We start from the raw sequence: 71904 nt of genomic DNA, 5'->3' as shown, positions 1-71904 counted from the left end.
TTGTATATTCTTGACCATTAATCTAGATACAGAGAGTTCTCTGTAGTATTCAAGGTGGTTCAGGGTTTTTAACATGGTATCAGAGCCACGTCTCTCCTGACAGATCATGGTCCATATGGTTTTTTTTTCCTGTTTTCTTCATGCATCTCTACCTTCTTTGTGTCCTCTTTGCTGCCTCGAGAAGCAGGTGCTCAAGGTCATCTGCCTTCCCTTGGATCTGTTTTCAGGCATCCGAACAAAACCAAATCAGACCACGAGCAGTTCTCTATCTTTTTGATTGTTGAGTATCGTTAGGAAAGCACTCTCATCATTTTGTCTAGCTTGGAGCTTGGGGGTGGTTGAAGGATCGTGCAAAACGCTATCTCTCTAAAACCCCCCGTCTCTCTTTCTCTCGTAGATTTCTGTTTGGGCAGTCCATTGAAGATTTTTGTGATCTACAAAGACTTATGGCTCAAAGAGGATCTGATCTCTTAACTTTGGTGATCTACAGAGATTGCCCATCCTTGTCAGAGCCTGCCCAACGTTGCTGGAGATTGCTGTTCTTCCCATCATGCAAGTTGTCCGTTCCTCGCCTCTTTCTACTTTTCCATAGAGGATCTTTACTTTACCTACCTCTCTCTACTTTTCTATAAAGAATCTCTACTTTACCTGCCTCCCTCTCTCTACCCTTTATTTTTATCGGTAATTAATTATAGGAAGGCGGCGTTTCTCTTTCTCTAACTCTCTTGTCAGACTGCAAATTATTGCGAGGTGGGGTCTAAATTTCAGACAAGGGGTTCTGATACAATTTGCACATGGCTTTTAAAAAAAGAGATTTATTAGCTATAAAACTTGATGGGAAAAACTATCTCGATTGACGCTTCAATTTTCAATTTTTTGTTGAAGGGAAAGGTGGGCATGTTGATGGAATTGCACTTGAACCGTCTACACCCAATATTAAATATACCCAACAATGGAAGATCAGTAATGTCAAAATTATCTCATGGATCCTCAGTTATGTAGATCTGGATATTTGAAGGCCAATGAGAGGCTTCCGTACTGCAAAAGAAATGTAGGAATATTTGAAAAAAGTTTATCAGCAATCCAATCTTGCAAGACGCTTCCAAATCGAGTATGATATATTTTCTTATAGCCAAGGGGAGAAAAACATTTATGAATATTATGCTGGTTTTATGAACTTGTGGATAAAATATGAATATGTAAACCTGAAGGCTATCACTAGCGCTTGTTGCATTAAAAGCTTAATGGAGATAAATGATGACACGAAGGTGATGCAGTTTCTAATGAAGTTGCGCCCAGACTATAAGATCATTCGAGCCAATATTTTGAATCAGGAAACATTAGCCCATATGGATGCCATTATGGGTTAATTATTTCGTGAGGAGATGATAATTACGACACATGCCACCATTGAGCGAAATAAGGATATAAAGTATGTCCTTGTGGCTCAACGGACAAAGATAAAAACCACCACAAAAAGGGTTTGCTCGACCCAACACAAAAGGGCCCATCTTTGCTGCAATGTTATGAGTGTAAAGAGTATGGTCATATAACATCTCATTGCAAGAATAAAAGCTTATGTACTTATTAACGTGCAACACATATTATCACAGAATGTCGAGATCGTTCTCGGCGAGGCAGCCGGGCATTAGATAAATGAAAACCTTTTTACAAGGCATACCAAGCTACTAATGATGCTTTTAAGGGATTAAAGGTAGAGAGCCCTCCCTTCAACACTAATCATGACCCAATTACGACAACGACAATGTCCTAAACATCAGATGATATCGACAGTTGGTACAAACTTTGTATCTACAACTATCTCTTTTGCTTTGTTTGCTATAAGATTGTCTGGTATGAACTATCACCTATCTCCTAATGTAATTCCCCTTTGATTTATTGACTCGGGTGCCTCGAATCATATGACTGGAGTGCACACAAGTCCAGCATCTACTAAACCATACCAAAGTAATAATCAGATTCTCACCACTAATGGGGATAAACTGAATATTATTGGTATTGATCTCTCATTTTCTATCTCCCGTAGTACACCTTTTCATTTACGTAATGTCATCTTCGTTCTTAAATTAACTGCTAGGTACATAGTAAAATGCCTTATCACCAAACTAACTTGATGATAATTTGACATAGATTATAAGATATATAGGGGTTAGTGCCGAAGAACTTATATAAGTTTCCGAGGATTTGCGATTTTAGATGGAGAAGCAGGATTCATATATTAAGTTGGGTTAGAGTTTATTTGGTTACAGATAAAGAGAGGGAGTTTCTTTGATTAAAGAGATTATTAAGTAGAGAGAGAAGTACCCTTAAGTTGCATGAAGATGATGAAATTGACAACTATGACGGAAGAGAAGAAGACGATCCTCTTGAGAAGCAGTGAGGGCGAGATATTTGAATTGGCATAAGAGTCTGCCATACAATGTAAAACTATCAAGAACATGATAGAGGATGGGTGCACCCCTGGTGAGAAGGGTATCCCACTCCCTAATGTTTTGAGTAAGATTCTTTCGAAGGTGATCGAGTACCTCAATAACCATGTAAACAATGACAAGGGAAAGGGGAAGGATGGAGAGGAATAAGATAAGAACGGTGAGTTAGAACTCACAAAGTGGGATAAGGAGTTTTTAAAGGTTGATATGAAAATCGTATTTGATATCACTATGGCAGCAAATTACCTAAACGTCAAGAATTTGCTTGACATGGTTTGCTCGATTATAGAAAATCACATTGACAATTTGAGCCTTGAAGAGATCCTGCAAAACTACCTGTACACCATCTTGACATGACTTGTTTGACTATAGATTTGGGAACTCTTAATTTGATTAGCTATAGAAAAGCTCATCGAGGATTTGACCTCTAAAGAGTTCCCGAAGATTGAAAATGATTTATGTTGGCTCTTCCAAGTGCCTCATCTTTGATGATCGAATTTTTTGATCCTGGTTGATGATCAAGTTTTTCTTTACTTGATTTTGTTTTATAATTGAGTTTTTCGTTACTCAATCACAATAGATGATGGAGTTTTTCGTTACTCCATCTTGTGTGATGATCGAGTTTTTCGTTACTCGATCCTGTTTGAAGATCGAGTTTTTCGTTACTCAATCCCATTTGGTCTCGTGGCCATCTGTTTTGACGTTGATCCTGCTATTGATCGAGTTTTTCGTTACTCGATCCAGGGCGTTCATGAGGCCCACTGTTCCTGAGGTATGCCGCTGCTTTTTTGTGCCCGTTTTTTAAGCAATCTGAAGATTACTACTCGTTTTTGACAACTTAGTATTGTTCAAACTCAGCTACTTTGTGTCTATGCATTTTGAGTTTGAGGGGGAGTGTAAGGATATGGATATACATCGTTACACAAAGCATCTTGAGTTTGAGGATGAATGTTAGGATATAGATATCTCGGGTTCATATTGCTATACAACATTATAGATGTATTCATATATATCTCTTGATAAGATTAGGTATATGAAAGATACGAATAGACCAAGTCAAAGTTACTTGGTAATCAAGTTAGTTTGGTAATAAGGCCTCTTATTTGGTCATCAAGTTAGTTTGCAACTCAGTTTAATACCAAAGTAAAAATCATACGGTCAGACTCTGGAGGGGGAATATTTATCAAATGATTTTCAAGACTTTTTTAAAACACATGGTATTCAATTACAAAAAACTTGTCAATATACTTCACAACAGAATGACATGGCTGAAAGGAAAAACTGTACTATCTTAGACGTAATGAGGACCCTTATGCATGACTCTCGTATTCCTCATAGTTTTTTGGTTGAAGCTGCATCAACAATTGTTTATCTCATAAATCACATCCCATCTTTGGTTTTGCATATAAAATCTCCATATTTTTCATTATTGGGAAAATATCTCCTTACCCCCTATTTTTTACTTATATTTATCGTCAAACATAAGGTTTGAAAATGTTACTTGTGCAATAAAATCTTCAGTTTTCCTATCTTGCAACCCCCTATACCTCTTTTATCATTAATTTTTTTACCCACACAAATACTAAAATGACACATATCTCTCAAAACACACACTCTCTCAATACTCCATTTATCTCTTTGGTTCCCAAAGTTAACCCTCTCTATATCGTCACTGTCTCCTCTCTCTCTTTAAAAATAATCCACGCGCTCTCTAAAAAACCCAAGGCACATTTCTTTCTCTAGAATCACTGTCTCTCTCTCTCTCTCAAACCTCCATTTCTCTCTCTCTCTCTTATAATCCATCCATCTCTATAGTTTTAGGGTTTTTTTTTTTTTCTAAAATCCGTCCGGCTTGGTTTAGGTTTTGATCTGTGTGCAACCTCTACCATTCAGGTCTTCCATGAGTCAATCGGTGCTCTTTCTCTTTAACCCTAGGTTCTTGCTTGTGCCCTTTGTTCAGAAACTGCTGTATTTCTTTTAAAGTTCTTCGATTTTATCAGTCCTCCAATCCTCTCTCTATCTACTTTCTCTTTTCTCTATGGTAATTCATTCCTATTGTCTTAGAGGCATTAGACCATGAATGTCCATTACCACTACCATTGGGAACATGGTTATTCCCTGTAAAAACGAAAGATATAGTTAAATAAAGTGCCCTGTTCTCATTGGGAACATTGTTCTTCCTGTAAAAACAAAAAAATAGCAAAGTGCCCAGTTCTATGCAAAGCAGCGATGGAATTTTTTAAAAAGAAACATGAATTCATACATTTTAAGGAAAGAGAATAAATGTGCATGAATTTGGGGGAACTTCGGAAATGCGTGTTGCAAAAATTATAGAGAGAGAAAATCCCTAATTTCGTGAAAGAATTGGAACCGATGGTGAACCTTGGGTTAGCCATTGTTCACGACGAGCATTGAGCTTGCATTGCTTTAGTTTTGTTGACTGATGAACCTGTGCAAAACAAGAGAGAGAAGCCAGAATAATTTCGCCATGCACAAAAGGTTTGTAGAGAGAGAAAGAGATGGCCCGACTTTGAAGATGGAGAGAAGACTATGGAGGGAGAGATATAGACAGAGAAAGAGAGAACCTTCTTCGTCTTGAGGAGGATGGTTTTATCAGAGTTGCTGATGGGGATTGAAGCGGAAGCCATTTTTGCATGCTTTGAAACCATATCCAATTACAAAAAATGCAGCAACTAAACAAAAAACTATTCTCTCTCCTCTCTCGTCCCTCAAAAAGTAACACAGCGAACTTGAAAAAAACAAGTAATTCAAGCACTCATATACCCTTCTCTCTAAAACCTCTCCCTTTCTCTCTCTAAAACAGCTCTACACCAACCTCTTTCTCTCTCTAGAAATAACAAAGAGAACCTGAGAGAAAACATGAAATTCAAAATCCCAATTACCCTTCACTAGGCCTTTGCAATTTCTCGCACCATTCAAAAAACATCACATTGTTTTTTCCTTAGAAATGTCTAGAGAGAGAGGGGGAGTAGAGAGAAGAACGATGATACAACGGTGGAAATTGTACCGCCCACAGTTTGCTCCAACGGTGTAGGTCATTCGCACAGTTTTATTTAAATCTTGTTTAGCAAAATGGCTTCTAACCAAATTACATCTATTATTGAGAGAGAGGAGAAAGAGACAATGTAGAGTGGGTTCCGGCACTCTGGATATGAGAGAGAGAGATTCTAGAGAGAGATATGTGCTTTGGGTTTTTTTAGAGAGTTTGTGCTTTTATTTTTAAAGAGAGAGAGGAGACAGTGACGATGTAGAAAAGGTTAACTTTAAGCACTAAAGAGAGAGATAGGTGTCATTTTAGTATTTGCGTGGGTAAAAAATTAATGATAAAAGGAGTATATGGGATTGCAAGATAGAAAAAATGAAGATTTTATGCTACAAGTAACATTTTTAAACCATGAAATAGAAGTAAAAAATAGGGGGTAAGGAGATATTTTCTCTTTATTATTTCATGTTCATCCTGATTATTTTCTCTTGCATGTTATTGGGTGTGTATGTGTTTCGTTCATCTTCCTCAGCATGAACGAATAAAATTTATTGTTCAAACAGTCACTTATGTTTTTGTCGGTTATTGTCCCAACAAAAAAGGGTTTCTATATTATGATCCAACAGCTCGTCGTATATGTATCTCTCGTAATGTAGTCTTTTTGGAAAGCATTTTTTATTACTATTCAATTCCAAATCATTAGAGTCATCTGCTCATTTATTTCCATATTTCTCCACTGATAAACCATCACACCTTTTAGCGCCTCAACAGCAAGGCCAACTAAACCAATCCACGCCTACTCCATCTCACCAACCTAGAAAAGGTCAAACCTCCGCCTTACCTGTAAGTGATTTTTTTCCTAATCCTATTGATAGCTCTACCCAGTTATTACGTTCTTCATGTGTACCTCACCCACCTAATTGATATGGCTTCTCCCTTAATGATTTTGACTTTTCACTTCAGCCTAGAGCTTTGTTTACTTATCTTTATATTATTGAGGTTCCTTTTAAACACCTAGATCTCTGTTTACTCCTTATATCATTCTTTGACCACTATACGAATCGTAATTACCCTCTCAGCTATTAATCAGTGGACTATATCTTAGATGGATGTGAAAAATACATTTCTCCATGAACATTTGAAAGAGACAGTATATATGCGACCTCATTTTGGTTATTACAATGATAAATCTATGGTTTGTCAATTGAAAAAATATTTGTATGGTTTAAAACAAGCGCCAAGGGCTTGGTTTGAATAATTTCGACATGTCTTTCTGAATGATGGGTTGAAACAAAGTGCTCATGACTATTCATTAGTTACTCATCATTGTTCTTCGAGAATAACAATTCTTCTCCTATATGATGATGATATTCTCATCACAGGAGACCACTTTGATAATATCAGACACTTGAAAGAGCTTCTCAATCACTCATTCAAAATGAAAGATTTGGGTCCATTGACTTATTTTCTTGGGTCGGAGATTTATTATCCCCCTGATGGATACATAGTTAAGAAGACGTATACCAAGGACTTGATCAAACTGGCCAACTTATCTGATGATAAATGAGTGGATATACCAATAGAGGTGAATGTAAAATATAGAAAGGATAATGGCGACAAACTTTCGGATCCCACTCTTTATAGACAACTGGTTGGGAGTCTATTTTATCTCATTATGATTCGTCCAGATATATTTCATGCAGTACATGTCGTTAGTCAATTTGTTGCTAATCCTCGTTGTAACCACCTCTCGACTGTCCATCGTATTATTCGTTATCTACGGGATACATACCATAGAGGTCTATTATTTTCTTCTAACTTTTCTCTCTAGTTACGAGTCTATGCTGATGCGGATTGAATAGGATGCTCTGATACTAGATGCTCAACCACTGGGTAGTGTATTTTTTTTGGAGATTATCTCATATCATGGAAATGTAAAAAACAACAAGCTGTGTATAAATCTTCTGCAGAAGTCTAATATCGAGCACTGTCCTCAGCCTGCAGTGAAATTACTTGGTTGAGAGGCCTTTTACAGTACCTCAATATTCTCCATCGAACTCTTATACCATTGAATGCTGATAATATGAGCGTCATACGTATTGCATCAAATCCAGTGTTTCATGATTGCATAAAGCATATAGAAGTTGATTGTCATTTTATTCGTTAAAAAATTATGGCTAGAGAAGTTGCACTCCCCCATATTACCTCTCAATAACAACTTACATATATATTTACCAAGGTAATGACTCGTGCTCGTCATGACTTTCTCGTTGACAAACTGATGATGTTCACCCAACATTAGTTTGAGGGAGAGTGTAGAGATAAAGATAGTTGAGAATAATTTTTAATTTTAATTTTAATTTATCTTGTATTTGATATATATATCTTTCTCGATAAGACTAGATTAGTTAGTCATTATCATTTGATTAAATATCTCTCTTGGAATGACTAAATTAGAAAGTCATTATCAATAACTGATTAGTCATATATTTATACGCGACTTTATACATTCTTGATAATTAATCAAGATACAGAGAGTTTTCTATAATATTCAGGGTGGTTCAAGGTTTTTAACAAATCATAATTTTTTCCTCGACATAGGTATGTTGATTTTTATTTTATTTTGATATTGTATATTGTCTGGATTTATGTTTTTTATTCTTCATTTTTTTGGTTTTTATTTTCCAGAAACCCATAGATGAAGCCCAACTAAATGCCATGGAAGAAGCTCGCAACCTTGGCTACTTTGAGAGAGAACCTAGATGAGCCTTCATTTGGCTGCTCATAGGATATTAGAGTTGTTCGCTATTACTTGTACTTAGAAATGTGTATGGTGTTTAATGTAAGAACTAAATAATTTCAATGGTTTATCTGTTGTACTTCTATATGTGCAAATGAAGTTATGCTCATACATGATAAATACACCCTAATAAAATGTATTAGTTATCATGCTTGGGCCCATGCAAAATTTCGTGAAGATGAGTAACTGTTACATCATCATATTTGCATTAAACGAATTTTGATTTTTTTTTTGTGATACTCATTGTTTAATTGCAGCAATCTATTTTTGGATATATGAATCATATAACTATAGTGTATTTTTAAGAAAATAATATTCTATTGATAATAAATATATCTAATACTACAATTGTTACAATTTAGTTGTAAATATAAGGTTTTGTTAGGCTACACTACTTGGTGGTGCAGACCTTTAAAGTACTCAACATTTTTGGACACTAAAATACTTTTGAATTGTAATACAAATTTTTTCAAGTAGGGGCATTTTTTGTCATTTAGAATGGTAGAATGTATTTTTATAGAAAAATAGTGGCATTCTATTAGTAGTTAAAAACAATTAATACATCTTGTGGGTGACGTCATATACCATATCGGTGATGTCATTGTCCATTATTGTTAATAAATACTTTTATTTTTATTAGGAATTCCTAGTTTACCCTTGACTAATTATTTAAAATACCTCTAAACAAAAAGTTACTATACTATAAGATAAGGGTATCTAAATGTCTAAAAATGCTGAGCACTTTAAAGGTCTATATTACAAGTAGTGTAGTCTAACAAAACCCATACTAATCGTAACAAAACTAAATTAGTTTTATTATAATTTTCAATATTTAATTTTTATAAAATATATGCTAATATAATACTACAATTGTCCCACGTTTTTCTCTCTATTCTTTCTCTTCACCAATATTATTGTGTAACATACTCTCTCTCTCCTAATAAATAAACTTTCCTAAACTTTATCTCTTATCTCTCCTAATAAATCTCCTCCCTTGTACAATTTTCTCTTTCTTCTCTCTCACCGATAGTATCATGTAGCTCCACTATCTCTCTTTCTTAATAAATCAATTGTCCTAAAATTTCACGTACCTCCACTATCTCTCTTTCATTATTACTACTACAAGACCATGTCATGACTTATTGACAAAGGAAAAGTATGCAATGTGACCATTTATCTTTGGTACAAAGTGGCCACAATTGATCTTGACCTTTGGATATGAAATTAGATAGTTGCATTTATTTCATTGACCAAGCCCAAACTTAAAAAACAAAATTAATTGAACTTTGTCACACATCCAAGTTATCAAATTTGACATCCGCTGATTGTAAGTAATTGTGACCTTGTATCAAAAGTAAATGATCTGATTGTATACAATCCCATTGACAAATGCATAAGCCTTCTCTTTTTTTTGAAGGTAATTCAATGGGGAAGATAGGCCCCTTTGTGCTTCTTCAAATGGTTTAGGAGGTAGTTTTTCTGAAGGTGGTAGTGGGATGAAAACCACAACGCATGTTGCATGCAATGCAACAAGCACCTCGAGTGTCTATTTGTTTTGCTCAATGTTTTAAAAATCGGCGATATGATCCGGAATCGGGTATCGCCCAGCCCATTCCGGATCTGGTGAAATTGTTTTGCCCAATGTTTTAAAAATCAGTGATATGATCTGGAATCGGGCGATCTAGATCCGGTATCACCCAACCCATTTTGGATCTGGTGAAAACAGGGGATCCAACCAGTTTTTTAGTTGCTATTGTATGTCAAACACCTCTCAGTCACGCAATCACACTAAGATGCATGCGCCACAAACTTTTTATAATGGTGAATTCACATTTAAAGCTTCGATGTGGGATAATTCAATGCACACCTTTTGCAGTGCACATCCACTTCTTAAACCTTTTTATAAATAGTGCTCTCTCTCTCCCATATGTACAATGATGTATAAATTAAATGCTCTATAAATAGATCTCTCTTATAAAAGGACATCTACCAAAGAAAATGGTCTATGATTCTTTTTAAGATTAATTACATTTATTTATTTTTAAGATTTATTTATTTTAAGATTAATTATATTTATTTATTTTTATAATATACAAACATAAAGTCCATATAATTAATCTTTAATTACATATAATACAAAAATTAAATTCTATATAATAATTTACAAAAATTAACATAATTATATGAAATTGTTGTTTATTTATGCTAATAACTTAATATAATTATGTTAAATTTATATCAATATAATTATTTTTATATACATTAAAATTATTTTTAAATTATATGGAAGTATTTTCTAATATTTTTAAATTATTTTGATGTAATATTAGAATACTATATTATAATTAATAGTTATACAAATATCTATATTATAATAATACTATATTATAATTAAAACAATACTATATTAATGTTAACTTAACATAAGTTCATACAGGGAAAGAACATCTCAATTTTCACATATTGATGAAAAAAAATGAAAGTTAATAATGTAGTACCTCATTTCTTATTGGATTCCTTAAAAACAACATTTATAATGATTTTTAATAATTTGTTAGAATTTTTTATTACCGAATCCGACTAATTCGGCCAATTCCCGATCCGAACCACCGATTTACCGATCCGGATGGGTTTTTTGGGTATTCAATCCGGGGCACCGATCCGTTTTTTAAACCCCAAAAGCCGGTTTAATCATTTTTCAAAAAATTAGTATTATGCCAAGGAAACAAGGTATCGGGATGGCTAACAGACTCCATGCTTTGTGGATTTTTACCAAATTATACATTTTAGTATTTTTACCAAAAAGAAAAAAAGAACTGCCAAAACATGGCACTTCTAAAAAATGAACCTTCATCATGGATTTACTTTGCAAGAAGCTTCTCAGTTTATGTAAGGCATGCGAGTAAAGTTGTAATATTCTACATCATTCATTTTCATTAGACGATATAAATTTGACAAGTTTTTTTCATAAAATTTCAAAATTTGACATGCCTTTCGAGACAATACTAAAACTATCAAATTGAGATAGACAATGTAAATAAGGGTGAGAATTGAGTCAAGTCGACCCAACTGGTCCAAATCTGGACTCTGATTTTTAACCGGATCGGTCAGGTCTGGGTCCATTTGACCTTGACTTGACCCTAGTTGGATTCGGGTTTGGATTTAACTTAGATTTTGTCAGGTCAATTGGGGTCAACCTAACCTGACCTGGTATACATTAGGATCAATAGATATCCAAACTACTAAAATATACAATACATGTTTTGTATTTCTTATTTACAGACTTGGAGTTGACCCTGTGGGTCGGGTCTTGGTCCAATTGACTAGGACTTGATGTGGGTCTGGAACAGGTCTAGGTACAACTTATAACTAGCCAGATCGGGTGCTGATTGGGGTCAACCTAGCCCCTACTTGACCCATTCTCATCCCTAAATGTAGATTAATACAACCTCAGTTCTACAAATAGGGGTGTTAACGAGCCGGACAGCTAATGTTCTTTCGGACTGGGCTCAGTTTGTGCTGGTTTCGCGCTAGGTCCAATTCGGGGCAGGTTTTGGTAGGCTCAATGTAGCCTTGGCTGGGCCCAGGCTAGCCTGAATTCTATCTAAGCCTAGGTCGAAATTTTCCATGTCCATTTTTAGTAAAAGCTTTTTCATCAAGTTCGGGCCTTGCATGCTGGATTTCAGGCTAGGCTCGAAAATGTTCGGTCTACATTGCAGTTTTTGGTATGGTTGGGCTTGGCCTAAACCCGTTAACAAGACCATCTACACTTAATGTTGTCACCTTATATATTAAAGTAAAAATGGGTTTGATAATTTGAAATAGCTCTACCTGGCAATCCTGAATCACATAGAAACAAACAACATGCCTATTTGTGACATATGCGACTGTTAGAAGCACGAATCCCAAAAGCCATCATCTAGGCACATGTTCATACAATAGATCGGTGTATAGTTGTTCATACATATATTGAAATCTATATGTAGTTTATGTAAGAGGGGAAATGAAGATTCACATTGGATGGAGATTCATGACTTTGGAGATGGATAAATCCTGTAAGTGTTATTCGCACTTGAAATAAAAGAGTGATTTTCTTTATGGGAATAATGACTTATATAAACCCTTATTAAGAAAATGATAATAATTTTATTTATTTGGAACTATTTTTATTAAAAATAAACAAATTGGGTGTTTTTCATGGCTTTTTAAACATAAACAACTTTAGTATTTAAACACGAACAATTTTTTTTGAAATTGACATGTAAATTGGGCGTTTCAAAATTGACGGACAGTTGTCCGTGTTTAAAAACGAAAAAAAAGTCACGTTCTAAGTGTCGACAAGTGCTCAGGCGCTTAGACACACATGCGTCCATGTTTCATGGCTAAAATCCGTATCCTTTATTGATTTATCCAGGACAAATATTTGAATTTCCATCCAAAAAAAAAAAAAAAAGAGAGGAAAAGATTATCACTACTCAAATTTTTTTTGGATGTTCTTTTTCCTCCTCTACCATTAGTACTTTCTTGTAGGCTTTCGTCTTCACCAGATCTCCTCCACAAACTTCTCTCCATTATCAGAGACATCGACAATAGAGCATGAGGCTTCAAAGTCATCAGATTTCTCTTTCTCCCTCTTATCCTCCTCAAGCTCCTGGTCCGATAAGCAAGTATCGAGGTTTGTATTTCATAGTACAGGTGAGTATGGGTCCCTTATGAGATTTTTTATTTTAGCAACTTTTTATTTCATTCCAAGGAACAAAACATGGGAGGCCAAACGGATAAAACGGAAGCACATCAGTATGGGGTTTACGGTTTAGGGTTTAAAAATTTGTGTATCTTTGAAGAAAAGAGACCCAAAAGAGAACAACTGTTGCAGCAAATTATTTTTATTGTTGTAGGCTTAGCAAAGGTAAAAGGATAAACTTTCCACCCGTCAGAGAAGCTTATAGTTGATAACCTCAAAATCTAGTGGCACCCATTGCATCTTAAAACTTTGATTTTGTTCTCATGATCTCCACCCCCAATAGGTCTATACAAACCAAACATTGATGATTCGTCCCTTGACAAACCTAGAACAGTTGATTTTGGAGGAATTATCAAAAAAAAAAAAGATATGGGAGGGTTTTGTGCCGGTTTTGTTGTTCCTCTAGGGCACACATCCAACAATGTTGCCGAATTTTCAGCCCTTGAAAGGGGCATTCAGCTAGCTATTGAGCTGCATTGTTTTCCACTGCTCATTGAGAGTGATTCACATATTCTAGTGTATTCCCTTCACGGCCGCCATAAGCCCCCCTGAAGTCTCCGTATTTGATAACAATTTGCCTTTACCACCTGGATGCCCGCCCCTGGAGTATTAAGCGTGTCTATCGAGAGGCCAACTCGGTGGCCAAATCACTTGGCCAAATGCCACAAGTCTCTCCGAGGCCATGATTTGGCGTGCCCGGCCACCTGATTTTATTTATCCTCTAATTTCTTCTGATATGACCATGACTTCTCATGAAAGAACTATACCTAAAATCTTTATCCTTTTGTACCATTCTTACTTATTAATGAAAAACGGGTAGGGCCGAAATCCCCATTGACCCAAGGAAGAGAAAAAGCTTGTTGAAGACCTAACCATATCCAAATTAGTGAAGGAAAACTTCAATGTGGCATTCTTAATAGCGGTGTCCACCAAATAGGGTGAAAGTGAAAAAAGATATTGACTTTACAGAGATAAAAAATAAATTGCATCTTCAAAGCTTGCTAGAAGATGCAATTATGGTATTTGTTAAAAAAAATCAAAAGAAAAAAAAAAGACCGAGCTCTCGTATCAGAAGCCCCTACGATGGCCTAAAATTATATATCCACTCATAATTAAGAGAATTGAAGCTAAAAAAATGACACAGATTTGTATAATATGTTAAAAGATGTACTATTTTTAAAAACTATGACATAGATGGCCTGTCTAATATGTTAAAAGATGTACCATTTGAAACAAACTGACACAGATTGTTGTATACCAATACCAATAAAGCTGAATGACAAGTTTTATAAGACAACTGTGAAACAAACATTACTCTATGAAGTGGAGTGTTGGGTGGACAAAAAACAATATACTCATAGAGCGAGTGTAATGGAGATGAGAATGTTGAGATAGATAAGTGGCAAGACAAGAAGGGATAAAATTTAAAATTAATTTATTCAATAAAATTTAGGTGTAGCACCAATATGTGATAAAATTAGAGAGAGTAGAGCTGACCATGTGTGGCACATATCCAATACAACACTTGTTAGGTGCGAGTTAGTTTAAGTGGAATGATCGAAAATGACAAGGGGTAGGCATCCAAAAAGGCGTGATTGAAAGTAGTGAGAAAGAAATATAGGGATTTATGGCCTCACTAAGGGTATGACATTTAATAAAGCAGAATAACGAATCAGGATTCATGTAGCCGACCCTAATTAATTAAAAAAAAACTCTGACGATGATGATGATGTACTATTTTTAAAACCTAAAGTATGTTTTCCACATCCATATATTTTGAGACAAAGATGATCCATTCGAGGTTTTCCTAATGTAAAAAAAACATTTTCTAGTAAACTTATAAGGTGCACCTAACATTTACAATATAATAAAATAGACAACTTCAACATCATTATCATCGTCAAATTTTTTTCCCAATTAATTGGAGTTACTACACGAATCCTCCTGACCCATCACTATGCTCTATTAAGTGCCATAACATTAATAAGGCTACAAGTCCCTATATATTTTATAACTATTTTCAACCATATTTTCTTACGCTTTTTGAGCCTCCACTGACTCGTACCTCCTAACAAATACCGTACTGAATATGTACTACATATAATCAATCCATCTTAGTCTAATTCCTCTTTATCTTGCTATCTATATGTATTATAAGATTCTCGATGCACTTGCAAATTTAAAATACAGGAATGTACAGTATTGTTTTAAGTGAAAACGTTTGGTAGCTTGTAAGCTAAAAATGAACTAATTAGTCATAATTAAAAAATAAAAGAAAACCAAAGAAACAAGTGAGAGTGAGTGAAAATAAAAGAGACGTAAAAAACACAAAAATAGCGACTCCTATTAATGTATGAGGTGACTCCGTAATTTTGGGTGCTTTAAGGGGCACAAACGAAGGCTTTTGCCCCCTTTATATTCATCTTGGGACCCTATGATTGAGAGAGAAAACCCCAATTGGTGCGGGTTAGGGGCAAAAAGACTCGATAGAGAGCGAGAAGGGTTATCAAGTTGAGAGGCTGCATCTAGAGAGAGAGAAAGAAATCTAGAGAGAGAGAGGCGAGCCCAACATAACGAGCGGGGAGAGGCGGACAAAGGGATAGAGAGGGAGGGAAACGGGCACAGTTTTAATTCGAACTTGAAGCTGTTAATCCTTTTAAGGAGGAGCCGTTGTTTCTCTCTTAAAGCCATGGCTCAAATAGACCACCATCACCACCATGATCACGCCCACGAGGTCAAGACCTTGGTCTCTGCTCTCAATCTCATCTCGAGAAACCTCCCTCTTCCCTCCGAACTTTTAGATGGGGTGAATTCCATCTACCATGGCGGCGATGACATGGACTGTGTTTCTCTCTCATCCGAACAGGTGCTGCGTCCATGAATTCAGATTTTTTGTTGGTTTTTTCCTGATTTGTTGTGCGTATTGAATTGGGGTTTTGGTTGCCATTGATTTGGATCGGTGGTCGTGGCGACGGCTTTCATTAGTCTTCAGATTATGGGGGACTCTCTCACTCTCTTAACCCGACCTAAATTTCTCGGGTTTTGGGGATTTTCTCTCTTTCTCTCTCTTATTTTCACCTTTTTTTTTCCGTTTGACCTCAGTATCATCCAATGCAACCACAATCAACTGGTCACTGTTTACATCTTTTAATTTTTATTTTTTATAATTATTCACGTCTTATTTTTAAAATTATAATTATCAGTAAGAAATACCTCAATGTTTTCTGAATGATATTTTGATGAATTCACTTGGCTTTGTAGATTTTTCTTGGGATTGGACATGTTGACTACTTTATCTTGCACTGAAAAGAGCGATTAACAAGCCAAGTAGTGTTACAGGGGTGAGAATAATGATAGTTATTGACACTTTCTTGAAATGGTCATTTAACAGGATGAGAATGAGGGTTTAAAGAGAGGCTATTTACTAAGAAGCATGGCTGATGCATTGGTAACGCAACGGCCAAGTTTTATGTCTGGGACGGCAATGATGAATGCAAAGGAAAGCCGATTCGAAAGCCATATACAGCATCGGGTAGATGAACTTGAAGGTTGGTCTTCTAGTTAATGAAGAACATTTTTTTTTCTTTTTTAATTATTATGATTAATATTTATTAATGTTTGTTATTGTTCATTGGATGGATATATCCAGTTATGGTTGCTATTCATTTTGGACCCATTACTCTTATTTTCATTTGTCCTTGAAAATTGTAATCAATTTTAAGGATACACTATTTTTTTTTCAACTTTTAGCACTACGGGAACGTGGATTTGGAAGAAGCAAATGACCATCAGAATTAATCTGTGTTATTGTTTAATGTTCATGAATATTACTCGTGTTTCAATATGGCATTGAAATTGTTTTATTAGTTTCCATAAAGAAAGAAATTGTTGTGTTATTTTTCTCTTTGTGTTGGTTCTTTATATAAAATTGCTTTGAGTCACTTCTCTTTATGTTAGACGCCATTTTCTTCATAACAGGGTTTCTCGTATCAAATAACAAAGTTGTAATCAGGTTGTGTAGTGGTGTTTTCCTTCCTAGTTTCTGCAAATCTACAATGGGCTGAAATTTTTGTTTTCCAAATACCTTTTGTTTGTATTTTCTTCAAAAGAATGTTTTCTTTCAATGTTATCTCAGATTATTTGAGGATGGAACTGCTCTGTATAAGAATTTTAAATTGTTTTTCTTGGTATGAAGAGGTCATTTTTTGGGCTTTATAACCTAGAAAAGCGAAGATATTATCTAATCAAGGAATGCTTCATAAATAACTTTTCAGAACTTTGCGTTGAAAATTGGATTTCTTATTCCATATCAATTGAGATTCTTAGCAAAAACTGCAAAACAGTTTCACAGAAAAACTTATCGAAAGTCTTCTTTCCTTTATGTCATCCTAGTGAACCATACAGAGTCAGTTAATGCAACCCCGTGAGAAAGGTAAAATGGGAAATATAGGGAGGAGCGTAAGGGGGATAGGACACTTATCACAACACAATAAACAACATTTACTGGGATTTACTCAATTTAAAACGGAGAGAGAGCAGAAGACCTGCATTTGTTATAGTGATTATAAAGGTCAGCGTTGCCTTAGAGGTAGTTCCAGCTATAACTGTTGTTGACCAATGTTGACATGCAAATCCTGGCAACAGGAGTTTCTTGCTTCCAACTTATATGGAACATACAATTATGTTTTGAACATGATTGAGCCCAAATTGGGTGGTTTCAGAAAAGGGGTCCATTCAAGGTTTGGGTCTTTACAAGCAATATGCTTATACTTCGATCTATGTTGTTATGAAATCCCTACACTGGAATGGTCTGGCTGCCATCTTTTGTACCCTGTTTGTAATAAACTAAGGTTCAGGTTGCTGCAAGCTTTCTATATAGCTTTTGAATATGAAATTTAATGTGAACCTCTTTTATATTTTGAGCACAGTATTGACACACAAACTTCTTGTCTTAAAGATAGCACATGGAGAAATAAATTGCATGTGAAAAATATGTTTATGAAACTTGTGAAAATAGTGCTTTTGTTAGGGCTTAAGTGTATTAAGTTCATCGAGAAGCTCTATTATCGAAGTTCATTGAGAAGCTCCATGATGATAGAATAAATCTCATGAAAGTTTATTAGAAGTCTTGGCATGGGTGTCTTTGAAGTTTCTCGAAATTTTCACTTTCTTTGACCATATATTTTGCATTTTTGTTATCTTTGACCTTTTTATCGACTAGCTCATTTATTTGTCTGATCTCTAAGAAATCCTTTTTTAAAGACGTAGACTAAATAGCTACCACTATTATAGAATGACATATCATTAGAAAATGGAATGTTGGAGGATTAGTTTTCATCATGAGATTGCTTATATTCTCATCAATCTGGTCATGCATTGGTTCAGAGCTACCTTCAAGTAGGGGAGAGGACTTGCAAATGAAGTGCTTGCTTGAGTTATATGGACTGAAGGTAATGGATTGACATTTCTTTGATCATCTTATATTTTTTTCACTAGAAAAGTGCATATTTATGAAAATGTATCCATTAAAAAAAATCATTTTTACAACGAAAAAGTTTATATAAGGTTGCAACCTTATAATGTATAGCTACGGATGCACCTAAAAAATCCATCGGAAACGGTAGTTTTAATGTTGAAAAGCCCTTTGATTGATCATCTCGACATCGAGATGTATGACCATGAAAAATAAAAAGATTTTAAGTCTCAGAAATAGTGCATTTTACAACATATTATCTACACCGTCCACTTTCAAGATTTTCATATGTTTATAGATCTACTTGATTTTAACCATTTTTAAAATTTAAAATTTTATAATTAGATATAAAAATAGATTTTGAGATAATACTAAGAACATTTTACATCAAAATTATATACCATGATAAAATTTGAAGGCGCACCTTATCTCTATAGCTACGGATGCATCCATATGCAAACTGCACCCTTTTTACAAAGTATATTTCTTCTACATCATCCTACCCTTTTCTTATGACCTTATGACCCCTAAAATTGGGTAACGTGGCTCCTGTACATATAGTGAGCTGGATAGAAAGTTTAGGATGTGTAACCATGTGCTATGCCTTTTTGTGGATCACTTGCTTTTGTACTAGGCATATGTCAGTTTATACCACAGCTTATGGTACGCTTTAAATGCTTTGTTCTTTTATTTAAACATAAGAGCAAAGAGCCATGAGCATGTCAATAGAAACTTATTCTTCTTAGTGCTTTACAATTTTTGGTGGATGACTCATGAATATATGTCCTTCTGGGCAAGGACGTCCTTGTTCCAGCTAAAGGACTTACAGAAAAAAGTGCGTTCTGATGTGTGTTCTGAGTACCGGCTTCGAGAGAAATGTACATATCCGGACAAACAATTGTTTGATTGGGGATTGATGCGCTTGCAACGTGCTCATCCTTTTTTTGGCATCGGGGATGCATCTGCCGTGGAAGCTGATGACCGCCAACGCAAGAGACGGGATGCAGAGGTACTTGAATTATGGGTCTTTCATATGTTGTTGTGAGCATGTAAGATTAACAAGCTATAAAAAAAATACTTCATTAGGGACAATGAATGGGTGTCACAAAGAGAGAGAGAGAGAGAGAGAGAGAGAGAGAGAGAGAGAGAGAGAGAGAGAGAGAGAGAGAGAGAGAGAGAGAGAGAGCAAAACAGTGCACAACATCTATGGTGGGTCTCAATCTCTCCCCATCACCATCTGAAATGTTATTGAATGGTTGTGATGACATCATCCTGACTTCCATTGTTCATTGAATAATGGTATACTTTAGCTTTACTGGAACTCTATTTGAAATATTAAGAACTTAGAGAACCTGTGCCCCTGTTGTCCTGATTTCTTACAATCTGAGATTCCCTGTTTCAGAGGCAAGCAAGATTGGAAGAGGAGGAAAAGAACCGCGTTGACACAAGAAAGCGGAAATTTTTCAATGAGTTACTTAATGCAGCACGTGAGTTTCAATTGCAAGCACAAGCTGCTCTGAAACGTCGAAAACAGAGGAATGATGGAGTCCAGGTTATGAATATTTTGCAATTATTGTTTGTGGAAATCACTTGTGTACAAAAATGACGGAATTTTATTTGTCAATCACACATGCTCAGTTTTCTTCAATTGCATCGATTCTGATTGGTACAAGCCTTTTGTTGTATACTGAATTGTTTACAATTGGCGATTTTCTCTCTAGGCATGGCATGCAAGGCAAAGGCAACGCACCACAAGAGCTGAAAAACTGAGATTTCAAGTCCTGAAAGCTGACGATCAAGAAGCATACATGAAGATGGTCGAAGAGAGCAAAAATGAACGTCTAACAATGCTGCTTGGGAAGACCAATGAGCTTCTTGTTCGACTTGGGGCTGCTGTTCAAAGACAAAAGGATGCTGAACATGCGGATGACATTGAAACTTTGAAGGACTCGGAGGCTGATGACCCATTGGAATCTTCTGTCTCTAAGAATGGAACCCCTGGAGATATGGATGCAGAGGATGATGACAACACACTTGATGATGATTCAGAACACCAAGTCAAGTCAAATGATTTGCTTGAAGGCCAGCGCCAGTACAATTCTGCTGTCCACTCAATTCAGGAGAAGGTACTTAACTGTTACCACATTCGAGATTTAGTATGCCAAAATTCTAGTTCAATTTTTATATATATTTTACAAGCATGGGTTTGAAGCATACACAGGTCTATTTTTAGATATTGTATTATGAAAGTTTTATGTGAACAGGTGTGTCTTCTTATTCTTATGAAAAGAAAAGAAGAAAAAAAATAAAGAAGAACAAGAAAGATTTATCTTTTTATATGATCACCACCATAAGACGTTCTTAATAAGTTTTCTTGAAGTATATATTTGGGAATTATCTTCTGAAGAAGGATCAATGTCTCCAAAGAGAAGTCGAATTGTCGAAGTTCGAATAGTGTGACGAGCTTTTAGTAGTTGCCATTGTGGAAGACCAATGAAGTTACTTGTACCTTAACCTTTCTTGTTGTTGGTATCTTTGGCTTTCTCGTATTTGATGTTATGATTCTATTGTTTATGATTTTATCCTTTTCACAGATTCATTCAGCCTCACGTTGTTACGATTCTGTTAAAATGTATCATTTATTAGCCTTCTTGGTTTAAGTTGATGTTTCATGTCCATTTCCCTTTTGCATGTAGAGAACTGGAGAGTAGTTTAATGGAAAAAAGAAAAAAAGGGTGGGCCTTTATTTGAATCTTGTTTTCTTTCAGTCCTTTGTGATAGTAGTGATGCAGGTTGCCCAGGAGTACATATGTTTTGTGTTATCTATTTTGATGTATAATTTTTTGAGAAGTGTCCAACTCATGAATTTTCTTCCCTTGTTTACAATCTTACTTCATAGATTGTGCTGGTTTGCATAGTAGAATGAAGTTACTAATTGCAATATCATGTGCTGCTTAGGTGACAGAACAACCTTCAACGCTTCAAGGTGGAGAACTGAGGTTTTACCAATTGGAAGGTCTTCAATGGATGCTTTCTTTGTTCAACAACAATCTAAATGGTATTTTAGCTGATGAAATGGGACTGGGGAAGACAATTCAAACAATAGCTTTGATTGCGTATTTGATGGAGAACAAGGGTGTTACTGGGCCCCACTTGATTGTTGCTCCCAAAGCCGTCCTGCCTAATTGGGTTAATGAATTCTCCACCTGGGCTCCTGGGTATGTATAATAGATGAAGCATTTTCATTGCATTTTATGTTTTATTATGCCACAACCTAATCTGATCTGTCTGCTCCATATCCTTAACGAATAATCTGATGAACAAACTATTAAAAGGCCCTATTGTAGAACTTGCTAAAGATCTGTTTTGATTCCAATATTTTAGTTCAGTAGTAAATTGCTCCTTGTATCGAGCTTGGTTGAAAGCTATATGCATGTCATAGGACTGATCTTGAACTAGTGATGAGTAGAGAAGTAGTTGCATACTTGCATTGGACTTCCATGTTGCTAGTGAATGTTGCAAGGGATAGCATAGGAGAACACTTCTGACCACCTAGTAAGCTCAAAGTTATCCTGTTATCCTCAATGGAGTCATGCCCTCATGTATAGCGCATCTGATCTTGTTTGGGGATTTTCCTATCATGTGAGCGCTTGCCGATTTTGCAGAGAAACAACACAATCTCGCGTGAAGGACAAACCTGGTTTGAGCTTCTGCTCAGTCTTGGAATCCTAGGGGACCCAAAAAGTCAGCAAGACCTAGTCCTCAATATTCCCAAAGGTAGGGGTGGCAACGGGCCGAACCTGGAAAAACTTTATGGGACTTGGACCCGACTTGATCCAATTGGACCTTACCCAAAAAAATAAAATAGTTAAATATATTTATATATTAAGTTTAAGATATATATATATTATTTAAATATTATAACTAAAAATACATAGTTATATACTTATATTTATTTAAATATTATTATAAATATTATATATTAAATATTTAGGGACGGATCCGGCCCTTGGACCCGAATAGTGTTCGGGTCCAAGATATGGACCCTGACCCAAATCCCCAGGTCTAATTTTGGATCCATAACCGGACCTGGGTTGGGTCCAGTCATTGGGTCCCAAGTTAGGTCCGGGTCCATTGCCACCCGTACCCAAAGGTAAGACCCCTACCATAGGCTTTAGTAAATTCCTATTTATTTATTTCACATGATTCTCATGTCATGATGATGCGGGAAAATTGATAGAACCAGTAAAATCAGTAAGAAAACAAGTTAAAAAACAAGCCTAACCAGGAAAAACCCTAGGGCTTCTTCACGCCCAAGCAAGGGTTCAAAAGCCTAGCACTTCCCTCTTTTTCTTTTTTTTCTTAAAATAAAGTCACATAAATGCCTCTAAAACCCCCCAAGCTCCATTTTTATATCCTTTAATATTCAAAGGACATTATTTGTCTATATAAATAAGTAATCGATCCTTGTGTTCTAACTTAAGCACAAAAGTTGACAATGCTCTTTATCTAACTTAAAATGACTAGAACAGTCCCAACTTAAATTTAACTTGGAAATAAACACCCTAATTTTAAATGGACTTCCTAGAAAGTTCCTAACTGGTCTGGCAAATAAAAGCAATTAAAAATAACTGAAATAACTCTAAAATAGTTAGCAAATTATGTGCGATTATTGCGAGAAAATTTCTAAGCAATTATTGCTCTTCTTGGTAGCCCTCTCAAGGTTTACATCCTCCAAGTATGTGCGAGAATTAGGAGGAATCTTCTGCTCTCAAAGAAGATGCTCATTACTTAGACCGCTTGATACACTTTGGCGCATCATGACATGTGAAAAACTATAACTTCGACCACAGCCAGGTCTATATTATTGGAGCATGACCAGCACTATAATTTTAACCATTGGTGATGTTATACATCATTCTCTCATTTTTTTTTCTTTTGTCAGGTTCACTACAGTAGGCTGCATTTGGAGTTCCATATCCCCAAGTAATACCTGTCTACATCAACATTGGCTTATCTGTCTGCCATAGCATTCACCTTCCTAGGAACATCTTGGAACATGATTTACATCTTTAGTACCGAACTTTATCAATAGGTCATCTAACTGTTAATTTTACCCCCTTAAAGTTTAGTCATGACTCATGAGATTTTGCGCCCATCGTATCCTGTGCATCCTGACCCCTCGTAACGTTTAGCCATAAGATAATGTTACCATTTTATCCTGTGCACGCTGTTATAAATAGAAATAGTTGCATCTGCTGCTGTTCATTATTTGTTTCTGCACCATGGCGCAAAGGTATTTAAGAGTTGTTTCTTGATATTCAATAAGTATGGGTACTATCGTAATCAATTAAATATAATTACCCAAAAAAAAATCAATTATATATCAACAAAATAATGTGAATTCGTCAATTTTCCTGGCTTCTAACATCATTATATTCTACCATGCTTCTGCTTTTGGGAAAAATGAATGTGTTTTACATGGTTCTATGGAGAATGTAGATGATAATTTCCTTGCAAAATATTGTAGTTATAACTATTTTCACTGAGAAATAGGATTTTCAGCTTATGTGATTTTCCTCGCATTTTAATTTTTTTTTTAGTTTCTCACACTTCCTCCTTGTGAATCAGTATCGTTGCTGTCCTATACGATGGGCGCTCGGAGGAAAGGAAGGTGATGCGCGAAGATTATTCTGGGGAGGGAAAATTTAATGTTATGATCACACATTACGATCTTATAATGCGTGACAAAGCGTATCTGAAAAAAATTCACTGGCATTACATGATTGTTGATGAAGGGCACCGCTTGAAGAACCACGAGTGTGCTCTTGCACGTACATTCACTGGGTATGTTAAATATTTTAAATTTGGGTTCCACTTATTGGTAGCACGTTTGTGTTGGTATAGAAGTTTATCTTATTCAGCTGTTCTTTCATTCAAAAAACAAAAAAAGTTCATCTTATTCAGCAGATATAAGTATGAAGGAATTTAGCACTTGGAAATTATTGGAGCTTTAGATTGGCCTTAGTTTCAAGGTGAAGTATACCATAATCCAATTGACATTGGTAATGGTACTCTAAGCCTACATCCTCCATCCTCGGTCCTTTTCCCGGATAGATGGTTGGAGATAACTGCACTTGGATTGACAAGGATATATTTCATGATATAGTCAATGTCCAACCATAAGTGGAAACATATGGTATTTGTAGACTTGGAGTATCATATAGAATACTCCATTGGACTATGATGTACTTGGCTGAATAAATGGAAATTTGATATATTTAACAGCACGGATTTGATATGGGATGCTATTTATTTCATGTGCAGCTATCGGATTCGACGTAGACTTCTTTTAACTGGTACTCCAATACAAAACAGCTTGCAAGAGTTGTGGTCCCTTCTCAATTTTCTGCTTCCGAGCATTTTCAATTCGGTGCAGAATTTTGAGGAATGGTTTAATGCACCATTCGCAGACCGCTGTGACATTTCTCTCACAGATGAAGAAGAACTATTGATCATTCGTCGGTTACATCATGTAGGTTCTCCCTCCCTCTCTTTCTCTCTCTCTATACAGAGTTACACCTGTCTACATAATGGTCTCTGTCCTAAATATAACACAATACAAATGAAGACCCATATATCTTTCCTCAAAACTCAAGTTCTAAATTTGAATATCATGCATACAACCACAATAAAATAAATAGAAACATACTCAAACAGCTTTAACTATTGTGATTAGCTAGTTTTGAGTTTTGGCAATTTTTTCTGATTTTTATACTAAATTTAAAAACTCCCCATTTTCTGAACTCTGGAATAATTGACAAGAAAAACGTGATTATTCTTTATACTATATTTTCTCTACAGAACCTTTATGATTTATTGGTTTCCTCAGGTCATAAGGCCATTTATACTGAGACGGAAGAAGGATGAAGTGGAGAAGTTCTTGCCCGTAAAAACACAAGTCATACTGAAATGTGACATGTCGGCTTGGCAGAAAGTTTACTATCAACAGGTCACCGATGTTGGGAGGGTTGGACTGGATTCTGGTGTGTGGATTTTCTTATCCTCCTTTTTGCACACCCACATGACTCGAATGTTGGCCGTTCAAAAAACTTTTTTTTTCAATAAGGAACTATTTTTTATGTTTTTGTAGTTATTATATCAAAATAATTATTTGAACACTTTATTTTTGTGTTTCAATGCTTCTAATCAGCATTCTTAAACTCGGCCTCACCTTATGGGCGAGGCGAGTTTTGGCCGAGTTGGTTGTACACCATTTTTTTTTAGTTTAATTATATTAAAACCTTCAACCTAAATCAGATATGTGACAATGTCTTTTTGGTTGTTACTTACATGTAAAGTCAAACCTGTCAGGGTTCCAATCCCATTGCTAGCACCGTTTTTACATTGTACTTTTAAAATGTCCTCCTTTTTGGAGTTTCAAAAATATTAGCCTCCATGAGAGTGGATCCCACGACCTCTTTTTAAGAGATCAATTTATAGCGGAAACAATAACCAACACGCCCATATGCGGCTTAACGATAATAAATGGCACTTTTACTATACATAACTTAATTTTATCTTCATTTTCTTAAAAACAAAAAAAGAGCTGGACTGGGGGCGAGTAAATCGCCTTGGCTAGGGCCCAAGTACCTTGGCCGAGTCGATTTTTTGAACTATGCTTCTAATATTTATTTATTACCTTTTATAGTTTTATGAAAAATTAAAAAAGTATTTCTGTGACTTTCGAATTTAAATTCATGATTTTTTTCCTTAATAGGTTTTTACTATTTTTTTATTTTCCTATTGCAAATTTTGTTTCATAGTTGAGAAATTTATATCATATTAACTCAAGGTAAATAGGTAACAAGGTTTTTTTCTTTTTTCAAAATTTTAAGAACTTAGAAACATGCTTCAATTGTAGTTAGTGACTAATTTTTTTTATTTTTTCCTTAGAAATAATTTAGTATTTAAATTTTTTTTATGACAAATTAATTTATTGGCACATAATAATGTATATTTCATTTATTGTATTTATTTCTATGAATTATTCTATTAGAAGAGATTGTATAAAGTCTCATGCAACACACATGCTGCTTAGTAAAGAAAATGTGAATCTTACTCCTTGATCTCTCACCCGTGGAATCATAGTTATTCATGACTCAATTGGACTGGACTGGACCAAAGGTATGACCAGTCAAACTGCCGACCGATGTCTTGGCTAGTCTAGTGCAGAGTAAGAATCGGATTTGATAAAACCCGGTCACAACTAGTGTTTCGACTGTTTTAGCCAATTTGATCTGTCTGTTTCAAATGGTTTGACTTTCCAAACAAAGTAGACAATTTTTTTCTAATATATCACATATTTCTAAACCATTATTCATATTTTTTCTTGATATTTTAAAAGTCTAGTCAAACCATGTTTTAACTAGACCAGGCCCTTTAATGGTTCAGTGATCGTTCTAATCCTTATAAAATTCCAAGGAATAAAAGTTATTCCATAAAAATGCCTACATTTTTTTATGGATGGACTTCCATATTCACCATGGGAAAAGGAATTTGTTTTTAAACTCCAATCCTCTTCCTAAAGACGGTAGGATTTCCTTATTCTCATGCTTACCAGTTACCATAAAAGAAGAAAAAAATTGTTAAGGCAAGCCTTTTTCTTCATGCATGAGTACTACAAAAGAAGGAACAAAATTCCTAAGTTTTAATGCAATCTTCTTAAAATAGCAACTTACAATCAATGCCATTAACTGTTTTATATCGATAATGTATTTTTCTAAGCAAGTTGGTGATTTGAATTAATCCCCTTGTTATTGGGGTAATTAATTATATGGCATTCGATAATGTATTTTTCTAAGCAAGTTGGTGATTTGAATTAATCCCCTTGTTATTGGGGGAAAAAATTAATTATATGGCATTCGATAATGTATTTTTCTAAGCAAGTTGGTGATTTGAATTAATCCCCCTGTTATTGGGGAAAAAATTGTCAAGGTAATCCTTCTTCTTCATGCATGAGTACTACAAAAGAAGGAGCAAATTTCAAAATTTTAATGCAATCTTCTTCAACAAGCAAATTACAATAATCTCCAGGGTTTTTAGAGCATAGTAATCAAGACTGGATTGGACAACTGGTCAGACTGTCGCCTGTGGCTTGGTCAATCTGGTCAAAAGAAAAAATCATGTTTGGTAAAATACAATTCAAAACTAGTGCTTAACCAATTCTGGCCAGCCCAACGAGTCAGTTTCAGCATGTTTGACCGTACTAATAAAGTTGAGGAATTTTTTTCTTATATATTTCGTATTTTAAACTATTATTTATATGTTTATTTATATTGTTAACATTCAGTCTAACGGTTCAACCTATGGTTGGACCGGTTTTGACTAGACCAGACCCCTCTCAGGTTCGATGAGTGGTCTAATCATGACAACGTTGGTTTATAGTAAGACATTGGTCTTTCGAAACACCAATATCTTAACTTAACACCCTTGAGATATTTTTGAGAAAATATTTGATTGTCTTAAAATAAGTAGTTACATCCAAAAGATTGAGCTGTATGCAAAAATGGTTATCGAAGTACCTCTCAAATCCTCTGATGTGCGATTAAAATAGGCCTTCTGGGGCCCGTACAAGTAATTTTAGTGGGTGTCAGAGTACCCCTTGAAATCTACTAAGCATGGATATCGAAATTAGGCCATAGAGGGCGCATACAGGGATTATATTTATTAAATTTGTTAAATTGTATTTTCTAGAAACCGTATTTATTTTTATATTATTTTATTATGAGTGATATAGTGAGGTTGTACTTGTAAGTTTGTGTAATAAGAAGTTGTGAAACTATTAGGTGGTTAGTAGTTATTGTTGTAGGTTAGTAGTTATAGTTGTACGTGGGTAGTTATAGTAGGAAATATAGTTGTAAAAACCTCTATTTAAAAGAGAGGTTTGTGGTGGGAAAATTGGATCACATGTATTAAGGTTACTCTTAGGCATCAAGTTTGTAATGCTTTTGTGTACCCCTGGGTCGCATGTGTTAAGGTTAATCTTGTGTGTTGATATCGTAATGCCTTTGTGTACCCCATTTTTCATCTTGAAGGAAAGATAAGTTTTTCTTTCACTTCATCTTGGTTCTTCTTCTTCTTTCTATTTGCTTGTGAGTTTTGGGCTAGTGTGACATTGTTACACTAATTGAGAAGCGGATTCTTCCGGTGTTGTGGAATCCGTCTTTCTCTACATGGTATTGCTATCAGATCTATTCCCATGTTCCGATCTTTCCATTTTATGTACCCATTTCTTGGGGGAAGTCTCCCAACTATATTTGAAAATGGATTGGTTATCCATAAAGATAAAGAAAGCTTTCTTTTTGTTCCGCTTCTTGCTCTCAAAATTAAGAAAGACTTGTTGGAAATTGCCGGTTGAGTTGGTCCAACCAAGAAAGGCATGAGAGTTCCGGGGCTCCAGTTCAAGACCACAAGGATGGTGGTGATGTTCTCGTGACTCCCTTGGTGAAGAAGATTAATTTTTTCTTAAGATGAATTCAAGTGGAATGATGAATGGTTTTAGTATTAAGTTGCTCAACCAATCAAACTACAAGATATGGACGTCATGTATGGACGTCATGTATGGAGTCTTACCTTTTTGGGAAGTTGTCGGTGGAAATGATAAGGATGCTCCTACACCGGAAAATACTGATGCATTCAAAAACTGGAGGGTAACAAATGCAAACGCTGAGTCCATCTTGAAGAGATCTCTTTCTCAGAATCTATTTGATCAGATTGTGAACTGCAAATCGGTTTGTGATATTTGGATTACTCTTGATGGGTTATTCAATAAGAAAGATGTGGCTCGATTGCAATTGTTGGAGAATGAGTTGGCTACCTCAACTCAAGGTGATCTTTCATCCCCCTATTCTTTTTGAAGATCAAGAATCTTTGTTCAGAGATTTCTCTTCTTGATCCGGAAGAACCCATTTCGGAGGCATGAATGAAGCAACACATCATTCGTGGTCTAAAGAGGGAGTATAGATCCCTATGTCACTTCTATTCAGGGGTGGGCTGGGCAGCCATCCTTAGTAGAGTTTGAGAATCTTCTCACTTCACAAGAATCTTTGGCCTGTCAAATGGCCGGATTTTCGATTTCGGGAAATGTTGGAGATGATCACGTATGCATGGTCTCCTTTCTAGAAAATCACTTTAAGAGGGAGTGTTTAATTTGTTAAAGTGTATTTTCTAGAAACCATATTAGTTTTTATGTTATTTTATTATGAGTGATGTAGTGAGGTTGTACTTGTAAGTTTCTATAATAAGAAGTTGTGAAACCGCTAGGTGGTTAGTAGCCATTGTTGTAGGTTAGTAGTTATAGTTGTAAGTAGGTAGTTATTGTAGGAAATATGGTTGTAAAAACCTCTATTTAAAAGAGAGGTTTGTGGTGGGAAAATTGGGTCACATGTATTAAGGTTAATCTTGTGTGTTGAGATTGTAATGCCTTTGTGTATATACCCCATTTTTCATGTTTGAATGAAAGATAAGTTTTTCTTCCACTTCATCTTGGTTCTTCTTCTTCTTTTTATTTGCTTGTGAGTCTTGGGCTAGTGTGACATTGTCACACTAATTGAGAAGCGGATTGTTCCGGTGTTGTGGAATCTGTCTTTCTTTACAATATTTAAAGACTAAAATCAAAGGGATCACTCAAGGAGGTCCAAGCAAAATCTCATAGGCTCTGTATGGGAAGAACATGAGTGGAAACAGGTTGTTGTCTCGGGGCAGTAGGAGGAATGAGGGGGATAAGGGCGATAGGAACTGATGGAAATCGAGGTAAGCTGCTGGAAGGAGCCAACTCCAGTGCTCCATGCAGATGAGATTCTCTCAGTGGCATTCATCGTAGAGCTGTGATATAGGCTGAGGAGGGGTGTTCCCTGTGGACTGAAAGACGTGAGAGTCTCCAAGGGTAACAGAATGGGAGGCAAGAGAGGTAGAGGTCATAGAGCGTTTTGAGAGGGAAAACGAAGACAGAAAAGAGGTTCGGAGATGAAATAGAGAGGAGGTGTAAGAGGGAAGATAGGTGAGAAGGAAATGAAAGAGTAAGGAGATGAGAGAGAGAGAAGATGAACAAAAAATGGCTAGGCGTCATATAAAAAGAGAAAAGAGAGAGCTGGTCAGACAAGAAATTATGAGAAAATATGGATGACCAGAGGAAAATAGGAGAAGGGAGAGAATATGAAATTAAGAGAAATAGATAAGGGAAAGAGTAGTGGGTTTATGTGAAGTTCAGAAAGTAGGGGTGACTGGACAAAAACTTTCGGGGTGAGATGGCATGTATAAAAACAGGCAGAAATACAAAAAGAGGGGTGCGGCAGCATAGTCTCTCTGTAACACCTGTGAGATATTGGCTTTCAAAAATACCAATCATCTCCTAAGATATCTCACATGGTAACCTTGATTAGAGAGATATTGGTGTTTGAAAATGCCAATATCTCATAGGCTGTTACGGAGTGAGATATTGATATTTGAGAATAGACTAATATCTTAAATACGATATTCTGAAGTACTTAAGAAAATTGAAACTTTCCCTACAAAGACCTGTCTTTGAGGGCTTTCTCAGATTAGGACAAAAAATGTCAAATATCTAAATTTCCCTATCAACATTATAGCAGGAACTCATTTAATTGCTTGGCCCTGTTTGAGAATCTTGGTAGTCACATCCAAGGGATCTTTATTTACCTTTATGGGTTATCGTGGTAAGAATTGTCATAATCATGTGTAAGATTGTCCACTTTTTTGGGATAAAGAAAAAGTGGTTTTTAATAGTGTTGACATAAGGGTTTTTTAATCGCATATTGGTGATGAGCAGGGTTTCACAAGGTAGGTTGCGCCGCATTAGCCAGTGTAAGCAAGATTTTTCATTTGCTTTTGTTTTTCTTTTCTGTTTTTGGGGAATAAAGAGAAATTTACTTTTATAACCAAAAACTTCAGGGTTCAAACAGGGTGTTAGATTTCTGACTTACTCTAGGGCCTAGCGATAGCACATTAAATATTTGTGTTCTAGTGTCATTGTCACCATCATGTTCAAGATATGGCAAAAAACCGATGTGTCTAAGCAGGGCCTTCAATTGCTTGCTTATTCAAGATATGCTTAAGAGAATTGTTATGTTTGTTATACTTGTCTGTGGGCATACAATTACATAAATATACATTTAAACGAAAACTTATTCAATTGCTCAGGTTTCTGATTTTCTTTAGCTGGAAAAAAAACAGTTTATATGCCTTCTGTGTAGTGTCACTGTCATGTTCAACATATACTAAACAACATATCCCTCTTTATTCTGGTTGTACTTAACCAGTTGTTTACATGGATTCTAATGTCCCCAACCGCATATCTTTCAACGTTAACTTTAATATTTCCCTTTACACTCTGGTTTGCTGGTACAGTTTAATGGAATCATGCTCTCTCTCTCTCTCTCTCTCTCTCTCTCTCACACACACACACACACAATCACTCTCTCAGAACCTCTTCAAAAAAAAACTAGAGGAAGAGAGGGACAATAGACCAAACCTAACTTTCTAAACAAAATTTTCATCCACTTCGCAGGTACAGGAAAGTCCAAGAGCCTCCAGAACCTGTCAATGCAACTCAGGAAATGCTGCAACCACCCTTACCTATTTGTTGCAGAGTATAACATGTACCGGAAAGAGGAGATTGTGAGGGCTTCCGGGAAATTCGAGCTTCTTGATCGCTTGCTCCCAAAGTTGCAGAAAACAGGGCATAGGGTGCTGCTCTTCTCTCAAATGACTCGACTCATGGATATCCTTGAAGTCTACTTAAGTTTACATGGATTCACTTACCTTAGATTAGATGGAGCGACAAAGACAGAAGATAGAGGAGCGATGCTCAAGAAGTTTAATGCACCCAACTCTCCCTATTTCATGTTTCTTCTGAGCACTCGAGCTGGAGGGCTTGGGCTCAATTTGCAAACAGCCGACACTGTTATTTTATTTGACAGTGATTGGAACCCACAAATGGATCAACAGGCAGAGGACCGTGCTCATAGAATAGGGCAGAAGAAGGAGGTGAGAGTGTTTGTTTTGGTAAGTGTTGGGTCCATTGAGGAGGAGATCTTGGAGCGAGCAAAACAGAAGATGGGTATTGATGCCAAGGTCATTCAGGCAGGGTTGTTTAATACGACATCCACAGGTGAGAATGGTCTCATGGAAATTGCTTGTGTTTTTTCTTTTCTTTTGGAGTAATTGCATTTTTGATGTCATTTTGAATTTGGAAACTTCAGGCCATTTACAATTTTGGATTTTCTCAGTGAGTTCTTAGGGAGTTTTGATATTTTCTCAAAGTTTATAAATTCATATTTTTCCCTTAGAAAAAAGAAAGGATAACTAATTCAATAAAGAGGAAACTATCACAATATTATATGGTTGTAGTCTCACAATATAACAAAAATAACATTTTTCCTTGAAAATCTAGTGATATATAGAAACAAGTTGGTGTTTGTCACTGTACCTAGCATGCACTTCCCCAGTTCTGCATTTGGTATCACATTTCATGTATTCAAAATAAAGGAAAATATAAAAAGAGAAGAAAGAAAAGGAATAGAATTCACTCTATTTCCTAAAATTTTAAATTCTTTAGATTAGTAAAGCCATATGTAGTTTTTATGAAGGGGTTGGGGAAATTCAGGATGCTATGTAATATATCTTTTAAGGAAAGAAAACTTATGTTTTCAAAAGACTGTCGCTCTGAAACATGTAGCCGCTGTTTTTGTACATCTCATGGCAAGGGGCCTTATACCCTTCTGGCGATAACCATGATAATGGACAAAGATTTAAGGCAAACTAGGTTTCAAAGAATATGGGCATTGCGGTGGAACTCATAAACATGCGGCCGCTGTTTTTGTACATCTCATGGCAAGGCACCTTATACCTTTCTGGTGATAACCATGATAATGGACAAAAATTGAAGGCAAACTGGTTTTCAAAGAAAATGGGCATTGCGGTGGAACTCAAAACGATGGTAAACCAGATTATGATATTTTTGTGTCTGTCTATACAGCTCAGGATAGGAAAGAGATGCTTCAAGAGATAATGCGAAGGGGCACCAACTCTCTAGGCACTGATGTTCCTAGTGAGAGAGAGATCAACCACCTAGCTGCTCGAACTGATGAGGAGTTTTGGCTCTTTGAAAAGATGGATGAAGAGAGAAGGCAGAGAGAGAATTACAGGTCAAGGTTAATGGAAGATCATGAAGTGCCTGAATGGGCCTTCTCAGTTGCCAAGGTAGAGAAAACTGAGGCCGAAGCTGAAAATAACCATGTTACGGGAAAGAGAAAACGTAAAGAGGTTGTTTATGTCGATTCTCTTAGTGATTTGCAGTGGATGAAGACAGTTGAAGGGGGAGCAGACCCCTCTCAATTTACTAAGAAAATCAAGAGAAACGACCAAACCCCAAATGGGTCTGTGCTACTAGAGAGAGAAAAGAATAGTCCCTCTATGGTTTTAAGCACTCCTGTGGTTTTAAGCACAGAAGAAGGGAATGCATCAGATTTAATGGCCGGAAGTGAAGATATAGTGAATGAGGTGGTCAATTCTGATTTTAAGATCCCGGAAAAGCTTAAATTTAATAAGGCCAAAACTGATGAAGATGATAGAGAAAATGGTGTTGTTAACAGTGGCTGGACTGGGGAGATTCTCACATGGAGCAGCCACAGGAGGAAGAGGTCAAGTCATGGCCACCCGATTGGTAATGGGAGAGGGGGTTGATGGGATCTTGAGTCTCTTTTACTGAGGAGATGGTGTCAATCCCATGGTGAGACATGTAAACAGTGAATCATTGGCGAAGCTTGCTCTGTAGGGATATCAAGTTTTTTACAGACAGAAGTGCTAGAGCTTCAGTGCATGGCAGAGTTTGTTAAGTAACAGAAGTCCGGGGGCCATTATGGTCACAGTCTGAATCTGAGAGAAAAAGAGTTGTTGGGAAATGTAAGTTGATTCATGGTGTTCTGTTCCTTCTCGAGGGAGGAAATCAGGTGTATACTAAATTTTTATGTCCTGTAAATATTCAGTTTTATGCGTTGGACTGTAGGCTCTGGATAACATGGTTTATCTTGTAAGTCAGTTACACAAGTTTCTCTCTTTCAAAACGACCTCAGTTCAGTCATGGTTTCACAATACCTGTGCTTTTTTTTTATTAGGAATTGAATAGCATCCACTCATGTGGACACTTGAAGAGTGCATAATAATTCGGATTGAATCTAACATCATCCAATAGCTGTAAATTAATTAATTAATTATTTATTTATAAATATATCTTTCTTTGAAATTTGTGGGTGTAGGTGTATTTTTATATAGTGTATTAAATAAAAATAATAAAAGATATTTTTGACAAAATATTAATTATAATATATTTTGATCAATATTTTTTATTTTTATTTGATGCACTTGTGAAAATGTACTTGTACCCTCAAATTTCAAATAAATATATTTTTAAATAAATTTCAAATAAATATATTTTTAAATAAAAATTTAAAACAAGATTAACTTGTAGGCAATGGATACGATCTTGTTCAATTTAAATGGTTTGAGTCTACATGATTTGGACTTAGTATTTACCCTTTTCCCTAATGAGCAATCATCCAATGCAAGGGTTGTATGATAGTATAATGCAACGACACTTCTAGAAAACTATGTTTGTGGTATTTATATGATTTCAAATTTTGCACATATACTCTCTTCATCTCAATAATCAATTCTTTTTTTAAAAAAAGTTCAATTCGAACCCTAGATATGGTCAAAATGAGTCCCCTCCAAAAACGAATCTAGACCATTTATTTTGTGAATTTCAAGATCTTAGCTTTTATAAACTTAAAATTATTTTTTTTCTGTTTTAACATTGTTCATCTAATGATAATAAAGCCATCCAAAAAAATTGGAAATGAAAAAAATCCTTCTAAAGCTTAGATCTAAGCATCTCACCAAAATGAACGGTTTATATTAATTGGGCTAAAAAAATGCTTTCTAGGTTGTGTTTTCAATTTTTTCTTTTTTCGTGATTGTTCATTAGAATGAAAATAGTGTATATTTCAAATTTTAGATAAAACAAACGACTATAAGATGGTTTTTTCTTGTACCCTCAAATTTCAAATAAATATATTTTTAAATAAAAATTTAAAACAAGATTAACTTGTAGACAATGGATATGGCCTTGTTCAATTTAAATGGGTTGAGTCTACATGATTTGAACTTAGTATTTACCTTTTTCCCTAATGAGCAATGATCTAACGCAAGGGTTGTATGATAGTATAATGCAACGACACTTCTAAAAAATTATGTTTGTGGTATTTATATGATCTCAAATTTTGCACATATACTCTCTTCATCTCAATAATCAATTCTTTTTAAAAAAATTCAATTCGAACCATAGATATGATCAAAATGAGTCCCTTCCAAAAACGAATCTAGACCATTTATTTTATGAGATTCAAGATCTTAGCTTTTATAAACTTAAAATCATTTTTTTTCTGTTTTAACATTGTTCATCTGATGATAATAAAGCCATCCAAAAAAATTAGAAACGAAAAAAATCCTTCTAAAGCTTAGATATAAGCATCTCACCAAAATGAACGGTCCATGTTAATTGGGCTAAAAAAATGCTTTCTAGGTTGTGTTTTCAATTTTTTCTTTTTTCGTGATTGTTCATTAGAATGAAAATAGTGTATATTTCAAAATTTAGATAAAACAAACTTCGATAAGATGGTTTTTTCTTGTACCCTCAAATTTCAAATAAATATATTTTTAAATAAATTTCAAATAAATATATTTTTAAATAAAAATTTAAAACAATATTAACTTGTAGACAATGGATACGGCCTTGTTCAATTTAAATGGTTTGAGTCTACATGATTTGGACTTAGTATTTACCCTTTTCCCTAATGAGCAATGATCCAATGCAAGGGTTGTATGATAGTATAATGCAATGACACTTCTAGAAAACTATGTATGTGGTATTTATATGATCTCAAATTTTTCACAGATACTCTCTTCATCTCAATAATCAATTCATTTTAAAAAAAAAGTTCAATTCGAACCCTAGATATGGTCAAAATGAGTCCCTTCCAAAAACTAATCTAGACCATTTATTTTGTGAATTTCAAGATCTTAGCTTTTATAAACTTAAAATCATTTTTTTTCTGTTTTAACATTGTTCATCAAATGATAATAAAGCCATCCAAAAAAATTGGAAATGAAAATAATCCTTCTAAAGCTTAGATCTAAGCATCTCACCAAAATGAACGGTTTATGTTAATTGGGCTAAAAAAATGCTTTCTAGGTTGTGTTTTCAATTTTTTCTTTTTACGTGAATGTTCATTAGAATGAAAATAGTGTATATTTCAAAATTTAGATAAACCAAACGACTATAAGATGGTATTTTCTTGTACCCTCAAATTTCAAATAAATATATTTTTAAATAAAAATTTAAAACAAGATTAACTTGTAGACAATGGCCTTTTTCAATTTAAATGGTTTGAGTCTACATGATTTGGACTTCGTATTTACCCTTTTCCCTAATGAGCAATGATCCAATGCAAGGGTTGTATGATAGTATAATGCAACGACACTTCTAGAAAACTATGTTTGTGGTATTTATATGATCTCAAATTTTACACACATACTCTCTTCATCTCAATAATCAATTTTTTTTAAAAAAAAACTTCAATTCGAACCTTAGATATGGTCAAAATGAGTCCCCTCCAAAAACAAATCTAGACCATTTATTTTGTAAATTTCAAGATCTTAGCTTTTATAAACTTAAAATCATTTTTTTTCTATTTTAACATTGTTCATCTAATGATAATAAAGCCATCCAAAAAAATTAGAAATGAAAAAAATCCTTCTAAAGCTTAGATCTACGCATCGCACCAAAATGAACGGTCTATGTTAATTGGGCTAAAAAAATACTTTCTAGGTTGTGTTTTCAATTTTTTCTTTTTTCGTGATTGTTCATTAGAATGAAAATAGTGTATATTTCAAAATTTAGATAAAACCAACTTCTATAAGATGGTTTTTTCTTGTACCCTCAAATTTCAAATAAATATATTTTTAAATAAATTTCAAATAAATATATTTTTAAATAAAAATTTAAAACAATATTAACTTGTAGACAATGGATACGGCCTTGTTCAATTTAAATGGTTTGAGTCTACATGATTTGGACTTAGTATTTACCCTTTTCCCTAATGAGCAATGATCCAATGCAAGGGTTGTATGATAGTATAATGCAATGACACTTCTAGAAAACTATGTATGTGGTATTTATATGATCTCAAATTTTTCACAGATACTCTCTTCATCTCAATAATCAATTCATTTTAAAAAAAAAGTTCAATTCGAACCCTAGATATGGTCAAAATGAGTCCCTTCCAAAAACTAATCTAGACCATTTATTTTGTGAATTTCAAGATCTTAGCTTTTATAAACTTAAAATCATTTTTTTTCTGTTTTAACATTGTTCATCTAATGATAATAAAGCCATCCAAAAAAATTGGAAATGAAAAAAATTCTTCTAAAGCTTAGATCTAAACATCTCACCAAAATGAACGGTTTATGTTAATTAGGCTAAAAAAATGCTTTCTAGGTTGGGTTTTTAATTTTTTCTTTTTACGTGAATGTTCATTAGAATGAAAATAGTGTATATTTCAAAATTTAGATAAACCAAACGACTATAAGATGGTATTTTCTTGTACCCTCAAATTTCAAATAAATATATTTTTAAATAAATATACTTTTAAATAAAAATTTAAAACAAGATTAACTTGTAGACAATGGATATGGCCTTGTTCAATTTAAATGGTTTGAGTCTACATGATTTGGACTTAGTATTTACCCTTTTCCCTAATGAGCAATGATCCAATGCTAGGGTTGTATGACAGTATAATGCAACGACACTTCTAGAAAACTATGTATGTGGTATTTATATGATCTCAAATTTTACACACATACTCTCTTCATCTCAATAATCAATTTCTTTTAAAAAAAAAGTTCAATTCGAACCCTAGATATGGTCAAAATGAGTCCCCTCCAAAAACGAGTCTAGACCATTTATTTTGTGAATTTCAAGATCTTAGCTTTTATAAACTTAAAATCATTTTTTTTCTGTTTTAACATTGTTCATCTAATGATAATTAAGCCATCCAAAAAAATTGGAAATGAAAATAATCCTTCTAAAGCTTAGATCTAAGCATCTCACCAAAATAAACGGTCTATGTAAATTGGGCTAAAAAAATGCTTTCTAGGTTGTGTTTTCAATTTTTTCTTTTTTCGTGATTGTTCATTAGAATGAAAATAGTGTATATTTCAAAATTTAGATAAAACAAACGGCTATAAGATGGTTTATTCTTGTACCCTCAAATTTCAAATAAATGTATTTTTAAATAAATTTCAAATAAATATATTTTTAAATAAAAATTTAAAACAAGTTTAATTTGTAGACAATGGATATGGCCTTGTTCAATTTAAATGGTTTGAGTCTACATGATTTGGACTTAGTATTCACCCTTTTCCCTAATGAGCAATGATCCAATGCAAGGGTTGTATGATAGTATAATGCAACGACACTTCTAGAAAACTATGTATGTGGTATTTATATGATCTCAAATTTTGCATGCATACTCTCTTCATCTCAATAATCAATTCCTTTTAAAAAAAAATTCAATTCGAACCCTAGATATGGTCAAAATGAGTCCCCTCCAAAAACGAATATAGACCATTTATTTTGTGAATTTCAAGATCTTAGCTTTTATAAACTTAAAATCATTTTTTTTCTACTTTAACATTATTCATCTAATGATGATAAAGCCATCCAAGAAAATTGGAAATGAAAAAAATCCTTCTAAAGCTTAGATCTAAATCTCACCAAAATGAACGGTCTATGTTAATTCTGCTAAAAAAATGCTTTCTAGGTTGTGTTTTCAATTTTTTCTTTTTTAGTGATTGTTTATTAGAATGAAAATAATGTATATTTCAAAATTTAGATAAAACCGTTGGCTATACGATGGTTTTTTCAGGTTGTTACATCATATTACTGTATAACGGTTGCATGAAATCATTGACCTTCTCGAGCAATGATATAATGCAACGGTTGTATGATAGTATAATGCAACGACACTTCTAGAAAATTATTTTTGTGGCAGTTATATAATCCCAAATTTTGCATGCATACTCTCTTCATCTCAATAGTCAATCTCATTTAAAAAAAAAGTTCAATTTGAACCTTAGATATGGTCAAAATGAGTCCCCTCCAAAGACGGATCTAGATCATTCATTTTGTTAATTTTAAGATCTTAGCTTTTATAAACTCAAAATCATTTTTTTATTTTTTAACATTGTTCATCTAATGATATTACAGCCATCCAAAAAAATTGGAAATGAAAAAAATCCTTCTAAGGCCTAGATCTAAGCATCTCACCAAAATGAACGGTCTATGTTAATTGTGCTAAAAAAATACATTCTAGTTTGTGTTTTCAATTTTTTCATTTTGTGTGATTGTTCATTAGAATGAAAATAGTGTATATTTTAAAATTTAGATAAAACAAATGGATATAAGATGGTTTTTTCAGGTTGTTACATCATATTATTATATAACGGTTGCATGAAATCATTGGCCTTCTCGAACAATGATCTAATGCAACAGATGTATGATAGTATAATGCAACGACACTTCTAGAAAATTATGTTTGTGGCATTTATATGATCCCAAATTTTGCTCACATACTCTCTTCATCTCAATAGTCAATTTCCTTTTAAAAAAAAGTTCAATTTGAACTCTAGATATGGTCAAAATGAGTTCTTTCCAAAAACGAATCTAGACCATTTATTTTGTGAATTTCAAGATCTTAGCTTTTATAAACTTAAAATCATGTTTTTCTTTTTTAACATTGTTCATCTAATGATAATAAAGCCATCCAAAAAAATTGAAAATGAAAAAAATCCTTCTAAAGCCTAGATCTAGGCATCTCACCAAAATAAACAGCCTATGTTAATTGGGCTAAAAAAATACATTTTAAATTATGTTTTCAATTTTTTCTTTTTTTCATGATTGTTCATGAAATCAATGGCCTTCTCTAATATAATGCAGTGATTTGGGCCATTGGTCTTTGTTTTTGGTCTCCTCTCTCCTCTCTCTCTCTCATACCAGAAGGGTAAAAGTTGATCATAAGTTTGAATGGCATCCAAATGACTCATTCGACTAGTATTTTAAATCCAAGCCGTCTATCCAACCCCACCGACTTGCTTGATTTCCATTTGCCTCTTCGAAGGACACTAAGGGGATTTTAGCACATTGAGGTCAAATCCTATAAATTATATTGTCACAACATTAGAGAAATTTTAGTTCGTACTTTGTTTTTCTACAATAACACATATTCATCTAATCGATTTCACATTCAATGATTAATAATAAATGTGATTTTGTATAAAAAATAAATAAATAGAGTTATTATATGCATTTCCTTTTGAGGTAAAAGCTTTATTGGTTCTTGAAGTCTACGGTCACCAATAAGAGAGGTAAAAAAGTGAGAATGATACTCAACAAGGGGAGATCAGCTACCCAATTTAAGTGAGAATGATACTGAACAAGGAAGGATCAACCAATTTGAGAGACATTATAGCAATGAGAGATTCAGTATAGGAAAAATTAGTCAATTCAGAATTGGTCGAGTTAACCAAAATCGAGAACTGATCGAGTTTGGTTTTCCAAGTTCTGGGGGTGCCACTTGGGGAGAGAGGGGCACCCCCCAAGGACCAGCCTATAGTTGGCCGGTTTTTATATCGAATTAGCCGGTTTAGAACCAAGCAGGGCAAATTTTGTAAAAACCGGCTAATTTATCGAAAACCGGCCGATACCCACCTGATTTTATTTTTTTTATTTTTTTTAAACGTCTCACTCTCTCTCTCCCATTCTGTCTCTCCCTCTCTCTCTTAAGGTCAATGGGGGCTTGGCCTTCTCTGTCCCTCTCTCTCTCTCTCTAGAGAGAAGAAAAAGTTGGAAAGACAGATCAAAAGAGAACGACATAGAGAGAGGGCAGGGGCCTCTCTCTCTCTAACTTCCTCGCCTTCCGTCCCTCTGGCTTACTCAAAATTTTTTTATATTTTACACTAAAATAGTTTGGTCATGGGCCATATTTAACTTTTATATATATTTTGTAATAGTTATACTATTTATTTATTTTTCACGTCACATAAAATCAAAGTGTGAACATCACATACTTCGAGGCATCTACCTCACACATGATCACACTTTATCCTTATATGAGGGCTTAACTTATCTCAAATTTCAACTATCAAGCCTACTAGTGGTTTTAGTGGGCTACCGCTTTTTTTTTTCTCTTAATTTATTTTATTATTCATTAATTCTATTTTTTCAAAATAATCAGAGGTAATAATAAAATATAAATAAAAAATAAATATTTTCATAATTTTTGGTTTTTTCTGGATTTTTGAACATATTTTTTTAAAAAAAGTTTACTTGACCAACTCGGACATGTTACCCAGCCCTCGGCAGCGGCCCGGTTCAATTTTTCCTACACTGGAGAGATTATTATACTCAATAAAAGGGAAGAGGGAGAGCCAATTTGAGAAAGAGATTATGATACTCAACAAAGAAACACTCCAAGCATGCTCACCACTAACATCATTTGAAGACCGAATCATATTCCCACGACATTGAGAATGATCTTGATTTTCAAATAGTAGCCCCAGGAGCACAATAATGACTACAATAAGAGAGTCGTAGAGAGAGAAAGTGGGTTGTGGCCTGCTGCCGACCCATGCGCGTAACGCAATCATATAACGGGCATGAACCTTCCAAAGTGCTGCTAATCATATTACACTTCCATCATAACCCCTACTCAATCCCCACTAATTTCACCTCTCAAAACTCAAACTCTAGACCCAAACCTTGCTGTTTCTCTCTCTCTAAAAAAGACACCAAACCCTTGTTGTTTCTCTCTCTAAACTTGAGTTTTTGCAGACCCTCTACAAAATGACTCTAAACCCAATCCTTGTTTCTCTCTCTAGAATTGAATTCCTGCAAGCCCTTTAGAAGTCATTAAGCTTTGGAGGCAATGAACCCCTTGTCTTCTCTTTCTCTCTCTTCTCGCTCTCAACCACATCTGCAGTTCCTTCACCTCTCAAAACTCAAACTCTAGACCCAAACCTTGCTGTTTCTCTCTCTAAAAAAGTCACCAAACCCTTGTTGTTTCTCTCTCTAAACTTGAGTTTTTGCAGACACTCTATAAAAAGACTCTAAACCCAACCCAATCCTTGTTTTCTCTCTAGAATTGAATTCCTGCAAGCCCTTTAGAACCCATTAAGCTTTGGAGGCAATGAACCCCTTATGTCTTCTCTTTCTCTCTCTTCTCGCTCTCAACAACATCTTCAGATCCCAAGAGAACGTTGCTCATCAACCAAGGTAAGCGTCCTCACTTGAATCATATTTCGATGAAATTTCGTTGTCTTTTTCGACTTTGGAACAGCCGAAATTTCGCCCAACACTCGAAATTTTGTTAGAAATTCGTCCCAACTTCTGAAATAAAGGAAAATGGGGTAAATTTCCACTGAATTTCAGAAAGAAAAAAATAAAATACGAATTTTATTTCGTGCATTTCAGGACATTTTTTAACTTGTTTTCACTCATATTTTAAATTTCGGGGATTTCCTTTATAAAATCTTCAAGCCAACATTTCGCAAAACAATGAAGCATCTATCTTACGATGCAGGTGGACGTATGTACAGAGAGAAAACAAGAGAAGAACGAGGATTGCATTGATAAATATCCCTGAAAAATATCACCGACAATGGGAAAATTTCGGCGAAATCACGGCGATAAATATCGAAAACGCCACCAAAAAAATTTCATGGACGGAGATTTTCCCAGAATGGATCGATGAAGAAGAAGAAAACAGGAAACCCAAGTGTCCTCAAATTGCACCACCTGCACTCAACTCCACACTTCTAGAGAGAGAAACTCGGCATTATGACTTGGTGGTTGCTAAAATTCCATGCAAAAATGGCGAAAAAAACTGGGCAAGAGATGTTTTCAGGCTTCAAATCCATCTTATCACTGCTAATTTGTTGATGAGAGGCCGGAAAAATGGCCGGAAAGTCTCTGTTCTCTTATTGACTGAGTGCAGGCCCATGTTAGAGATCTTTAGGTGCAATGAACTAGTGGAACAAGACAGAGAAAGATGGTTATATAGAGTTGATGTCAAGAAATTAGCAGAGAGAGTGTCGAATTTACCAGTAGGGTCTTGTGAGTTAGCTCTAAAGCTAGAGAGAGAAACTGGAATGGTTGCAAGTTTAGAGAGAGAAAGGGGATATACCAGAAAGAGGGAGGCGTATGCAACTGTTTTGCACTCCTCTGAGGACTACGTATGTGGAGCCATAACTTTAGCTCAGAGCATAAGAGCCACTGGTTCCATTAAAGACATGGTAGTTGTAGTTGATAAAACCATATCAGGGAGCTCAAGGAAAGGATTAACAGAAGCTGGGTGGCTCGTTTTAGAGAGAGAAAGAATCAGAAACCCTAAAGCGAACAGTGGGTCTTATAATGAGTGGAATTACACCAAGCTGAGGCTATGGCAACTAACCCAATATGAGAAGTTGGTGTTTTTGGATTCGGACTTGGTGGTCCTCAAGAATATCGATTTCCTTTTTAAGCTCCCTGAGATGTCAGCTATAAGTAACAGTAGAACAATCTTCAACTCTGGTCTAATGGTGATAGAGCCATCACAGTGCATGTTTAGGGTTTTGATGAGAGAGAAAGAGAGAGTACATTCATATAATGGAGGGGACCAAGGTTTTATCAATGAGATATTTACATGGTGGCATAGAATCCCTCAAAAGCTCAACTTTTTGAAGCTTTCTGGTTCAAAAAAGGGGCTTGATTTGTATGGAATCCATTACTTAGGGGTGAAGCCATGGAAGTGCTATAGAGACTATGACTGCAACTGGAATGTTATTGAGCAGAGAGGTTTTGCAGATGATGGGTTTCATGGGACATGGTGGAAAGTGCATGATTCCATGGTTCCCTCTCTTCAAAAGCATTGCTTGCTTTCCTCCAAAGATAAGGAAAGGCTAGAGAGAGAAAGGGTGAGAGCCATGACCTTGGCTTTCAATGATGATGGGCATTGGAAAATCAATATTACAGACTCCAGGTTGCACTTATAGATATTAGTGAGAGGTAACTGGTAACCACTCTTGAAGGCAAGACGAGAGAGAGAGAGAGAGCGAGAGAGAGAGAGAGAGAGAGAATGGCCTTGAATTTCAAGAAGAGAGAGAGAATGGCCTTGAATTTCAAGAAGGGAGAGAGAGAATATGACTTCCTACAAGGGAGGAGGAGAGAGCAGCCTTGAATTTCTAGAGAGAGAGAGAGAGAGAGAGAGAGAGAGAGAGAGAGAGAGAGAGAGAGAGAAACGGCCTTGAATTTGAAGAAGGGACAAGAGTTGTCCTCCGTGTTTGTGGTGAATTTAATTTGTAAGTGCCTGATCATCTATGTGGCGTATAAAGTTCGATAGAGAGGGCACACGGAGAAGATTGAACCTTGGGCATAATGGCCTTTATCAGATCGGTCCATAGGAACGCTATACCATGTGTATGTTACCTGTATTATGTCACTGACTGGCTTATATATTCTTGATATCTATTTTTGCTTTTACTTGGAACAAATTTTCCCTTGGATTTGAACTTTGAAATGACATTGTTTTATTATTATTAATTTCTTTATTTTTTATTTTATAGTGGTTAGGGTTTTTTTTTTTCTTCCAAAGTGACAATCACTTTTATATGTAAGATTTCAACTCAAGTGGTTGTAAAAATATTATCGACTAGACTCAAAGTTCAAACGTAAAATTTTCAAACTTTATGATATACCTATGTCATCCAATTTTACATCTAAGTACGAGAAGTAATTTTAACTGTGTAACAAAGATAAATTGTCTCCCAATATATAATCCATTTTTTTCGTATAGTTCAACTGGACAAAAATTCACTACTTGAATAGTATTTAAAATGTCATGTTGACACCCTGCCACCACTAGCCTTGAGCCTATCCAAAAGTGTTCATGCTTTTTAGTGGGAAAATAGCATTTATATGGTCAAAACTATTTACAAAATTAACAGGGATCAAAATTTTCCATTAACATATAGAGTATTTATTTTCTATATTTTCATTTTGCGAAGGTACCTCTCTAAAAATTATCTTAAAATATTAAAATTGGTCTTCTATTGGGAACCTTGAATGCATTCCATTAAATGGACCCATCCTAAATAAGTAGGGTCATTTGGTCAGTGCCTCCCAAGTAGGTCAAATTCCTTAATTCCCTTGCTTGTTTAAGGTTTCCGAACCAATAACAGGGTTCATTCGAGTATTTTAAAGATATTTTTTAAAGAAGCATACGGAGTGATTGAAAATTATTAAGTAAACCAGTGTTAATTGAGATATTTTGACCCCTAGTTAGTTTGTAAGGTATTTTAACTCTTTGAATATTATTTTCACTTTTCTCTCTTAGAGAATATAAACTTCGGAAATTATTAGAAATATACTTTAATTTTTGTCTAATTGAAAAACAAGTATTCAATTTTCATAAACTTCGTCCTCACCCTTTTTTCTCAATTTTGGTTTTTTTTTTTTTATCAAAATAGCATTTACGGTAGTTGTATTACCGTGAAGACTCTATCATTACGGTACTTTAAGTAATGTAATACAGTAGTCATTACGGTTAATATGATTACCGTGAAAGCTATTAGTAAAAAAAAAAAATTTAAAATTGACGAAAAAAGATGTGGACGAGCTTTATAAAAGTTGAGAATTTTTTTCCAATTAAAGTATTTTTCTGATAATTTCCCTATAAACTTTCGGCCCTCTAATGCTGCCCCGTTGTACCAAAATGGGTAGTGCGCTATGCATTGTTTTTGGGCATGTCTCTAAGAATGAATCGGGTAGTGCGCTATGCATTGTTTTTGGGCATGTCTCTAAGAATGAACCCAAATTATTCCCAGGACATTCTAGGGGGCTATTTTCATAATGGAAAATGGTTCGATAGGGCTTCAGTTCTATCAAAATAAGTAAAGCTTCACTTCAGTGCTCATCAAAAATTGCCATTCAAGTGTTGAAAAACCTTTAATTTGATCATCTCAACTTGAAGAGTGAAAAAAAAAATTAGGATAGTAATATTGCAACAAATCATCTATACCTCCCATTTCTCTCTAAAAATAAGTGTTAACATATCTGCAAGATCTGTATTATTTTTTGAGTTTTAAATGTTATTATCAATGGTGGAAATTAATTTTAAAGCCATTATAAAGATCTTTTATGCCCAAAGTGATTTCCAAATAAAGATTTGAGATAAGTCTTTATTTTATTTTCATAAAGCATGGCCATATAGAAACTCCATCTTTTCATAATTGCCCCTAAAAGTTGTACATATGGAAATCGGGCTTGGGCTTGAGTAGTTAGCCGTTGACGTCAAACAATACACTGCGTCCCAAGTTCTATTCCCACCTGTAAACTACCTGAAAAAAGGCTCCTACAAATAAACGCTCTTTATTTCTAATGTTCAACCAAGTCATCGAAAGTGTGTGCCTATAATCTTATGGAGATGGGGCACCAGATGAGGTAACATGTACAAAACATTAAAATTGATAAAGGAAATGCACCATTCCATAACTATGTCGATGCATTATTCTATTACTTAGATTGTAGCTTCTCATACATAGTTTTAACGTGCATAGAGCGTACTGTACGGCGTTTACCACTAAGGAGAAATGCTTTTTTAAAGAAAAAGTTCGTATAAAGTTGCAATCTTACATTATAGAAGTACGGTGCACGTCAAAGATCATATCGAAAAAAGTTTTATGAAGTGAAACCTTCTAATTGATTGTCTCCACCTCCAAATATTTAAAAAATAGTGCATCTTATAAAAAAGTTATGCTGTCTAGTTGTCCTCAAGAGGTGTCCGATTGGTTCAATCTAAACTCTAATCTGATAAATTGCAGTGTGATGGTAGTGGTTGTGTTGGTAATGGTCTGATTCGTAGCAGTGATGTTGGCAGTCGGGTGGTGGCACGGAAGTAGTCACGATGCGGTGGCGGTGGCGTCAGCGCTCTAATGGTGGCAATAAAGGAGAGCTAATTTGAATTTTTTTACAACTTGATGCAGTTCAAAAGAGAAACTCAAATTAAAACTCTAATTATAATGGAAAAGCATTAAGAGACTATTTATAATTCAGAATTGATTCAAATGTCAAAAATCAAACAACCAGATCAAATGGGGGGAAAAGATTTTCATATGCGCCCAAATTGTAGCTTAGCTTAGAAACAAAAAGTGCTTCATACTCCCGAAATATGAAACCAGAAACAGTTTCTTTGGCTTCTCTCTCTCTACTCTCTTTCCTCTTTATTCTCTTAAAAAAAAAGAAGAAAAAAGTGTGATATCTTTATTATTCTATCAAAGAATGTGTCACTATAATAGTAAGCTAATACAATGGCACCTATCTATTGCGGAAAAAAAGAAAAAGCAAAGAAATAAAAAAAAGACGCTGAAAATGGCATTTTCTTTTCATTACCAGATTCCTCATATAAGTCCAACCACCTCAAACGCCGTCAACTCTCTCGCTAAAAACTCATCGCTCACGCTCTGATCTTTGTGTCTCTGTCACTGGCCCTTCGCTCCTCCAACATCTTCACTCCCACGTACCTAATCAGGAAATACAACCACCAAAAGGCTCAGTTTAGAGAGAGAGAACCACCAAAAGCATCACTTACAACACAGAGAAAGTGGGGAGCTCTTCTTTACCGGCCAAGCATCATGACCGTGGCCTGAGGATTGGTCCCGGGCGAATGCGAGAAGGTGGAGCCATCGACGACCCTGAGGGCCTGCACCCCAAAGACCCGATACTGAGTGTCCACCACCTCCCCCATAACGCAGCCCCCGTGGTAATGCCATATCGTCGACACCGTTCTGTGGCAGAACTCAGCCACTGCATCGTCGTTGCTCAAATTGGCCGGCAACCGCACATCATCCAAGTACCAGAACTCTCTCTCCCCAAAATGCCGCCCTGGGAACTTGAACTGGTCCATTGCACTCGTCCCAAGAACCCTGGCCACCAACCTCACCCCTTCCATGCACCTTTGCAAATCCAACCCCTCGTCAAAATAATTGAACCTCACCAATGGATTGTCGCGGACATTTGAGGAGGCCAGGCGTAAGGAACCGCTCGACAGGGGGCCAGGAATTTTTGCCATAAGGGAAGCAATGTTGAGTGGGATAGAGGAATACCGAGGAGAAAGAAATAAGGAACGAGAGCGGGGACTGAATGGGAGGAGGTTGGAGGCAGCTTCTAGAAAGACATTGGGGGTGATGGCAACAACCTGGATGAGGGAGAGTGGGAGGCGGACAGGAGAGACGAAGGAGAGAGCATTCCGGGGGTTGTCGCGCATGGTGTTGCCGACAGCGGGTAGGTGGTGGGCGACCGGGATGCCCCATCTGATGAGGCTGCGGTTTGAACCAATGCCGCTCAACATCAACAGTTGGGGGCTGCCGATGGCACCGGCTGAAAGGATGACCTCGCCCCGCGGCAGGAGCATGGCGTGGTGGGGCCGCCCTTGGAGATCCGCATACACCACGCCAATGGCAGTGGGTCGAGGCACACCAGTGCCTGTGACGGACGCACAAATGAGAATTTCCTTCTAATAAGTGCAAGGAATTCTTTTGAGGAGGGGAAGGTATTTCTATTGGATATTTTCATGTGCTTTCCACCAAGATATATTTTTTAGGAAAATTTCAACTAATGTCTTTGTAATTAGCAGACACGGTTTCTATGAGTTGATGTATAAATGAGACACCTCTTAAAAAGCTATTTTTAATATGGATTTTTGGATTTAATTTTACACGGTTTCTATGAGTTCAGGTAAAAATGAGACACCTCTTAAATATCTATTTTTTATATGGAAGGACATGTAATCTCCAACATGGTGATCATGAACATGAAAAAATCTTACTAAAAAAAAATCATGAATATGACAAAATAAATAAATTTTAAAAATGAAAAATAATAATTTTATTAAAAAACGTTTAAACTGTTATTTTCAATTGTTTTTAGATGGACTGCCTATTTGCATCTATCTTTAAGAGGGATGCTTTATAACTTGGGGCTGCATATTGTAGAAATGCGGTCCAACCCATATGAAACAATTTTCCTAAAAATAAACTCACTCTGTTGACATTGTACTTTCATGATTATTTTTCAATTTTTAATTTTTTTAAAATACTCTGGCAAAGGGCAAATTGTTACCCCATTTTGCAATTAAACCACTTAGAAATTTTTTTGAATTTCCAAGGCAAAGCATATGTTTTTTGCATAATTAAAAAAGAAAAAAAAAAACTTTGATATGCAGGTTGCAACCTTACTTGTAGATATAAAGCCAATAATCTACACCATTCATTTTATTTGGACAGTGTAGATTTGATATTGTGAAAAAATACACCACTTTTTTATATTATCTTGATACTATGTGAAAAAATACGCCACTTTTTTATATTATCTTAGAAAATGTATTAAATCTACACCCTAACTAAAATAAGCGGTGGATGGTATAGATGGGAAAACAAGCCCCTATGTGTTTTTTCAAGTAGATTAGGAGTTAACCCGTTTTTTCAAGTAGATTAGAAGTTAACCCGTTTTTTCAAATAGATTAGGAGTTAATTTTTTTTTAAAAGTAGTAGAGAGTTAGCGTTAGTGATGAGAATAAAAACCACAACATGGTGACTAGGGTGTGGGGTAGTACCACCATAACCAAGTCCCTTTTCTTAGTTTAGAACATTACAAACTTACTTTTTATATATAACGCAATCACTTTATACAAACCCCACCCATTAATATGTCTCTCGCTATCATGTCTATTTTTGTTTTTTTGTTTTCTAATATACTCCCAAATTAGATATAATAGTTGTGGCACATATGCTGCAAGAAATGACAATGGTCCAAAACTAACAACTATAAGAAGCAAAGTAATTTGGAGCTATTATTATTTTTTACTTGAAATCAAACTAGTAGTTTTGGACTACTTTGAGCCATTTGAACTTTGAATCTATTCAATGCGACTTCTATAACCACCCAATTTGAAATTTAAGGAATAAAAGTGATTTTGACCTCTTTGTACAAAAATAAATAATCTCTCTATAAACTTTTCCAAAGTAAATAGCTTTGAATTGGTTTTTTTGTGCTTTTTATAAATAATTTTGGACTGCTTTTATTCTGTACAAAAAGTATGAATAAAAGTGGTTCGGATTTTTTTTTTTACAAAATATATGCTTTCAAAAGTCAAAATGCTCAAAACAATAACAGAAATAATTGTATATAGAGGCTGAAAAGAAAAATCTCAAGCCATTATCCGCGTTTTTGACCTCATCCAAACGTACAGGAAGAATAACAAAAAAAAAAAAGGGGCAAAAAACTAATCAAGGAACACGAGTAATTTATGCACACAAAAACAAGAGAATAAAATACGAAAAGGGCCAACTTTTGGTGAAAATTTCTCGAAAGATTGGTTAACCCGTGTTATTTTTATTTTTTTCTAAAATTATCTCTGGTCTGATGATGCCATCCTCGGAACAGTTTAATTTTATTTATCTTTTATTGTTTTATTAGTAAGGTATTGCCCAGTCTAAAAAGTAGGATGAGGTTGGTATCTTCAAACCGCCTTATTTCTTAACAAATAAATGCGCTTAATGCGGTTTGTAGATGGCAACTTTGGTCTGCCTAAAAGAGCATTAGAGAAGATGGTATGAGAATGGGCAGCTCAGACCCGCTTTGAATGCTTAACAAAGTGGGTCTTTGCAGTCCCAGGATGGCACGCACCACATAAACAGTAGTAGGCCGATGATGCTAACATCCGATCGACGGGGCACTGCCCCAAACGTTAAGGCACAACCCTAATATAAAACAAGCTCAAAAACAAATTAAAATGTAGTCCCATATGGTATCTTCGTACTGTAAGAAAATTTTGAAAAATTAAAAAACCTCATGACCGACTTTCCGCGTAATTTTAACCTGACTAATTTATTTTCTGTTTTTTCGCCCGTATGTAATTCACTCAAAAATTAAAACATTTTAAAACCACAGAATCGGAGAGTGTCAATGACGAAGCCTACTCTACATGACCAGAAGGTACTGGTGGGCCACCACATAAGTTTTTTTTTTTTTAAAAAAAAACGCACCAATCAGAGGGAGAGAGAGAGTGTAAAGTGTTACCCTGAACAGAGGTGAAGAGCACCTTCTCCACAGTGGCGTGCAGCGCAACGTGAATATTCTCCGGCCTGGCGTAATTCAACAGGTCCGCCGCACTATGCCTCCTCCGCGTCCCGTCGAACGTGGACCCTCCGATCTTCGTGCCCTCCACGTGGTCCAATCTAAACCCATTGAACGGCGTAACATTGGCCTCCAGCAATGCGTCCCTGAAGTCCGCCTGCCACGTCGTCAGCCTCGGCTGGAACAAGACCGCCCGCTCCACCCACTGGTACGACCGGTTCACGAGTCCCATGTCCCAGTAACCGGGCTTCCCGGGAGCGAAGAAGTCCGGTTCGGCCCGTGTGTAGAAACCAGCGTTGATGGCGCTGCTCCCGCCCAGAACTCGTCCCCGTGCGTTCGGGACGCCGTCCTCTGACTCGAAGCGCTGGGCGGGCGAGTCGGGCGAGTTGTCCTCATTGAGGGTGGAGAAGAAGCCACGAGGTGAGGAGAGAGCTGGGTAGGAGAGGGGGTCGGACCCTCGCTCCAAGAGGAGGACGCGCAAAGAGTTGGGATTGGCGGAGAGGGTGGCGGCGAGGGGGCAGCCGGCGGTGCCTCCACCGACAACGATGTAGTCGTACTCATCTTCGGCCGGGAATTCGGTGGCGTTGAGGGCTAGTTGGACGTACAGGGGTTTAGTTCTTCCGCCACCTTTACCTGAAAGAGAGAGAGGTTAGAAGTTAGAAGTTGAGACAGAGAGAGAGAGAGAGATGTTAGAATTTAGGAGTAAGGAAGTTACTAGAATGCATATGGAGAGAGAGGTTCTCTAGTTGCAAAAAGCGAATGCGGAGGGGGGCAGAGAGAGGAGCAAAGAACTCAGCTGTACTGGCAATGAAGCGAGAGAAAGAAGATCGAATGATTCTTGTCAAAAAAGAGAAGATCGAATGGAATGCCTGCAAGTCTAGGGAGAAGGCAGAATCTAGAGAGAGAGGGAGAGAGGAGCAAAGATCGGTTGGATGCCTTTTAGCTCAAGAAACAGAAGAGAAATGGTCGTGAAAATGCCTGCTAGAGAGAGAGAGAGAGAATGAAAACAGAGACTAAAGATCGTGAAAATGCCTGCTAAAGAGAGAGAATGAAAACAGAGAGTAAAGATCGTGAAAATGCCCGTTAGAGAGAGAGATTAAAAGCAGAGTAAAGATCGAGAAAATGCCTTTGAGAGAGAGATTAAAAACAGAGGAGTAAAGATAGTGAAAATGCCTGTTAGAGAGAGATTAAAAACAGAGAGGAATAAAGATCATGAAAATGACTGTTAGAGAGAGAGAGAGAGAGAGAGATTGAAAATAGGGGGCAGTAAAGATCGTGAAATTACCTGCTAGAGAGAGCTAGAGAGAGTTTAAAATGCTTATAAAGAGAACAAAAGGGAATAACATTGGTAAAAAAATTTGAAAATATATATGGAGAGGGGTTAGGTAGAAGAAAAGGCGGTGAAGATCGGTTAAACAAACTTCTTGCAAATTGAGAGAGAGAGAGACAGAGAGGGGCAGGTTACAATGCCTGTAAAGAGAGAGAGAGAGAGAGAGGCAGGTTACAATGCCTGTAAAGAGAGAGAGAGAGAGGCAGGTTACAATGCCTGTAAAGAGAGAGAGAGAGAGAGAGAGAGAGAGAGAGAGAGAGAGAGAGAGAGAGGCAGGTTACAATGCCTGTAAATGTACAGCAAAGAAAGGAAGTAAAGATAGCTTAAATGCCTGTAATTAATACACGGAGCAAGATTGAAATTCCTGTGAACGTTAGAGAGAGAGAGAGAGAGAGGACTAAAGATCGATCAATCTGCCTGTAAATTACTGCATGGAGACGGGGAGTCAAATTGTCTAATCTCTTACTAGAGGGAGATAAAGAGGAAGGTGGAGATGAGCTACAATGACTGTAATTGATGAGAGAGAGAGAGAGGTAAAGATAATCACTGTAATTGAAGAGAGAGAAGCCGGTGAAGATGAATTAAAATGACATTGAAGAGAGAGAGAGAGAGAGAGAGAGAGAGAGCTGACCTGGTGAGGCTTCAATGAGGAGGGGAGGTTTGAGGAGGCAGAAGAGGAGGAGAATGAGGTACATCATGGTACAAGCGTGATTGAGTGCGAACCTGTATTACTCCTCAAGTAACTACAAATGCGTGTTTTAGAGAGAGAAAGAGAGAAATGCTTGCTTCTTGTAGGTTGCAGAGAAGGGTATGAATTGTAAGCAGCAGCGAGAGGCTTCTCTTTCCGAGGGTTTCAAGGGTTTGAATTGGGGAGAGACGCAAGAATTCTGGCTCTCTCTTCCCTCTTGAATCTTGAATTCTTGATAAGAGGGACGCCCAAACCGCTTCTCTCTCTATTACAAAACAATTTCTCTCTCTCTCTAGAAAATGAAAACTATACTACACTCCATATTTAACCAAAAAAAAGTTTCTCTCGCTATCTCTGTAAAAACAATCAGAATTTGCTCTCTTTCTCACTCTAGAATATGAAAACTACACCACCTTTGGTCTCTCTCTTGTTTCCCGCCTAACAGGACTCCGCCTTCTTTTTCTCTCCGTTCAATTCCTTTCTTTTTAGGGAAAAGTTTATATAACGCCCAGGCTTTAATCAAGCAAATTCGAGCCTACCACAAAAATTTCACTAAGAAGAGGTTGTTTTGATACTTAAATATCTTCAAATTGATCATCTCGACTTCAAGATGGATGAACATGAAAAAAAATAGATTTCAAGTTTTGAAAAGTAATGTATTTTGTAACGTATTTTTTGACCGTCTATTTTCAAGTTTTCATAGATATATCGGTCTACACTATTTTTGAAGCTTTAAATTTTATAAATAAAGATGAAAATATATTTGAAAGTTATCACAAAGATTTCTAGTAAAGAAACCACATTTCTAGATACCATTTGAAGGTAGGTTCTAATTTGATTGTTTAGAGCCGAGGCTCTATACAAACCGCACCCTTCTCTTTATTACCCCTACGAAGGACAGAACCAAAAAAATGAAAAGAGAAAAATAAAAAAGAATATATTTAAAAATAAAAATCCAGATAAAAAAACGTTTAAAAATATAATTTAATTTCATAACAATATAAATTATAATCAATATTAGGGCTTAAAATATTTAGAAAAGTCATACTTAATTTATTTTTGGTTAATATCCAATAAGAGTTATAAATTCAAAAGAGGAAATGTTTATATAAGATGCACACCTAAAAAATCCATCGGAAAAGGTTTTGATACTTAAAAATTCTAAAATTAATCACCTCAGCATCTAGATGTATTGATATAGAAAAAAATTTCAAGTTACGAAAATAATGCATCTTGTAATGGATCATCTGAACCATCTATCTGTAAAAATTTAATTGTTAATAAATCTGCTCAATATCAACATATTCAGGTTGTTAAATTTCATTTTAGGGGTGATAAAAAATTTCCATGCCACCACAAGCCTTCATATTTCGGCATTATGTCGAGCTGCGCCTCATTCCAATATTATAAGGTTTTCATCTTTTACAAAATCTCACCTAACAATGATTTAAATACTACATGGGCAAGTTTGTTTCGGAGAAATTTCAACTTTGGGAGTCGTAGTTTCCGAAGTATATTGCCAGAGAAAACAAAACATTTTAGGAGGACCAAACTATAACCAACTTTCACTTGTGAATTTGCCGTTGGAGGATTGAAGCTCACCTGCTTCCCCACTTCAAAGATCATGTTGTTGCTTTGGTTTCCTACATTTTGCTAGCAACCTTTAAACCATCAGATTGTGCATCAAACAGTTAAAAATAAAGAAGCTAGCAAGATGTAGGAAATTCAAGCATCACAGTATCATTTTTTCGGATTCACTTGTGAAAAGTGAACCTTAAACTTCCCAAGCTACTCAGTCAAGTAACAGAGTGGTTAGAGGAAAGTATCCATTGATCAATAGCAGTGCTCCACACGATTACAAAAATCAAATGAAAGAGTCTTAATTACATTCTTTGAAATTCCCAATTGTTTGCCTCATTTTCTCCATCTCCTCAGCTAAAATGGATTCAACTGTCATATGGACCTCTTAAAAATGGATTTATTATCTTTTGTTTCATTTATTTCTATTTGTTTAGAAAACCATTCAACCTTAGCGGCTAGAAACCCATTTTCTTTTGGGTTAGGAAATAAATGGTATTTTAGAAAATATCTCCAATTTATGATCTAACGATAATTATATAAGATAATGATTAGTCATAATCATCTCCCCCACTGTCTCTTAAAAATAACTACCTATGATGGGTTAGGATAAAGGAAAAAAATATAATAAGGAAAAGATCTAAGGTGACTATCCCAGCTCTTGTTCATTCTATATAAGAAAATTCTCCATCAAGTTTGGAGGAGAAAAGAAGTGAAGGCCGATCCACCCCTTTCGGAGATTAGAACAAGAAGCTGTTTTTTTTTATTGTTGGATCATGGAGGGTATGTTTTACATCTACTGTTTTATTCTTATTTTTCAATAATCGTGATCAACGATCCAAAAAAGATTTACATGTCTTTCAGGTTCTTAAATATGTAAATCTGTAATTTATATTTTTTACATGGTAATCAACTCTGAAATCTAGAGTTTTATATACTCAGAGCTCCATTCCACGAGGCTATTGTGGTGATCAGAATCCTTGGGCCAAATTCTTCAAAGGTGTTGTCTTGGGTCCTTGATCTTAATCATCCAGTGCTTGTCTTCAAATTGGGCTTTCTTAGCCGATGCTCTGTCTTTCTTTAAGCGAGCTTTCCACCCCTTGTCCATCAAACAAAACCTCTGCAACTCTGGTGCCATGGAATCATGAATCTCCCACCACCTTTCATTCGCAACATCATTTGCGAATATCTGATTACCCTTCACATTCCAATTGCAATCGTAGTCCCGATAACAGAGCCATGGCTTCAAGCCCAAATAGTGTATCCCATAGACCTCATCAGATCGGAAAATCCGATTTTTCATCTCCATCTCCTCTGTCATATTGTTCCAGTTGGTCATGTAGTTTACCCTAGAAGCCCACCTATGCCACCATGTGAATACCTCATTGAGGAACCCTTGATCCCCTCCATTGTATGGGACAATTTCATCTATGTTCTCCATGAACATGTTGAAGGTGCAATTGGATGGCTTGATGAGCATCATCCCGGAATTGAAACGCCATGCATTGTTGCTGATAGCTGAGATTTGAGGGAACCCGAAAAGAACATCAAGGTTCTTCAAGACTATTATGTCAGAGTCTATGAAAACAACTTTGTGATAACCTAGGAGCTGCCATAATCGAAGCTTTGTGTAGTTCCACTCATTGTAAGCTTCTTTCTTGGCATAAGGGTTATGTATTCGATCGGTGTCTCGAATGATCCAACCCGAAGTGATAAGTGCACGCCGAGCTCTTAATGAGATAGAGCTATCAGCAAGGAGAACGAGGTCACGAGTGGTGCCAGTTCGAGCTAGGCTTTGGGCAAGGGCAATGGCACCACATACATAAGCCTCCGAAGAGTGAAGGACAGTCGCGTAAGCCTCGCGTTGCTTGACAGTGGGGCTCGGACCCACTTTAGGGGGATTCAGTTCGATCTTTCCACCTGCACTGCATCAGCCAAGTTGAGAGACTGTCCAGGAGGCCGTTGATAAGTACATCAATACATATAATGTAAATATATGATTATGTTAACATACACACACATAGAAAGCAAATAGAGAATTAGAAAAGAAAATGAGACAAAAATGGAAGTAAATGGTGGCAAATAGTATGGTAATGTGTTGCTTGGCAAAAACAGAATGAAGAATATACAGTAAGATCATTTATCTTTTGGTAGAACAAGGTCAGTATCACCCACAACAGTCAAATGTAAATATGATGGGTGACCAAATGACTTTTCTCGAATCTTATGAGAGAAAAGGACACACCCCTTAGCACTCAATTTCAGATCCGATGGCTAGGATGATTGTGATCTTCTTGTTTCCAAGGTAGACTTATAACATATCGTCACAACAAACCATACTTTATAAAGATATATCTCTAAGGAAAAAATTCAATATAAAGCCAAGGCTCTAAACAATCAAATTAGAGTCCACCTCAAAAATTTCACTAGAAGAGGTTGTTTTGATGCCCAAATATCTTCAAATTAATCATCTCGATACCAAGATGTATAGACATGAGAAAAAAACGGATTTCAAGTTTTGGCAATAGTGCATCTTGTAACGTATTTTTATACGGTCAATTTTCAAGTTTTCATAGATATGTTCGATCAACATTATTTTTTAAGCCTTAAATTTTATAATTAAAGATAAAAAAATGTTTTAAGGTTATCTCAAAGATTTTCACTATTAAAACGACATTTCTAAACACTATTGGAAGGTGCGCTTTTCGTTGATTGTCTAGAGCCTCGACGTCCATACAAACCGCTCCCTTTCTCTAAATTTCAGTTAGGGAAGAGGATGAGCTATTTCAATGTCACTTCTCATTATTTTAAGGAATAGCAAACACATAGCTTTTAATATTTCAATAAAAACTAGAGGTATCCTTACTAATCCAGAGTAAAAATCAAAATCATTGATGAGTGCAGATTTTTCCAAGCGTTACTACTAATTGGTACTTAAGAAAATATTGGATTATTTTAGTGTAGCTAAGGAAAGTTGAATATCAATTGTTCGAAAAGGAATAACAAATCGTATAATAAGCCTAGATGAATAATGATCCGATTTTTTAAATGGTCAGATACAGGAAATTTAAATCTGAATTTATTAAAATAAGCATCTAATATTTTTTATATAATTTTTAAGATTTTTAATGGAAAAAATCCTCCCAAGTAACTCTTTCATGAGAGGAAGTAAATATATAACATGTTTTTGTGAGAGCATGCTAACAAAGGGAGAGTGCGAGTATATGCTTATGCTTAAGGTTTTGCACATGAATAACAAAATATAAATATTTTTGTCGTGACACACTTATAGGTCACCTATAGAAGAACATGACTATAGGGCATTCAGAATGCATAAAAGATAATGACACGATTTTTATGAGTCCCAGGACTCATGTGTAGATATGTGGCCGCTCTTTATGATCTATTTTTTAGATGGATTTCGGACTTGATTTTTTTATGCAATATGTATCCTTTAATGTGGAGGTTAGCAGTATTGACAAAAAAAAAAAAAAGCCTAAAATAATAATTTTTTTAGTAAAACTTGTTGACAGTTGATTTTTGTTTATATGGAGAGACCACCATGCGTCCATTTTCAAGATGGATGGGTGATGCCTTGGGGACGCAAATGTAGAACTACAGAACAATTTTCCCAAAGATGAAGATTTCGTGAGCGGACCAACAAGGGTCTAAACCAAAAGGCTCAGATTGCAAGACTATAAGATAGTAAGTTCCTACATTACATTCACCCAAATAAGATGCACATTTTGGTTCATGTCTATTTTTATATTTTTCGTTTGACTTGATGAGATGCACACGTATGAGACGTTTGGGGACTTCTCACTTTTTTTTATATGGAAAACAAAAGCTAACGCCTCAAATCTCGGTCGCAGGCCTATACTGTTTAGTAGGGCCCGCGGAAATTTCATCGTATATTAACTTCGAAACCGTGAAATTCGTGGAGAGTGGTGTGAGAAACATTCACTCCCTCTTTTCTATTCCGAGCGTCTTGGGAATGAAAGGTAATCCCCAATGGCCCACCCCTGCTATTCATGTCCTTTGCTAATAATAAATCCAACCCATCTCTCTCTTCTCTCTTTTCCGAAAAATCAGACAACTCTCTCTCTCTCTCTAGATTATCGATCATCGATACTAACAGTGGATAAGAAATCTCTCTCCCCTCCGACTGTTCTCTGCAATGAAAAGCAAACAAACTTTTTCTTTTCTTTTTTTTTTTTTTTGGAACGAAAAGAGAATCAATGAACGCTGCTCTCTCTCTCTCTCATTTTGGTGCAAAACAAAAACAATAAATGTTACTCCTCTCTCTCTCTCTCTCTCTTTTGCCCAATCCAATACCGAAAACAGTCAGAACAATAAACAACCATCTCGCTCTCATACTTCTTGCCTAAGCAAATCAAATGCAATAAATATTAGAGGCAGTTAGCCCTTTGGTTTTCTTTCTTAGTTTTTGAGAAAACAGCGGTCTGGTTTGAGAACCGCATTGTATATGTCTTATTTTACTTTTTATAAAAACAGCAGTCCAAGGATCGGGTGTTATATGTTTTTTTTTTTTTGATAAAAACAGCGGTCCAAAGATGACGCCCTATATGCCTTTTTATTTTGAAAAAACAGCTGTTCGAGTACAAGAAGCTACCACGGACTGAGCACAACTCAATTCTAGGGCAGTCCAAGGTTCATATTCGGACCCTTTTTTATTTTTTACTTTGTGAGATAAACATTTGTTCAAGGATGAGGACCTCAAACTGCTTAGCATCAGTCCGAGGATTCTAACCTAACCTTCTACCGTTTAGGCACTGCTTCTAAAGCTCATGGTAATGCCATATTAAGGATAAAACTAAAGAAAATATCATCAAGACAAGTAATTTTGAGAAAATAAAAAATACAAATTGATTGACTTTTTTGTAATTTATGCTAATAAACTAAACATTTCATATTTATCTAGTTTGGGAGTTCTTTAGTAAATCACTCAATAAATAAAAAGAAAGTATATAATGAAACCATATACTTTTGATATAAGGTGGTCACAATTAAACTTGACCATTAAATGTGAAATTGAGTGGTTACATTTAAAATTAAAATTCAAAAGCAATTTTTTCAAACTTTATAACACACCCAAGTTATCGGATCAATTTTCTTCAACTTTATAACACACCCAAGCTATCAGATTTGGCATGAGATGGTTGTAAGTATACCAATTGTAAATGGTTTCATTGTATACAATCCCATAAATAAATATGAAGCAGTTTCGTGTGCACCTACCTGTCCTCTTCAAAGGCAGCGCCAACTTGCAGGACCCAACTGGCATGGCAATCCTCTCTCTCATCTTCCTCAAATCCACCTTGTAAACCCACTCATCTTTCTCTCTCTTCCCCACCATCTCATCGCACCCAAATATCTCCTCCATCGCCCTGCACTCACTCACCACCACCACTTTCACCTCCGCCTCCTCCTCCTCCTCTAAACTTGCGCCACTCACCGCTAAGTTGGCGGCGATTAAATGCAATTGCAGCCTAAACACATCTCTCCGCCACCCCTCTTCAGGATACCTGCATGGAACCCCCACAACCACCACGTCGAAGCGGCCGAGGTCTTCAAAATCCGGCATCGGAATTTTGGGGCACTTTTGCCGACGACAAGTCTCTTCCTCGTCAATCCACTTTGGGTATAGATTGGACCACTTCACCGACTCGCTGACTCGCTCGAACCCAACCCGGACTGCCCTTCCGAGTCTGCTCAAATGCACGACCCGGTCCGAGTCAGCGTCCATGTTCACGAGGGCAATTCTCAGGGTCCCATTGCTCGCCTTCTCGAACAATTTCACCGTTGAGCTTTCCGGCAATTTCGCTGAAGTGTTTGTCGCCAGAATTCTTGTGGTTCTGGTTTTGGGGTGAAGACGAGAGGGGTAGTCTTGAAGCAGGACAGGGGAGAGATAAATGATGAGCATGAGCGCAAAAGAGGTAAGAAAGAAGAGAGAGAGGAAGGCATGGTTATAGCTCTTTTGCACCATGAAAGCCATCTCAAGAGCTGTTTTGTAGAGAGAGAAACCTCTTAGAAATACATAAACCCAGAGACTATACCCAGAGAGAGAATATCACGAGAATACTAACTAGAGAGAGAGGAAGGGAGCAGTTGTCAAGACTTTTTATGTGGGAAAAATAGTGATTTTTTCTCCACTTTCTTGCTCTTTCTCTCTCTAAAATGTGTTAGTGAGAGAGAGATCAATGCGAAGATTGTGCTTCTCAGGTTGGCGTGCAATATAACTTAAGGGGTATTAATGATCCAGTGTCCCAAATTAGTTGTATACCTCTTGATTTAATTTTAACCACAAGCTCCCGCCTCTTTCTATTACACCCCGATTATCTCTATTTTCAAGAGGTTAAACATAGAACCAAGCAATTAACACACTATTCTCTCTCTTGTTGATTAAAGACGCATTGATTAAGATTGCACGAGTTGATTCTCTCTCTCTCTACCATCTAATAAAGATGTCCTCTCTCCTAAACGTGCAAACCATGATAAACACATATATTCCTTCATTTATTTGGACGAATTCAATTCATGTCGACTTACCAAATATATCGAATTTTTTAAAATGAAATTTCTGTAAAAGGTGAGGTTTGTATAAGGTCCCGACCTTATTTTATACATATGTGAGGCGCAAGTCTAAATTTTATTGAAAGATGTAATTTTGATATCAGAAATCGCTTATAAATTCATGTTCAACTCTAATTATGAAATTTAAAATTATTAAAATGATACAAACCAAGCATGTCTATAAAGACACGGTTTTTATGTGTCCTTGAAGAAATGAGTCGACTCTTAAAATTCTATTTTTGAGATGGGTTTTCAAACCCAATTTTTAAGGACATGTAATCTCTAACATGGAGATCATGAATATAAATAACTAAATAATTTTTAAGAAATAAAAATAATGATTTTATAAATAAAACATTTGGACAGTTAGTTTAAATTTTTTTAGAGAGACCACTTATTTGCATCCATCTTTAAGATTTATACTTTATACCTTGGGATTGCATATTGTAGAAATGCGATCCAGCTCACATAAAACAATTTTCTATTTATAATCACTTGAAAATCTTAAAACAGATGGTCTAATTAACTTATTCCATGATGCATTATTTTTAGGATTTGAATTTTTTTTTTTATTATATCAATATATCTCGAGGTCGATATGATTAATTGGCAGATTTTCCAACTTTACAATACTCTTTTCTACTAAGTGCACCTTATTTCTATAATATAAGATTGCAATCTTATCCAAACTTTTGGGACAAGAATATTTTGACGTTATAATAAAGTGAAGGCGATGGTGTTGATATGCCTAATAGAGAGACCAATGTATTTTAATAATATTTTTGGTAATAAGTAAGGATATATTTTTGTTAATTTTATTAGTAATAAATAAGGATTTCTTTTGTGTTATATATTTAATTAAACACAACTAATGTGACTACTATTGTTTATAACAATAAGTGGCCTCCATGAAGATGAACGACTTGTCGGAATGAGCCACAGGGTCAACATTTTTTACCAAAAGTTTAAAATTTCTTGCCTTAAAAATTCAAGCATGGACTCAATATTTTGCGAAATTTTCGCTAAGTTTCTGCAATCTTTCGCCTATGGGCTTTACTGGATATGAAAAAGTTTATATAAGTGCAATTCAACAGTCAAAATAGGGTATTGATTTCATGCAAGGATTGTATTATAGTATAATGCAACAATATTTCTAGAAAATCATGTTTGTGGTATTTGTATTATTTAAAATTTTGCACACACACTCTTTTCATCTCAATAATCAATCCAAAACAAAAAAAAAATCAATTTGAACCCTAAATATGGTGAGTCCCCTACAAAAACGAATCTAAACCATTCATTTGGTGAATGTCAAGATCTTAGCTTTTATGAACTCAAAATCATTTTTTGGTTATTTAACATTATTCATCTCATGATAATAAAGCCATCCAAAAAAATTGGAAATGAAAAAATCCTTCTAAAGCTTAAATCTAAACATCTCACCAAAATGAATGGCCTATGTTAATTGGGCTAAAAAAATACGTTTTAAATTGTGTTTTCATATTTTTCTTTTTTGTGATTGTTCACTATAATTAAAAGAGTGTATATTTCAAATTTTGGATCAAACAAATGGTCATAACATTATTTTTTAAGATTTTTCCATCATATTATTATACAACCGTTGCTCGTCAAAATATCTTTAAATTGATCATCTCGATTTTGACTATTACCGAAAAAAGAACTTCTGAAAGTAATGTATCATGTAGAAAGTAATGTATCATGTAGAAAGTAACAGAACTGCCCATATGTTAAAAATACAAGATATTACAATTTTAAATTTCACTAGAATCTAATAAGTTCAGCTGCAATTCAATAAAGAGTCAAAATATCAGGCCTGAAAATCTTTTATTTCATGGAATCAAGAAAAAGCCATTGATAACACAAGTGAGCAGGTATTAACTACTAATTACCTTTTCGGATAAAGAGTAGAAAGTAGAAACAAAAATAGTGGTTGGTTTGTGGCTGCAATTCTTTTAGACGTGATCAAAACCTTAATTTTCTTATGGGCAGTTGAAATTAACCTGGTTTCACTCAACTTTATTCATCACCATTGGCTTACTTGGTCTCTTGTACAAGATGTCACACCACAGTTAAACTATTAACTCTCTCTCTCTCATGAGACTTTAAACCCCCCGCTCTCTAATCTCTATGATGGCGAATTTGTGTGTGCACACGCGTGTAAGAAGAGATTCTCTCTCTCTAGTGAAACTCTAAAACCAGGCTTCCCCCCCTCACTTCTCTCTCCATGATGATGAATTTGTGTGAGTGCACACGTGCGTATAGAGAGAGAGATAAACACATTACAAGAAATTAATATAAATACAAGATATTTAATGTCCCTTAAACTTGATTCAAACAGCTACGGGCACTTTGAGGGACTCTAATATCTTGTCATCAATTTCAAACTGCATAGACTTGGTGTCTCTACCAATCTTCACATACTCCTCAAACCTCTCCTTCAAATCTTCACCAAGGTTGGTGGTGCTCTGCCACCCCAATATCTCCTTGGTGGCCCTCGGCTCTGCATAAAAGTGCTGTGTAGGGAAAAAATCAATAAATTAGAAAAAGCCATTTATCAGTATGCATATATTGTGATCCAATCATCTGAAAGACATGGGTCATACTTGTCATTCGAATAAACTGAGAAATTGTGACACAGAGTGGGGCCTTCCATTTTGTTCATGTTAAGCTCTCATGGGTCCTATTCTCATCATAATCCTTCAATTTAGAGAAGGGCGATAAGTATTGATAGTAACTATGACCATGACTTTCTATGATCAGTATATACACAGTCTGAGAATGCCAGTAATGAGCAAACTCATCCTGTGCATCTGTTCTTCTCGAGAGAACTGAAAACCAAAAGTCATTCATTTCTATTCAGGTCTACTGGACTTTCGACTCCTAGAAGTGGGAGAGAACAAACGCTAGCAACCCCGATGGATTGAAAAACCACGTCTCATTGAGTAAGAAAAATAATTTGGAAAAAACAAACAGTTTCTCCCTCGTATTTCCAGAAAAAAATAATTGCCTCATTTGTCGGAAAAAGCTGACCTCACATAGTTAGAATAAGGCTCGGATGATGATGATGATGATGATTTTTCATATAGGAAAAGGATTAGAAATACCTTGTGTATGAAAAACCCATCAAACGATTTGCAGGGAAATACGAAAAACAATTAAATGGTGATGGTTGCCACCATGTCCCCAAAAAGTAAAAGAGCACTCTCTCCCTATGTGATGTCTCAAGAACTGCATCAGAGTGAAAAATAAATAGCTACGCTTCCAAATGTTACACAGGGTGGGGTTATACTCTAGCGTTTTCAGCAAAAGTCGAGGGCGTCCTTTGTAGCCCAGGACAAAGTGATTTCTTCATTTTCCATTTACCCAAAAGAATTACAGACACTTCAGAAACTATAACAAAATTGTCAAGAAAGATAGATGAGAGAGAGAGAGAGAGATACCATGTTGCGAAAAGGGAATGCTTTCTTTGCATCAATCCCGACAGCCTTTGGATCATAATGAACAATATTGACAGGGCGCCCAGCTGCCTGAGAACAAAGCTTGGCCAACCCATCAAAGGTCACTGCCCGATCACTTACACAGTTGAAAATCTGGCCATTTGCCTTAGAAGGGTTCTCAACCGCCAAAGCTAGCATGCTTGATAAATCCCGAACATGTGATATATTTGTTAGTTGGAGTCCTGATCCAGGGATTGGAACAGGCCTGTCTCGAACAATGCCTGCAAAATACAGTCCCAAAACTTGGTCACATGATCTATAAGCTAAAGAACATTTCTCAGCTGCTACAGATAGGCATTGTCTACATGTATGTATATAATGGGCATTGTGCATACATGTGCACACATTGTATCAGGATACACCTGTATTCATGTGCAACACGGGCATTACTTTTATCTTCTTCTTTTTTAAACTGTTAACATTTTATTAATATAACCGCAAAGGTACGATAGAGACACCCCCCAAGGCGGGGCCAAATACAAAACCAACTAGGTGGGGTAATCCCATAGGGAACCCCAAAAAAACACTGTGAAATCTAAGACTCCTAAGAAGATCCCCGGCAGGTCCTTCAAGTTGTGATCCTAATCTTCCACTGTCAAGGAATTACAAGCACCTTCTCTTGCAAGGGCGTCCGTCTGAGAATTACTCTCGTGCCAAACATGACTCCAAGAGATCACGGGCATTACTTATCAAAAGAATAATGTAATCATGGGTATTGTGGAGATTGTTGCATTAAGTGCAATAGCCTTTCATTCATTCTTTAGTGGCTTTTCTCTAGTCTTCCCTTTATCATGTGGCTATATGTGTCACTCTAAATAAAGACAAATGCAATTATGCATGGAAACACAATACGCACTCCTATGATCCAGATCATCTGATCAGAACTCGTATGGTTCAATCCCAAGTAGCGGTCAAAAAGAACATAAACAAATTAAAGTATTAAGGAAATTTTTATCACACATATTGTGGGTATTTCCTCAATAATCAATAATCACTATCAATAAGTAAAAGGTAAATTCCAAGTGAAGCTTCGAGCACCTCAATCACATAGGCAACTAGGTAGCAACTCTGATCTAGCAAATTTCATCATTTCAGGAGCCTTTAAGACCGCAAGATAGCATAAAAAGTTCATTACTTTTCAGTGCAAAGCAAATCATTTTTCTGCTTATAAGAAATTCTTTTGGGGGTATAAATAGAAAGGTGAATCCACAATATCCATATTTATAAGTATGCCTCAAAAGAGATAATGACTATCACAATATTAGCATCTTCAAAGTAAATTTTAAGGGAGGCACATACGATCAAAAAACCATTCCTCACAATCTTTGTTGTTTCCAGATCCTATCATGTACTGTGGGCGGAATACAGCCGAGCTTTTAAAAGAAAGACCAGCTATGTACTTTTCCACTCCTACATGACTTGCATCCTCTTTAACAAGATCCTGCATCATTTTTATATTAGATCAGAAAAGAAAGATGCGTACAAATTATAAAATAATAATGAGTCAAAATAAAAGGAAACTGTAACTTCTAATTTTGAGAATGCAATTCCAATGGACATTCCCTATTTTACTGAAGGCTGTGCTCTCAGTCAATGTTGTCTTTTGAATGTGTATAAATAATAAATTGCTTTTGGATTTCTTATTGCCATTTAAATAATTACACATACTCTTCATTAGAATCCCAATGTTGGGTTAGATATGATGTTTACCGAACAAAGGAAATCAGTTTTTAATCCTCCTTTCTAGGTTCGGAAGGTGATGAGTTCCATGGGCTTAAAGCATCCATTAACTTGGATAGGAAGGAGCTGGGAATGATTGTCAAAACAAATCATCAGTTCAAGTTGGACTTGGTCTTTTACTTTTCAGGATGGACCAGGGAGCTGACCAAACAAAGAAAACATTGGCCTTGTCATGAACGTATATAGTATGCAAGACACATGACTTTCTCTTGATTTATGAAGATGGATGGGATGTAGTTCATCTCCTTATAGAATAGATACATAACTCATGCCTGGTTTTTATTGTAGATTAAATAAAACAGATGTGAGGAATCATTCAATGTTGTTCACGAACATTTTTCATTGCAAACAGAGCAAAAGAAAAATTAGATGTCACAAATCTGAAAATACAAAGCATAACATACCCCTTCAACATGCGGAGGCTCATCGCTTGTCTTATAAATTCCTGCACTGCTAATATACAGGAACTGTTGTGCACTGTTAGCTTTTGCCCAGTCTGCCACAGGCCTAGGTTTATAGTTCGATTTAGAAAACATATAGGATATATTTAATATCAAGAAGAGAGACGCATATCATAGATGTTCAATGGCTTCACTACGATTAAGCCTATCATAAATGTACTACTTGCTATTCAAATTTAGTAGTAGAAGGCTAATACACTGTAAGTATCCATCAAGAATGCATATTCATGCCCGTTTTGTACAAAACTCGGAATCTTTGGTTGGTTCTCAGGGTGGATGCAAGTTATAGAGACCAGTAGCACTTTGACAACAATCTTTAATGCAAGCGCCCTTCAACTTTGAAGTTTTGCTACCTTTCGGAATTTTGTGTGGTTTTTTGAAATAGTTTCTTGAATCTTGAAAAATTATGCACTATTCATAAAAGTGCCCTTGAACTTTGAAGTTTTGCTACCGTTCGGAATTTTGTGTGGTTTCTTGAAATATTTTCTTGAATCTTGAAAACTTATGCACTGTTATTAAGAAGAAAAATGAATCATTGCCCAGTTTGTCAATTTCAATTGGGTCAGTAAGCAAACAGGTTCATGTATTATCTGGATTTTGACCTTCAATTCCAATTTTCAAACACCCAACTTTCAAGAAACAAGACGGGAGAAGAAGATGGTAGTGCAAGGGATAATTCAGCCTTGAACTAAACCAAGTAAAGAAGGAAATTAAGTGGAATTTATCTACTGTCAGCTTTCAGCTTGCCAAGCTTAACAAATAGTGAAGAAGGTCCAGCATTGGTTCAAGCGTTCAAACAATACAGTCATCAAGATGCCGTTCAGAAAACTCTCCAGTCTTGGTTAGCAAAGAAAGAGGAAGAGGTTTAAAAGTTTAAATGGTTAGCTGGAATCTAAAATCTAAACAACTATCTAAAAACTAAAAGACTAAAACCATCTTGATTTACAAATCTCAATCTATTCAAACAACCATCCAAAATCTCACACTTCTTCACACATTAAATGATTAAAGTGATTAAACCAGTTATAAGAGAGAGAGAGAGAGAGAGAGAGAGAGAGAGAGAGAGAGAGAGAGAGAGAGAGAGAGAGACCGACCTCACGATGTCCAAATCCTTGCCATTGTTGTCCAAGACCACATCAAAACCCGCCCCTCCAACCGAGCTTTCCACACTTGCAGGGTCTCCCCATACTGTCCGGACCCCTAAGTCCCTTAATTCCTGCAGAAATTGAACCCAAGAAATCAATTGCATCACAGTAAAATCTAGAAGAAAAAATTATCCCATTTCATGGAAATGTCAAATTGAATTCCCCCTACCTCTTCAAAACCAATATTCACTTTGAAAACAAAAGCTTCTCCCACACCCCGAATTGTTGAGAGAGAGAGAGAGAGAGAGAGAGAGAGAGAGAGAGAGAGAGATTGGAAAACGCTAATTGCTTGCTCCCCCGTATTCCTCCAAAATCCTTTCCATTGAAGAAAGGTAGAAAGAGGAGAAATCAAACATGGTAGCTTCTGATATAGTGAAAACAACAGAATTGCTCAAAAATAGTACTATAGATACTATTTCATATATAAAATGGGAATTCAAAACCCATTATCCGGTTCTGCAAATGTAACAGACCCAATGCAAATATGGCAAGAAGGGAAATTCACATTGAGTAATCTTTCAAGTTTCAAGAGAAAAGATAAATTAGCAATTTGGAACTTACAGAGAACATGGAAAACGGGGGTTTCTTCATTTTATCTGATGATTCTTCACCTACAGTGAAAATTGTGACCTCATGGCCTGAGAGAGCGAGGTCTCTTGCCAAGTAAAAGCCAATAACTGCATGGCCGCCACTGTTTGTGTTCACAATAAGGACCTTTTTAGGGTTAGGGTTAGCGAGGGGAGGGGGCGCGGAGGATGAAGTAGCAGCAGATGCAGAGATTTTGAGAGGAGAGAAGGAAGGATTTGATGAGAGAGAAAGAGAGGAGAGGTGGAGGGACGGTTTGAAGGAGAGGCGCGAAGAAAGGAAGGGAGAGAGAGAGTAGGAGAGAGAAAGTGAAGGGAGGATTGTAGAGAGAGAAAGGGAGGCCTGGATGGAGGTGATAGGCATGTTTGCAGAGGAGGGAGATGGAGAGAGAGAGAACCTGTGGTTTATGTTTGCAGAGGAGGGAGATGGAGAGAGAGAGAACCCGTGGTTTGCGCTCGCTGCCTTTTGCGGGTGGCGGGTACTTGGTGTAGAGCGCTACTAAGATGAGCGTGTATACTATGCTCTCTCAGGAGTATACTGTACTTCTACTCCATCTGTCATAAGATTTCTATGGGATGATTTTTTCAACATAAAATTTAAGAAAATATTTAATAAGGGAATTGACCTTGTGAGACCCTCTCACATCTATGTATGTAGGATCTTAAAGAATCACTATTAAATTTGACACAGATCTTCAGAAAGGTCAAATTCTACACCCATTTGATAATTTTTTTAGAGGTCTGTGTCAAATTTAATAGATTTTTTAAGTTCTTATACATATGGATGTGAGAGGGTCACATAAGATCATTACTCATTTAATAATTATTATTAAAAGAAAAAATTATAATTTACGATTTTTAATACTTAGGTCTCCCTTGTTTAAACATTGGATGGTCACTATTCAATATTGAAACATTAATTTTTCTAAGTGCATAGAGGGTCAAGTTGTTTTTAAAAAATTATTGAGGTTGATTTGTGGAGAAGAGGTTACATCCATAAAATTTGAGATCCTAAAATTAATTTTAACTGGAATTTATTTGAGAGAGTAAATAAACATTATAATCCTATGAGAGTATAATATCTTTTGCCATAAAAAGATTGTTTCTTTGTTATAGTGAAAGGATGCTCTGGGCGCCAGAAAAAATTACATTTGGCAAAATATCCGTAATAGATGAATTATTATAGAAATCATGTGTTCTTCTATGGATATTTTAAAATTAAATTACAATATGAGGGTATAATATTAAATTATTCATCCTCTATGAATGCTTTGATCAATTTTCTGAAAAAAAAAAAAATGCCAACACAATCTAGAAGTGATTAAAATTAACACAATCTAAGAAGGACCCGGTTTCTATGCAGCCAAGCCCGTATTTGTAGAAATGCGGGCCTCTTAATAAATATATTTTTGAGATGAATTTTTTAACTTAATTTTTAAAGACATATAATTTCTAACATGGATATCATGATTAGAAATAAATAAATGAATTTTAAAAACTAGAAATAACAATTCTAGCAAGAAAACATTTAGACCATTAGTTTCATTGTTTTTAGATGGAACACCTACTTGCATCCATATTTAAGATGGATGATTTACAATTTTTGGACCACATAGGTAGTCATGCGGTTCAGCCTGCATGAAACAATTTTCCATCTAAGAATGAGTACAACCGCAAAAAAATTATCGCAGCCTGCGTTTATTATCATATGAGTCTTATCCTGACTATTTGGGGTCTACTACATGAATCCGCTATATGCTCAATCAAGGGTCATACTTTCAGTTATATCATAAGTCCTTTTATCTCTTCTCACTACTTCTATCCATGTCTTTTTGGGCATTTTTAGTACCCTTTTAGAGCCTTCTACTAGAATGAAATTGTCTTTCCTATCTAGTGTTAGATTTAGAGCTACTTGAATCAAATCGTTCCTCCTAACTGGTGTTGTATTAGGTTTATGATGCACGTGGCTAATCCACCCAAATCTATTTTTCCTCATATTATGGCCTATTAGAGTCTCCCCTAAGTTCTCTCGCATATATTTATTTTGAATTCTATCATTTTTTATCTCGTCATTCATCCATCTCAACATCTTCATCTCAACTACGCTCACCTTATAGATATGTTGTTTTTTGAACGCCCAACATTTTGCCCCATAAAGCATGGTTGGTCTTACAATTGTTCTATAAAACTTCCCTTTAGTCTCATTGATATGCGACTATTACATAAAACTTTGGGAGTATATCTCTATTTCGCCCTCCCCGTTCTAATTTACGGTGCAACATCTTCGTCTATCTTGGATTATCGACCTAATATTTTTTTTTGAAGTATTTATTGGCTATCAATCTTAACTACTTTCTCATTTCTACTCCTATTATAATTAAATTTGCATTTTATACAACTTGTTTTAATTGGCTAATAAAAGAATGTTTAG

The 71904-nt window shown here is 35.7% G+C and overlaps 5 protein-coding genes across 5 annotated transcripts; 2 read left to right on the top strand and 3 right to left on the bottom strand.

Annotated features, from left to right (window-relative positions):
• The first annotated feature begins 15442 nt into the window (after positions 1-15442).
• CHR23 (homeotic protein regulator) lies at positions 15443-34616 on the top strand. The gene is made up of 12 exons (XM_006851031.4): positions 15443-15864; positions 16390-16546; positions 18384-18448; positions 19286-19480; positions 19874-20023; positions 20193-20597; positions 21430-21689; positions 24103-24318; positions 24799-25006; positions 25364-25517; positions 32060-32662; positions 33530-34616. The coding sequence occupies exons 1-12, from the start codon at positions 15688-15690 to the stop codon at positions 34234-34236; spliced, it is 3297 nt and encodes a 1098-aa protein (XP_006851094.1). The 5' UTR covers positions 15443-15687; the 3' UTR covers positions 34237-34616.
• Positions 34617-42395: 7779 nt separating this feature from the next.
• Positions 42396-45195, top strand: LOC18440897 (UDP-glucuronate:xylan alpha-glucuronosyltransferase 2). The gene is made up of 2 exons (XM_011627561.3): positions 42396-42940; positions 43248-45195. Exons 1-2 carry the CDS (start codon positions 42855-42857, stop codon positions 44695-44697), a joined length of 1536 nt encoding a protein of 511 aa, XP_011625863.2. The 5' UTR covers positions 42396-42854; the 3' UTR covers positions 44698-45195.
• A 2746-nt stretch (positions 45196-47941) lies between these two features.
• Positions 47942-54061, bottom strand: LOC18440898 (Glucose-methanol-choline (GMC) oxidoreductase family protein). The gene is made up of 4 exons (XM_020671366.2): positions 53797-54061; positions 51779-52468; positions 48322-49183; positions 47942-48222 (listed from the first exon to the last, which is right to left on the bottom strand). The coding sequence occupies exons 1-4, from the start codon at positions 53861-53863 to the stop codon at positions 48156-48158; spliced, it is 1686 nt and encodes a 561-aa protein (XP_020527025.1). The 5' UTR covers positions 53864-54061; the 3' UTR covers positions 47942-48155.
• A 2113-nt stretch (positions 54062-56174) lies between these two features.
• On the bottom strand, positions 56175-61678 carry LOC18440899 (UDP-glucuronate:xylan alpha-glucuronosyltransferase 2). The gene is made up of 2 exons (XM_011627563.2): positions 60691-61678; positions 56175-57351 (listed from the first exon to the last, which is right to left on the bottom strand). Exons 1-2 carry the CDS (start codon positions 61445-61447, stop codon positions 56426-56428), a joined length of 1683 nt encoding a protein of 560 aa, XP_011625865.2. The 5' UTR covers positions 61448-61678; the 3' UTR covers positions 56175-56425.
• Positions 61679-64035: 2357 nt separating this feature from the next.
• Positions 64036-69947, bottom strand: CSP41A (chloroplast stem-loop binding protein of 41 kDa). The gene is made up of 6 exons (XM_088874979.1): positions 69451-69947; positions 68839-68960; positions 67688-67790; positions 66843-66984; positions 65487-65764; positions 64036-64559 (listed from the first exon to the last, which is right to left on the bottom strand). The coding sequence occupies exons 1-6, from the start codon at positions 69835-69837 to the stop codon at positions 64377-64379; spliced, it is 1215 nt and encodes a 404-aa protein (XP_088731105.1). The 5' UTR covers positions 69838-69947; the 3' UTR covers positions 64036-64376.
• Positions 69948-71904: the final 1957 nt, after the last annotated feature.

This window comes from Amborella trichopoda, chromosome 1 (genome assembly GCF_054954075.1).
Source record: "Amborella trichopoda isolate Santa Cruz 75 chromosome 1, AtrichopodaSantaCruz75HAP2 v2.0, whole genome shotgun sequence".
Classification (NCBI taxonomy): domain Eukaryota; kingdom Viridiplantae; phylum Streptophyta; class Magnoliopsida; order Amborellales; family Amborellaceae; genus Amborella; species Amborella trichopoda.
The sequence above is the reverse complement of the archived record's forward strand: the minus strand, read 5'-3'. Positions and strand labels throughout refer to the sequence as shown.

Bases quoted from the DNA above. Each gene is read 5' to 3' on its own strand.
- CHR23 (XM_006851031.4), top strand. From the start codon at position 15,688: ATGGCTCAAATAGACCACCATCACCACCATGATCACGCCCACGAGGTC. The intron at 20,598-21,429 runs GTACTTAACTGT...TGTGCTGCTTAG, and splicing joins TCCACTCAATTCAGGAGAAG to GTGACAGAACAACCTTCAAC. The intron at 21,690-24,102 runs GTATGTATAATA...CTTGTGAATCAG, and splicing joins TTCTCCACCTGGGCTCCTGG to TATCGTTGCTGTCCTATACG.
- LOC18440897 (XM_011627561.3), top strand. From the start codon at position 42,855: ATGAACCCCTTATGTCTTCTCTTTCTCTCTCTTCTCGCTCTCAACAAC. The intron at 42,941-43,247 runs GTAAGCGTCCTC...CTTACGATGCAG, and splicing joins AACGTTGCTCATCAACCAAG to GTGGACGTATGTACAGAGAG.
- LOC18440898 (XM_020671366.2), bottom strand. From the start codon at position 53,863: ATGATGTACCTCATTCTCCTCCTCTTCTGCCTCCTCAAACCTCCCCTC. The intron at 49,184-51,778 runs GTAACACTTTAC...CGTCCGTCACAG, and splicing joins GCTCTTCACCTCTGTTCAGG to GCACTGGTGTGCCTCGACCC. The intron at 48,223-48,321 runs GTAAAGAAGAGC...TTTCCTGATTAG, and splicing joins ACGGTCATGATGCTTGGCCG to GTACGTGGGAGTGAAGATGT.
- LOC18440899 (XM_011627563.2), bottom strand. From the start codon at position 61,447: ATGGCTTTCATGGTGCAAAAGAGCTATAACCATGCCTTCCTCTCTCTC. The intron at 57,352-60,690 runs GTAGGTGCACAC...GATGCAGTGCAG, and splicing joins GCTGCCTTTGAAGAGGACAG to GTGGAAAGATCGAACTGAAT.
- CSP41A (XM_088874979.1), bottom strand. From the start codon at position 69,837: ATGCCTATCACCTCCATCCAGGCCTCCCTTTCTCTCTCTACAATCCTC. The intron at 68,961-69,450 runs GTAAGTTCCAAA...CAATTTCTGCAG, and splicing joins CCCCGTTTTCCATGTTCTCT to GAATTAAGGGACTTAGGGGT. The intron at 66,985-67,687 runs GTATGTTATGCT...AAAATGATGCAG, and splicing joins AGCCTCCGCATGTTGAAGGG to GATCTTGTTAAAGAGGATGC.